Here is a 72089-nt window from a genome sequence, read left to right as displayed (position 1 = left end):
TAATAATAATATTAACAATAACAACAGATCTCAACACTACCCTTTATTGTATCTAACAGTTATTTCTACCCACATTATTGCTCAATGGTAAGGCGGCTCTCAGTACTTTAGGAGAAGGTACAGACCTGGAGAGACGTAACCTGAATTATCCAAGATTTTGTAGCTTACTGGAGCTCAGTTTTGATTCGTGTTTCGTGGACTATGTTATGCTGCAGGGGGCTTGTTAAATAATCACTTCTTTCCTTGTTTGTTACTAGTCCTAATTCCAAATAGGATGGAAATTGCTGATCTGCTGTCCCCTTAACTAGGTGTGGCCGTGTGTTCCTTCCATTCCAGCCCCAGATTTAATACTGATTGAGTTTCAGCTTCATGGCAATCTTTATGCTGGGCTGAGGGTTTGGGGAGAAACAGCAGAGAAATCAGATATGTCCCTGGCCCTTAAGGAGTAAAATTATAGACACATCTGCTGTTCTGTAAAAGGAAGTAGGTGGAATGTGCTCTTTCCACTATGTTTTCTTCTAATCATTAGAACCATCTGTGCTTTATGGATAAACAGAGGCACAAGGATTTAAGGAATTTGCCCAAATTCATAGAGCTAAGGAAGCCAAGAGGCTAAGTTTCAAATATAAGATGGTGCATGCCTTTTCTACTGTCTTTCTGCTATGATGGATGATAAACACGTGTGTGTGTGTGTGTGTGTGTGTGTGTGTGTGTATTTGTTTGGTGAAGACAGGCCTGAAGACAAAGCTTAAGGGACGTGTACAGTAAGGAGCACATAACAAATGCATCTAAAGTGTGACTATTTCTCAAAAGATGTGCGTTCTGCACAGAATACTTTTGGAGCAATTCCAGGACCAGTTGATGTCCTTGTTCTTTCAATTGCATGGGTCTAGCAGCCTGGAATTCCAGGGCTTCTTACTTGATATTGCAACTGGGCAGCCAGGTGTGGCCTGGAGACTCCCCCAGCTGCTCTGCTGCAGGCAACCCTTCGTAGGGGCACAGGTCCGGCACTCCAAGTGCAACGGTGTGGTGTCCACATCCCCTTACTTACTCAACACCTGCTTCTTCAGTGCCTCCCTCCTTGCTGCTCCCAGCATGCGGTTTGTCAGGAACACAGCATGGACTCAGGGTCATAAATCATGGCTCACTTGGTAGAATTAGCTCCCCACATAAGGTGGATACACTGCAGGCTCCCCTCTCCTTTGCAGAGAGGCCACCTGAGAGGCATGTTGCTTCGGCATTATAAATCAGCATCAGACATGCAACGGCAACCTGACAGCAGGACAATTATTGTCCTGGAAATAAGAAATGCAAATTTCTTTTCCCTCATTGCAAAGGCAACTGGCAGCGGACTTAACTCTATGATGTTGATCAATGGCTTTCATCTGTGTCCTCCCACAGTTTATAAAATCCATGTGCCACCTGTCACCCTTCTTCCTCTCGGCTCAGGACTGAGGCAGTACGTGGCTTCCCTAGATGTCATGTGGGTCATCTGGGCCACCTTGAAAAGGTGGCCATTAAAATGGTAAATTTTGGAGAACAATTTTAATAGTAGCTATTTTACCTGTAAACTGAATCCTGGAGACTTCAACACTTAGGAGCTGTGTGACCTTGACAAGCTAGTTGGTCTCTCTGAGCCACTTTCTCATATGACAAATGCAGACAAAAATACCTACAGCAGGGGCTGGTTTTGAGGACAAACTGGGAGAATTTATCTTGTGTTTACTAGACTGTATTTAGTACTACAGGGGCCAGAGGGCGAGGTAAAGTTTTAGGTAAAAGGAGATGAAGAAGTGAAACCACACTAATGGATCAATCAAGGGACAGGAAAAATAGGAGTGGATGCTACCAAGAGATTGTCTGAGTCTATTTTTCACGTGGCAAATGACAAGCAGATCTGACTGAATAAAAACGGTTGATAATCACCAAAGGAAAAGGAGACGGGCATGGCCTAAACATCTGCTATGTTTCAGTCGCTGTGTGGAACCCTGATCACATGTAAATTACCTCTATTAGCCTTCATTTTTCCTCAATTCCAAAATAATCTCTGGAAGCTTACCATTGGAGGCATTGTTTTATTAGCATCATTGGTAGTCAGGGTATAAGAAGATTCTAATCCATAAATCATGTGAGATTTACATAAGATTATGATTTTGATGCAGGATTTCTGGGTATCGGAGGAAAACACACAGTTGAAGAAATCCATTTGCGACCCCACCTATGTGGAACCCAGATGCATCTGACACTTAAGACAATTGGAGGGCTAGCAACCATAAAATGCCCAAATGTACCAGGAAGAGTGAAGGACTTAGATTAGCCTCTGTGAATGGGAGCAAAGTTATAATTGCTGGCTCACTACTTCATCTTCCCTGATAACTCCACAATTTCTTGTTGAAGAATGTGGGTTATCATGACAGAACAACCCTGAATTGTGCCCTTCCAGGAATGTCCCGTTCTCTGTCCATGGACGTCCTAACATTGGCTCAGAAACCCAAGCAGGCATTGCAACAAGGGAGATTCCTGCAGTACTTGAACTTCAGTTGCAAGGAAGCTCGTACAGTTACATGAGGCCACACACAGCCATTAAGGCCAGACATATTCTGACTCTACCCGATGACTGATGGACCATGTGATCCACAAAGAGAGCTGCATATGCAGAGAGGTCTGATCCAAGCTTCGGACTTTATGAAAGAGCCTTGTAAATAGAAAGGTCCTCTATGAACACTTCCTTCCACAGTCAACTGGCTGGTTGTGACGATCAGAGCAATAAATGGTGTGTATATACACGGGAAGGGAGTAGGAATAATAATGGACTCTCCTTGAATCTTTGAGATAAATAAGAAAGTAATGTGACTGCTATGGACTGAATATTTGTATCTCCCCAAAATTCACATGTTGAAGCTTTAATTCCCTGATGTGATGGTATTCAAAGATGGAACCTTTGGGAGGTAACTAAGGTTAGATGAGGTCATGAGCATGGGGCCCTCATGATGGGATTGGTGCCCTTATAAGAAGAAGCACCAGAGAATTTACTCTCCCTTTTTCCTCATGCATGCACACAGAAGAGGTCATGTGAGCACAGTGGGTTGGAATCTGCCTACAACCCAGGAGAAGAGGCCTCAGAATGAAACCTATCTTGCCAGCACCTTGACCTTGAACTTCCCAGCTTCCAGAAGTGTGAGCAATAAAGTTTTCTTGTGTGAGCACCCAGTCTACAGTATTTTTTATTGAACTATAGTTAATTTACAATATTTTATTAATTTCAGGTGTATAGCAAAGTGATTCATATATATATATATGTATATATGTATTTACATATTCTTTTTCAGATTCTTTTCCATTATAGGTTATTACAAGATATTAAATATAGTTCCCTGTGCTATTAGGGAAATATATACAAGATCTTGTGGTAGATCACAGCGAAAAAAAAAATAACAATGAATATATGTATGTTCATGTATAACTGAAAAATTGTGCTCTACACTGGAATTTGACACAACATTGTAAAATAACTATAACTCAATAAAAAAAAAGTTAAAAAAAATAGTTCCCTGTGCTATTATAGTATTTTTTTTACAGAAGCCCAAGCTGACTAAGATGATTATTAGTGCTGAGTCTAAAAGCTTCATTCTACGTTATTGTCCTTGAAAAACTCATTTTAGGTTTTATTTGACAGTGGCATAGAGCAGGTTAGTAGAGAAAGCAGTGGGCATTTAGCAAAATATTCTGATACGTTAAAAGACAAGTGTGTCACCTCAAAGACTGAATCCAAGAAATGTCTTGGCAGGAAATTTGGGAGACATGATATGGTGAGAGCTGAGAACAGCCTTGATGGCTACAACCACCAGCATGGTTGCTACCCACACAGTGTTCTCATTCACCAATCCCTCACTCCCAGCTTCAGTGACATGGCCTGGAAATCTCAGTCATGCTGCTTGGCAGTGAGTTATATGAACAAGTATAGAAGGAGTACTAGGAGAAAGGACTGGGAAAACGGTCAGAATTTACTCAGACACTCAAACTGGAAATTACAGTTCTTTTCACCCAGACACGCATCCAGCCACCAGTGTCCATTGATTCTTTAACAAAAAAACCCTTCGAATTCTTTATTCTGTCTCCCTTTCCTCTACACTGTAAGGCAAGCTCAGCGAGGTTAATAAATTGAATAAGAATTGGCATCTGAACTCAAGCCCAAGTGACTTCACCTAAATTCATTTAGCTACACCCTCTGGTTTGTTTTTTTTTTGGTAATAAAGGAACAGATAATTGCTTTGGGGTTTCAGAAGGAGGTACTATTTGAACTGAAAGAGACAATAATAGCTTTTGGTAGTAGGACGCTTTGGAACTGGAATCAGGGTTAGAAGGAATATTACATATTAATCATGACATACACAGCAAGAGTGACAGTTAAATGCCTCGATCTTATTTAAGATTCACCTGTGTCTTTGTGCGGCTTCACAGCCTTATTCATTTTAATCACTGAATAGTATTTTGCTGTGTGAATGTGCCACAGTTTATTTATCCACTCACCCATTCAAAGACAACTTGGTTGTTTCTAGTTTTTACAGATCTGAAAAAAGCTGTTATAAGCACTTCCATGAAAAATTTTTGTGAACTTAAATTTTCAAATTAGTTGGGTAAATATCTACAAGCATGAGGTTGGATCATATTATAAGACTATATTTAGACCTGGTAAAAGACTGGCAAACTGTTTTCAAAGAGACTGTACCATTTTGCATTCACACTGTTGATGAGAGTTCCTGTTGCTCCACATTCTTACTAAATATTGGTATTGTCAGATTTTAGTCATTCAGTAAGTGTGTTTTTGTTTTCAAAAAAAAAAAAATCTCTACTGGGTATAGAATTCTAGGTTACCAGTTTTTTTTTGGACGTTTTCTTGAAGCATTTTAAATATCATGTTTCTTTCATTTCCCCTGTCTGAGGAGACATATCCATAATGATATTGCTAAGACCAATATCAAAGAGCATACTGCCTATGTTTTCTTCTAGGAATTTTATGGTTTTAAGTCTTTAATCTATTTGGAGTAAATTTTTCACATGCTATAAGATAGTGTTCTAGTGTTTTGTGGTTTTTGTTTGTTTGTTTGTTTTGTTTTTGCATGTGGCTGTCCAGTCTTGCCAACCCATTTATTGAAGAGACTATCCTTTCTCCATTGTATGTTCTTTGTACTTTTGTTATAAATTAATTATGGGTTTATTTGGGGGCTTTCAATTCTATCCCATTGATGTATATATCTGCTTTTCTACCAATACCATGCTATTTTGATTACTATAGCTTTGTAATATAGTTTACAATCAGGAAGTGGGCTATCTCCAACTTTGTTCTTTTTCCTCAGGATTGCTTTGGCTATTGGGGGTCTTTTGTGGTTCTATATACATTTTATAATTTTTTCGTCCTTTGTGTGTGAAAAATGGGGTTTTGGTAGGGATTGCATTGAATCTGTAGATGGATTTAGGTAACATGAACATTTTTTAAGTGTTAATTCTTTCAGTCCATGAGCATGGAATAGCTTTCCATTTCTTTTTGTCTTCTTTAATTTCAACAGTGTCTTATAGTTTTCAGTATACAGATCTTTTACCTCTTGGGTTAAATTTATTTTCAACTCTTTTATTCTTTTTGTTGTGATTATAAATGGGATTATTTTATTAATTTCTCTTTCTGATGTTTCATTGGGACTACCTCAAACTAAAAAGCTTCTGCACTGCAAAGGAAATCATCAACAAAATGAAAACAAACATATCAAATTGAAGAAAATATTTGCAAATCATATATCTCATAATGGGTAAATCTGATAGTCTAAAATATATAAAGAATTCATTCTACTCACACATATATGCATTATATATGTATATATATAATGGAATGCTACTCAGCTATAAAAAAAAAAAAGATGAAATCTTACTATTTGCAACATGGATGGGCCTTGAGAGTATCATGCTAAGTGAAATAAGTCAGATGGAGAAGGACAAATACTGTATGATTTACTCATATGTGAAATATAAAAAACAAACAAAAATACAAAAAAAAAAAATGAGTAAGCCAAACCAAACAAACAAAAACCACACAGATACAGAGAACAGAGTATTGGTTACCAGAAGTGAAGGGGTGGCAGGGAGATGACAAAATGGGTAAAAGGGGTCAACTGTATGGTGATAGATAGAAACTTAATTTTTGGTGGGGAGCAGGCTGCATTGCATACAGAATTAGAAATATAATGTTATATACATGAAACTTATATAATGTTATAAACCAATGTTACCTCATTTTAAAAAGCCTCAAAAATATTATTAAAAAATAAAGATACTATTCCACTGTCTGCTTGCTCACATTTTTTTCTCATAAGAAACCTGCATTCAGTCTTATATTTGTTCCTCTGCATCATGGGCCATTTGAGGGGTTTGATGGTCTTGAATCTGTGGTTTTCATCAAATATTCAAGAAAGGTCAAAAAAATGGAACTCTGGTCCTTGGTAATATTTTAATACAGCTAGATTGAATGTTCCCCCAAATTAACAGACTTTATAAGTCATCTCTGTCCCCTTTACTTGATCTATGGTGACAGAAACACTGGAAGTCTCAACCTGCAGCCAACGGGGAATAATCAGTGTCCACAGCGGCAGGAGGAGGACCGAGTAATTTCTTCAAACTATGATGAGAGATGGCTGCCTAACTTTGAGAATCCTCCTAGTAAAAGATTAGCATGTAACCTTCCTCTGTTCCTAATAGCTACCAGAATAGCACTGTATCATGGTGTGTCACCCCCACCATACCGCCACATAGAGTTACTGTCAAGAAAACACCATTCATGTTGGAGACTATTAGGAAGCGGTTGTTCTTGTTTTTAGGGGCTTTTAGGAGCTGCAATTTTTAGTATTTTAATTTGCATACGCAAAAGGATTAGCATGAAGGTATTCAGTCAGAAAGGTACGACTTCAACCAATAGGATCAACTTTACGGTCAGCTCCAATTCTAGTTGGAATCCAGAATAAAATCAGGGAAGCACGATATAGGATGAGATCACCAATCAGCATAAAACATGGTTACGGTTAAAATATTATCAAGGCCATATTTAGAATGGTGTCAGATGGACCTTGATTAGGATTCTGACTCCATCGTTCACTAGCTGTATTAGGGTTCAGAAGCTTATTCAGAAAAATAATAGAATTTTGTTTAAAGGGTGCTTATTATAACTGAGTGAAATGCTGTAGGTTAAGTGCTCTCAGAAAACCGCCTAATACACGCTGAGCCCTCAAGAACTGGCAGTTATTACTGACTAGGCAATGAAGTTGAAGCTTTAATTAGAGAGACAGAATGCACAAACTTGACTAATAGATTCATGGCTCTAAGGCTGGAATAGATTATTTTTCTATCCAAGAATTTAGGAATCTTTAAATCAGAGTCAAAAATGGAGTCAAGTCCTAAGAACAAAGTCAACAGCCAAGAAGCCAAAAGAAGTCTGTAGATGTTATGAACCCAGAATAATGAAGAAACTGTAGTAAAGATGGGATGCAGAGTGATGAGTTGGGAACCACGAAGGCAGAGATTAGGAGAAAATTTGAAGAGAGTTTTGGAGAGAAGTCTGGGGAAATTGTCAGGCACTGTGGTTGTGGGCAAGTCTTCCTATCCGTAGGTTTGTGAACTTGGTTGATCCTACTACCCTCACTACTCATGGGAGTGAGAATAAGATTAAATAAGATGACCATCCACAGAAATACCACAATGGCAGACCCAGAGTGGACCTCAGTAAACACGAGCTGTTATTATGATGATGGTGTTGGATGGGTCATGGGTAGCCTAGGCATTGTTCACACTTAGCCACATCTGATTCTGACCTTAGGGCAATAGAAATTCCAGAAGAGTGAATGTGGAGTTGAGGACACACAAAAAAAAGCACTGAAATGAAAAAAGTGTCCACCTGGAGAGCAGAGGAGAAGAATGTGTGAACACTGTGTTAGTGGTCCTAGTGCCCACCATGGCTGGATGGCTCAGCCATTTGTTCTCTCTGAACCTTTTGGAAATAAACATGTAGTCCAAGTTTGTTTCCTTTTATGCCTCAAAGTCTTTGCTTCATTTTTTGCCCTCTGGAGAGGCATGTGAGACTACAGAGATTCTACAGAGAAGTAGACTGAGCCTTTATCATGTGATTCCCACCTTACAGAGGAAGAGAGAAGTTCAGAGATACCTAGAGATTAGATCAGGGTCCCTCAGCTCCTGTGATTGAAATTTGAACCCGGTCACATTGCTTCATATGAGCTCCCACTCTTTTCCACCATGTTGCTATATAAGGGCCTTGTCAGATATTTAAACAGCATTGCCTCATGAAGGTGGTAACCCCCATAACACCAGACAGCAGGGCGGATGTTTGCTGGAGGTTGATCAGAGCTGTCAGCGAGTGAATTGCTGTCTCAGCATTGCTGCTGACGAACTGTCTGCTCCCTCGCCCCAGGCATCGGGAACAATGAGAAGGACCATCCACATGGCAAGTCTCCAAAACCACGTGATTACACTGAATTTGCTTTAATACCTAAGCCAGGCACAGCTAGGGCAAGGGTCTAGCTTTAGTCAGGATGAGCTGGGGGGCTGCCCACAGAGTTCACTTGATGTCCAAATCCAGACAGGGCCTGCTTGGCAAATGCCTTCCTCAGTTAAACAAACAGAGTTAATTACAGAAATTGCAGATTTCATCTTTTATTAATGAATGAAAGTGCATGAGGTATCACAGGGCATCCATGGGCATATGAGCATTTATGCCATGAAAGCATTTTGAGTTTACTTGAAGCTCAGTACTTCAGGGACACAGTTGGTGTCTGGCAGCCTAAAGCAAGTAAAATGAAATCCTTCTCTTTTCCAATTACATAAAGCTAAGTCATAAACCAGGAAGGTATTGTGTAAATCATCTCATCTACCATTTTTATTTTATAAATGAGGGGGCCGAGGTCTCAGAAGAATCGGTGGAACTTGGTTGAGGTTACTAAGCTAATCTCCAACCTGGTTGCTGGTCCAGGGCTTCTGTGCTGTTTACATCTGGGGAAAGTCACATGCATATAAGGTCCAAGTTCTTTCTCCCCTTATTTTTTTCTTTTCCTTTTGCTTTTGTTTCTCTTCCATTCTTTTATTCTCCAATTAATTGTTTAATAATTTTCTCATTCTTTGTCTATTTTGTGTACTTTTTCCTTTTCTTCTCTTTCAGAAAAGACAGGAATATTCTTCATATAGTGTGTTCAATGTGCAAGAATTTTTATTTCTTTCTGTTTTCAATGTTTGTGAAGTGGAAACCCAAAGAGAATAAATGTCTCATCCAAGTTTACACAGCTATCCAGACACACGCTGGGGCTGAAACTCAGCTTCCTTCACTGTTAATCTCATGGTTTTGTTTTACACTTTGTAAGCATACTACATTTTTTTCCATTACAGTTAACAATTGTGAGCCATAACTTTTATTATACTATTGGTAACATGACAGCAATTTTCTTTTTTCAATGCCTACCGAAACTCATAAAAAAGTTTTAGTTTTTGTGTCTCTGAACTTCCTAAAATTCTAAAAGAAGGGCTCACACCAATTCCATCTATGGGACTTATGGCAACTAATTTCAGAATTTACCAAAGGTGTCTATAAGGCATATCTTTTGTTCTGATGTCTCATAAAATAATATTATCCTATTCAGAAAAGCATAAAAGTGTGTTTTCAACAACTGTTGAGACATTAGTGAACAGATATCACATCATTAGCACATCCTTCTCAATTTATATGTACTTTGAAAATATCATTTACTGAGATCCTTCATGTCTTTATCTCAAGAATCACCAATGACCACCTCAGTAAGTCTAGAGTATCCAACATTTCTTTAAAGAAAAAGAATCAGTCAAAAGGTTTTCTGATGTAAAAGTGTAACAGTGAAGAACAAATCTGACTCCATACTGGATCTGCTTCTTTTACTTCACACTTTATATTCTATTGCTTTTGCTACAAGTTAATCACTAAAGAAATGTTGCCTGTGAGCTTAAACTATACATAATGGCCCATCTCTGGGAACCCTGCCTCCCAGGTAATGAGCATTAAGCTAAAATACCTTTGTTTAGCTCACAGGAAACATCCTGACCAAGCCTGCCTGTGAAAGATTGCCAGAAGGAAGAAATTAACACATCCCCTCTGGAAGGCTGACGGGAAACAGGAAATGTTTGACTTTACTCCCTTTCCCTTTAGGATAAAAGAAGCCTGAATTCTAATTCAGGCAAGATGGTTCTTTGGGACCCCGCCTTCTCAGTCTGTTGGCTTTCCAAATAAAGTTGTTATTCCTTGCCCCAATGACTTGTCTCTCAATTTATTGGACTGTCGTGTGGCGAGCAGTATGAGTTTGGCCTCGGTAACCAAAGGTCAAGTAAATCTACTTCCATTCTACTGTGTATAGCTAAGCTAGATTTCCTGACCTCGGCTCCTTCACCATTACTCCCGTGGGGCTCTGGAAACGCCTGGGCAGGCTAGCAGAGCAGGTTAACCAATTATCTATTAGCCTGAGGGTGTCATGAATCTCATGGATGGCTTCAGTCTGAATGTATCTAGGCTAATGGTGACAACAAGGCTAAGACCACTGCACTAGAATCATTTATGCTACTCTCCTGCCAACACTCCCTTCTAAAGGAATCCGCCTGTCCTTCAGCTGTTATATGGCCTTTCTCTCTACTTATATGACCCATGGGGTCCACTCTTCACGGTTATTTGAACAAAAGATGAAAAACTTCATCCAAAGGGAATAAGATAATAGGCTGAACAGTGACCCACTGTTGGGTCAGATGAAGTGAATGGTGTCAATCACAGTTTTCTGGCAGAAACATGAAATAAGAAAAGCTGAAAAAATGTGTTCACAGTTAGGGAGGTCTGTAAAAGAAAGATGAAATGGTAAAATGGACACCTGGCCCTGCTTCTGTATGAATAGATAAAAATTATTTAGTGTAATCATATTAAAAAAATCTTTGCATTCAGAGATACACCTCAAAATATAAGAACTCTATTTATTACTATTCCCACGAATAAATATGGTCCTGAGCTCCTATTCCTGTATATTTCTGATTCCCTAATAAAAACAAGTTTATCTCAGATGTTTGCACTTACCATCCCTTGTAGATATGCTAATTATAAGGGGCAACTTTTGTTTTTCTACCAATCATCTGCCTATCTGTAGCTCTCTTCCCCTCTAGAATCTCACTGTACTTCTTACTGAGAGTGTCCAGTTCTTCTCGAAGAGTGGACTTTCTCTGTAGGAAACATATCAAGTAAACATAATTTTTATTTTCACATGCAACATTCTCTTTGCTCTCATATTTTTTTAATGTACGAAGATCATGAGTGAGGGCCTACGAAGTAAACAGAGCTTACGATTTCCAGGTCAATACCAGTTTCAGTCCACATGTTTACCTAAAATCAACATCCTCTTTGGGGAAAAATAAAAGTGACCTTTTCCTTACAACCAAAGACTGAAAAGAAAGCATACCCCAACAAACTGAGAAAGTTTGACCATCTTTAACACTGAGGTAGTGCAGAGAATACTCTTGCTGGTGGGAGGTCCCCAGCTGAACTGAGGACCCTTGGCTGGGGATCACAAGGGAGTAAGCTATAGGTGTATAGAAGATTATTTTATAAGTAACCCTCCAACCAAATTCTCTATAGGTTCCTAGAAATGTACTGCCTCCCAAACCTGAGCTAATGGACCAGAGTCCATTGTGATATGCTGGAAAAAAATGAGGGGAAAAAAAGTATTATATGATCACTTTTTATAAAGTAAATCTTATAAACTTTAAAGAAATGTTCTTGGTTTAAATATCACACCCTTTCTATATTCTGGAGATCAAATATCTTTTATGAAAAGATGCTCATAATAAACAGTGTTTCCTTCTCAATATCTTGACTAGGCTTAGTAAAATATTGATACCACATGTCAAACTAGAAGTACCTTTTAAATTTTGCTAAAAGTTTCAAGTTCAAAAATCTTGACCACTGGTGCATAGGGTGTGGAATCAAATGACAAGCTGAGTTTTGGAAGTTTGGGGATGAATTTCCAAATAAAGGAACTTAACGCCATCCAGAGAAGCACATATTCCCCAGTTCAGCAGCCGGGCTACTGGGGTAGAACCAGGACCTGCTAGAAAAATATCAATGTGCTTGAGCCATGAGGTCATAACAGAAGCCACAGGTATAGCCAAGAGTGAGATATCAGTGAAATAATCACAGACCCTATGATGAGCTTTGGGGCAACCAAAGGAAAGGAGGTGCTAATCATAGGGAAGAGGAGGCATGGGAGCCAATGGGGTCACCTTGGGAGTCCATAGACCATGAGAAAGGGTTTGGGATCTGGAGTCCTAGTGATTTAAAATGACAGGGTAAACATGAAAGATTATTATTTGTTACCATCACTGCAACCTTTTTCCCAGGGGTCATCTCCTGGTCAGTGACGCCTGGGGATGGTGAATTATGTAAAGAAGTCAGAACGCGTTAGAGACTAGACCGGAAGTCAATGAGATACATGGAACTCCTTTGAATAGCGTCCTTTTCTGCACCCGTGTATGGTTTGACTTTTCCATCTAGACCTATGCTTCATCCTCCTGGCTGCATATTAGAAACACCTGGGGGATCTAAATAACTTCCAAAAAGGGCACTGTGATGAGTTCTGAGGTCTTGACCTCATCCACTGTGTGCCCTGGTGAAACTGCTTCATTCTGGTTCCTCACACAAAATGACGTCATTGGAATAGATGACCTCCTTCCAGCTCAGAACTTCTAGGCTCTTACGCATTTCCATTGATTTTTCCCAAAAGGAAATGCCATGATCTGATCCCAAGAAAGAAAAATTAATTTTAATATAGTTCCATTCATTTAAATTTTGAAATGAATAATAAGACTGAACTCAAGTACCTAGTTTTTGTCTTTCAATGGGAGACAGCAAAGAATAAAATTATCTCACTTCTTTCTTTGCTGAAGAGCCACAGCTCACTAAAAGGCAGGCAAGTCCTGTGGTGACATAGCCAAAGCACCTGTTGGAATTCCACCTGCTGGAACTTTCCAGAAAGTTGTTCACAGGGAGGTATCTCATTAGAGGCACTCTTCTATAAAACCATTTGAGAAGCACCTGAGAGAAGCTGCTGGCCACCAGGGGTTGCTGTCTGCTGGGCAATGAAAGACTAGGATGCTGGAGAGCCTCCGCCCACTGCTTGGGAAACCCCAGATGGACTTGGAGGAGCCTCACGGTCTGCAGGAATCTGCCCAGGAAATGCCCAGAAACCAGGAAGCAAAATTCCTTTCTTTCCCTTGCAATGACTCTCCAGCACTCTGTACTATCCGAATTAGCATTGTGTTCACTAGCAAAGCAAAACTATATAAAGGTGCCAGATCCATTTCCACAAAGCAGGCCACAAGGGTTACTTAGAAGCTAAGATGCAATCGGTCGATAACGGGGCATGAGCTCCCTGAGAGATACACACCCAACCACTCATATGTTATTCTGCCTAGGGTCCAAAGAGACTGCGGAATATTTCTGAGACTGGCATTGATGTGTACACCAAGTGTTCCCTGTGTGCTACCCCCCAAGTCCCCACTGTGTGAGACCAGCCCAAGTTGCTGCATTTTTCCCTGATTCTCTACCTGCACCCCACCTTTCCCTACTCTTCCTGTCTTACCACGGGGACTAGACTCCAGCTGTGGGGTCTCACCTCTAAATCGTTCCCTCCAAACTCTTCCTCAATATTCTTTGACTCCACAGATTCCAAAGTGGGAGGGAATTCACTGAAGGGTGTTTACTTTAGGAAAATGCTGATACATTCATCTTCACATCAGGTGTAGGCAGGCAGCAGGAGGAGTCATGGATGGGCACAGAGAGTAGAAAATGACTGAGGAAAGGTGGGCACAGCACTGCGGTCTCTAGGCTCAGGTTCTACGGGGCCAGTGTTATTGGCAAACATCCTCTGAGAACTGCTGTGGGGCTCTGCTGGGGTGAGGACTGAGTCAGAACTCCGGGAACCAGAGAAATCACAGAGGGGCCCACAGAGCCAATGAAAGCAAAGGTGATTTTAAATATTTTACAGAATCAATTCTTAATGAATTTAACTTTTAAATAAATGCATTCCCAGTATCAGGGGGCAGGATAAAAATGATATAAGCTAATACAGAGAATGGAAGGGAAAGAGGTAAAATACTGAGAAGTGAGAATTTCAAAATTAGAAACAATTTCTGGTACTAAGCAGAACTGAGAACAAGAACTAGTAAGTTCTAGTAAGAACTAGGCAAATATGAAGCATAACTGAATGCTTGACCATGTTCCCTCATTGCTTCTCAAGGAAGATTTCCCATTCTCCTTATTTGTTGTTCAGTAGTGTTTCCCTAAGCAGAATGGCCAGAGCATTAGACAAACATCATTGGTACCAAACTCCCTAGTTTCATGCTGAGAAAGAGACAGTGCTTAATATTTTGACATTTGACTTTTGAGCACAGAATGGCACAGCCATGGCAAACGGAAGCAGTGTATATTGACTGTACTCTTTTCCTCCTCTACCAGAGCCCAATATTGTCACCTTTCTTTTACAAATAATCTCCCAATTGGAGCCCCAAATGGCCCCAGATGCAGGAAGTACCTTCAGTCCTGGGCTTGGTTCTGCACGGGAACAGGTGTTTTTCAAGTGACGCGTAGAGAAATCTCAACTGCCCCATGTTGGGTCCCCTGGGTGAAGGAGATCTTGAACGTGCCAAGTTCCAGAGTCAGACTGCATCCTACAGCTCCTGAAACTAAGTCATATTGAAATCACATCAGTGATTGACAAGAATCATTGTTGATAAGGATCTCAGGACCACCTCGTTCAAAATACCAGCCAAGCCATTCCTGTTGTCCATTTAAACTGAGGCAAATCACGTGGCTGGTTTGCTGAGCATTTCAATATGGGTGTACCATATTTTATTTTAGTCGAAATATTTCTTTTAAAAAATATAACATTTTTCTACCATTACAAAAGAGAAAGTGACACAATTGTAACTGCAATAAAAAAATTTTTAAATTTTTAAAAGTAATGCATAGTAATTATAAACACAAGGGAATATAGAATAACACAAAGAAGATTAAAATGTCCTATGGCCTCTCCTCAAAGAACAAACTTTCATTCTAGAAGCTTCCGGATACTGAAATCCACTATTTTAATAAGAAAGAAGGACATGAGACAGATGACTGTATAAAGAAGTTGTGGTATATTTATACAATGGAATATTACTCAGCCATAAAAAAGAATAAAATAATGCCATTTACAGAAATGTGGATGGACCTGGAGATTGTCATTCTAAGTGAAGCAAGCCAGAAAGAGAAAGAAAAATACCATATGATATCACTTATATGTGGAATCTATAAAAAAAAAAAAAAAAGAAAGAAAGAAAGAAAAAGAAAAAGAAGACACTAATGAATTCATCTACAAAAGAAACAGATTTACAGACATAATAAACAATCTTACAGTTACTGGGGGAAAAGGGGTAGGAAGGGATAAATTTGGGAATTTAAAATTTGTAAATGTTAGCCACTATATATAAAAATAGATAAAACAGGAATTTCTTCTGTATAGCACAGGGAACTATATTCAATATCTTATAATAAACTTTAATGAAAAATAATATGAAAACAAATATCTGTATATATATGCATGAGTGGGACATTATGCTTTACACCAGAAATTGACACACTATAACTGACTATACTTCAATTAAAAAAAAAGGAGATGGGAAGGTGGAGTCATTGCACCCCTCCTCCCACTTTTTTTTCTTGTGGTGCACCACCAATAGTGCAAAGGACCAAGCAGTACAAAGGACCAAGTTTAAGTCAGAAGCTGACCCTCAATAATTTTAACTCTGACATTCTGGCTTTTAACTTGTATCTTAACCTCTTGAGTTCCCATTTCCTTTCCTCATATATAAGGGATGATTTTTTTTTTTCTAACTTATGTTTGTTTGATGGAGGTGTCCTTAGATATTTATTGTAAGACCAGATAAGGGTCTTGGATGCCCTCTGGGGCATTGGACCAGTATGGCCATGACACTTGAGTTTTCAAAATTAGGTCCAAAGAGAAAAGCAGACTGAGAGAAAGAGTTTACCACTACGGGGTGGGGCATGGCAGAAGATGAAATGAAATGTCACAAAATATTCATGAGCTGGAAACCAAACTTCATGGTGCAGAAAGAATCTGACAGAGCTGGTAATAAATTCCATCTTTGCGATTTACCCAACTTGTACACTTGGGCAAGTTACCTAATAACTTGTTACTTTTATTTCTGTATATCTAATGGAGGTTAATAATCACACCTTCCTCACTGGATTATTTTTAGAACTACATTAAACATCTAGGCAAGCCCCTAGCTCAGAATCTGGTACACAAGAGATGCTTAATAAGCATTGTTTTCTCTTGCCTTCCTCTTTCCTGCTGATTTATTATCTATTGAGGTCTGCAGTTGAAGGGGGTGGTATGTTTGAAGTCATTTTTTCCTTAGATTTCCTTTGGTTCAATATGTGCCTGTCTCTCATGTCCTATCTGAGAGTTTGTTACCCCAGGTTAGCAATGCTGAAGGGGTTGCTATGGCTACCGCTATCCTGTGACTTCGAGTAATGATAAAGCAGCAGGAGGCTTTCATGCAGATGTCCTCAAAACCACAGAGAAGGAAGAGGGAGCCTTGGGGGGACACCTGGGCATGAAATTCTGGGCCTTCAGTGGGCAAGGGTTGAAATCAAGCCTGTGATGTGAGGTCTGTGCATGTCAGGACCACCTTACCCAACATGCTCTTGCCCTCCCAAATGAGCAACGATCACATTTGGGAAACTCAAAACACAAAAATATTATTCCCTGCACTTTTGTTCCTTTTTTCAATCTCTTTTCTATTTGATACCATATGATATCCACTCTGTCTTCCCTTGAAAACAGATTCCTTGATTTTAACTCTGGGGAAAAAAAAAGAGAGAGAGAGAGACAGAGGGAGAGAAACTCTTTTTCCTTTAATTAAAGTTGTTTAGTGAGTCAATACCTTTTACAGATGGCAGCAACATCCAGGCACATGGTGTTTCTCCATCCCATACCGTAAGTTGTGTGGTATTGATTCTTCCCCTTTTTTGTCCACATATCTTGGGCATTCTAACCTGGGACCACACAAGTCCACAGTTTGCATAGAGCTGATCAATCAGTCCAGTCAAAATTCTCAACCTAAAAGCCAAAAAAAAAAAAAGAAAAAAGAAATTTTAATTAAAAAAGGAAAAAGAAAAAGCATGAATTACATTACCTAGCCAAGCTTTGCTCTAGTCATTTAACATAAGTAATCTCATTTCATCTTCCCAGCTATTCCGTGGAGTGGCTGACACTTCCTCATTTTACAGAGGTAAGAACTTGGCCTGCGGTCACAGACTTAGTAAGTGTCTGAGCCACTGTATGGGCCTGGGACCATCTAATTGCAAAACCAGCAATATTTCTCTCTGTGTAGTTGTCTAATAGGCACACAGACATATGATGCTCAGCACAGAGCATTACACTTGTGTAAAAGTATACACAGCATCAAAAGCTGCCTGTGACAGCTGGCCAGTATCATGTCTGGGATTTTTTCTAAGTCTATAAGGTATTCATCGATGTAACCTGTTCTCAGGGTTGCTGGTCTTCGAAAAATACATATCTAGGGAAGCAGAGGAAAGAACAAATGTTGCCCGTGGCATTTCACTTCTATAGCCCTCAGCTCCTAGAAACTGAATTTCTTTCGTTTTCTCACTACTTAGATTTGGTCGCTATTCAGACAACACAGAAAATATACATGCTATCCTTTTCCAATCTAATCCTCACCTTCTCTGTTAGGCTGTAAGGAGGCAGGAGGGCATGATGAAAAGAAAATCGCCTTTAGACCATGAATAACCAGGGTGTGCATCCTGGACACCTTCAGCAACCTGACCCAATTCTTCATTTCTCAAGGGGGTGAGAAAGGCTCTCTTCTGGCAGGGGTTGAAGTCATGTCTGGGATGCAAGGTCTGTGTGGGTCCAGCCCACGGTCGACACACAAACAATCTGTGAAACACCAGGCCGTTCTGAATGAATAACTACCATGTTCCAGAGACTCAAAGCACAGATTTCTTTTTATCTGTATCTTTGTCTCTCTTTTCCATCTAATCTCCATTTTCAACCATAGATCCCTAGTACTATGAGAATTTAACAAAATTCACCTATTTGACGTTCCTACTACTTTAGCTGGCATATAGTAGATGCTCAACAAAATCAGTTCCCTTTCCCTTCTCCTTCTTCCTTCACAAAGGAGAAGACAATCCACTTCTCTGTTTTTAGTACAAGGTACTATTTTCTTTCCACAAATCTAATTTCCACACATAAAAGCTCCTAGTGAAGAGCAGGAAAATCAGCATTTACTCAGCAAAGGCACTTGAATGTTCTTTCCTTAGGCGGCTTAATTATGTGGTAAACTTACAAACACCCGCTATGTATGAAGGGGAATAAATACAGAAAACTACAAATCATAGACTTGACCCTCGAAGAGCTCACAGCTGGGCTGGGGAAAGAGTGACACAGAGGGAACTGTGAGTGTGGGCTAAGGGAGTTGTGACTCGCGGACTCCAGATTAGAACCTTGGAGTTATGTGACTACAGGAAGTCTCCCTAACCTCAGGCCAAGGAGATCGCTAACGAGGGGAAAGAACAAAAGACTTCTCTGCAAGATTTAAAATTCTGCAGCTCTTCCAAGCTTTGAGATGAAATACAGCCTCCACTCCTGAAGAGAGATCGAATCTCTACCACAGAGAGGCTTATTCGCAATCACCCAGATAGCCAGACTTGGCAATCAAAGAGAATCAACTGGGGAACTGGCTGCTTAAAAACATTAGTTCCTAGTGAATTGTATTTCAGTACCAGACATTGAGACTTAGGAACTCTGTATAACACGTGGGAGAGAAAATCTTCGCATACACTCTTAAACTGTACTGACATGGCCCAGTGTGAAACAGAAATTAGGCAAATCTCTGAGCTGTTTGAGAAACTAAGCCAACTCGATTTGATGGGTGGGATCTTAGCCTGGGTAGCCTCCCCGATGGTCCACACTGGCCATTGAGAGGCTGATCCACCTTCCCTCCCACAGACTCCCACACAGTCTTCTCAGAAGGAAAGCTTTCCGTGGCCACTTTTTGCTACTAGAGAGCTTCTCTTTGGAACCTCTGCTAAAAACACTAGGCACCTTGCTTAGTTTGTTTTCCTTCTCTAGAGTCGGGAGTTTAGAGAAATAAACACAGGGAAACAGTGGAAAGAAGCCAACATTTATTCAGCCCACAGGGGAGGTCAGGCACTGCTCTGTGTGCTTCTGTCCCATCGACCGTGCAAGATGCCCTGGACCCCATTCTATAGGTACAGAGCTCAGAATCACAGGGTTAAAAGCGACTTTCCCAAGGTTACTTAGTTGGTAAAAGGTGAGAGCAGATTCGCACCCATGACTCTCTGAATAAAAACACTCACATCCGTTTCCATCCTCCCACACTGCTTCCCTCAAAGGGCAGCGTCTTCTCTTACTTTCCCTTATCATTTCCTTCTTGGTCTTTCTTAGTTCCCCCTTCTCTCCTTTTCTTCGCATCCTTCCCTCACTCTCGACTACACTGAAGTGGCGTGGAGGTCACACTGGTTGACACTGGTTCATACTTCTCATTGCCGGTCATTTTCAAGGCAGCCAAATTCCTATCTGAGGGGTAAAGCTCTCTGCAGAAAATTAGAAGACAACATTGTGTCAAATTACAAAGATCATGAACTTGCTTTTGATCTCTCTTCATCTTTTTTATATATTTTTGGAGTTATTTATCAGTTGAGACATCAGTTGGTTGAATGACACTTCAGTCATTGCTCCCAAAATATGCAGGGTGGTTAAGGGGCCATATGTTCGCAGGCAGTATGAAACTGTCAAAGGAAGATGAACTCTTTTCCCACAATCTAATTCTATGGAAAATTTCTCTTATATTCATACTTGTTGTTTTTAGTCATGATTCATACATAGTGTCTGAGAAGCATCGTAGCTGCCTTTCATTTGCCAATAGTGTTCAGGAGGGTGTTTTATTGCGAAGACATAAAACACAAGATTAACACTAGTCAACAGGTCATATGCGCCATTTGCTGTCCACCACAGAGAACTGTGATTAAACTGTGATTCTAAGCAAACAGGCTGATAGAAAGGAATGTACCTTGCTTTTAAAGGCACAACTTCATGTTCATCGAGGACTCTGAATAGCTGCAATCCCCGTTAACAGCCTCGTTTATTTTGGAGACTGGCAGTTTTCTAAACAGCTGTAGGAGCACAAATGTAGGCCAATGTAAGAAAATCATATTGAGGAATTTGCTCAACTTCAGAACTGGGCCATGCCTCAAGGTCAGCACAAGCATTACACCACCATCGCACTCTCCACACCTGCCTCCTGGCCAGTCCTGCCTCACTCCTTTAAGCAGCTGCATCCAACCTCATACATGCACTGAATACCTACCAAACAAATCCTACAAATCTTCCTGGCTGTGAACTGCTCACCTTGTCCTGGTCCTCAAGCAAGGATCTACTTGATCCTGGCTCTCCTGGCCAACAATTTTTGTCCTTATCTTATTCTCACGTCTGACTCTGGGAGGACCAGGGCTGGGGTTCCCCAGGATTATTTTTCATGGAGATTTCTGTGGTTTGACAGGTCAGGACCTACACCAGGATGTATTCGCATTCTGTATCACAGGTTAACAGATGAGGCTGAAGGAAGTCAGGGCGTAAGTGTAGTAGCAAGGAGGAGGGTGTTCTAGTTAGCTAACAGAGAATAATAAACCACCTCAAAATGTAGTGGTTACAATAACTACGTTTATTTATTTTGCTCACTAATCTGCAATTTGGGAGAGCTGAAAGGGAGGGGCACCTAATCTGGTGCACTTAGCTGGTTCATTAGCCATTTGGAGACATTGATAAAGTCTATACAGGTCAGCATCTGGACTTCAGAGGAGGATGGAGATGGGTGGAGAATGGACAAGGGACACAAATGCCCTCTGTTTTGCAGTTTCCCTCTGGAAACAAATAAGACCAAGGCATTTATTTACTTTTGTTTCATAATCGTTCTTCAGGATGATCAAAATCGTCTTTTTTGTTGTTGTTTATTGACCTTATTCTCCTTGCAATTTAATGTTTTCATTTGAAAGCATCTTACACTGCAAAAGAGGGGAAAGGACAGCACCAAGTTATATTCTAGTATTTTGTGGGAAGATCTGCCAGTAATTCTCATCCCCAAAAGAGCAAGCGTTCTGGCCACCTCCCTGTGGCAGAGGAAGGAGAGGAAGCATTTGTGAGCATCCCAGACAGCAATAGAGGAAGTGTACACATTTGTGTGCAGACTTGCCTTTCAAAACCAGGTTTATGTGATGGAGATCGATCTCCTAGGCAGCAATTACAGATTCACCAAGGAATCAATATGGCTAAATTTACACTGACCTCAGCAAAATAGTTTGTAGTGAGTAAGTACTTTTAGGCTCTTGTCTGGGGAAATTCAAATAGATAGAGATATGAATGTTCTGCAATTTTTTTTTTTCCCCTGGGAATACGTGGTTGGCCAGAAGGATAAAGATGGATTCTGGGTCACATGGCACCTGCATGACTTTAATTTTTGTGGTCTAGTTTAAGCAGGAAAAAAAAGAGAGCATCACAAAGAAAATAGTATTAATAATAGACGAGCATTTATTGACCATTTAACGCACGTCTAGCACAGCGCTGATAGCATATAGCACAACATGAGGAAAAGCACTATTATTTTCCCCGTGTTACTGATGAACAAACTAGCTCAGAGAGTCTGAGTCATTTGCCCCTGGGTGTTGGAGCTGGGATCAAGGCAGGCAGTCTGACTTCGGTGTTCAGGTTTTGAGGGCTCAGTGAGAACCATTCCTTTATCCATTCATTGGACAGTGGGGCATCTGCTAAGTTTCCACTCCCAGGCTTTAGGTGAGGGCTGTCGGAGAATCCCCAGGCTGAGTGTAATCAGAGGTGGGCAGAGAGGAGGCCTGGTGTAAAGGCTGGAGAATCACGTTGGAAGCTAAGACGAGTACAGGGCCAGCAAGTGGCCAAACAGGGTCAGCAGTCAGAAAGCACGCGGAGAGCAGCTGAGCTCGTGGTTGGTTAAGAGCACTGGTAGCAAGTGTGTCCACGCCCAGCTGAATTAATGCAGAAGCCGTGCATGCGAGCTTGAAGCTGGCGGTCCTTAACATCGACAGGGCTGACTCTGCATGCCAGGGGAGGTGTCCGGGCACCCAGGGCTTTCTCACACAACAGAAAGAAGCAAGCATCCTCAGACCACCATCAGCCCACGTGGAGGGAGCGCATGCCTCAGTGGTGGAGCACACGGCCCAGACTCTGCTCTGTCACTATCCCCATCCAGTTCACATGAGTTTCCAGACCCTTTCCTCTGGGAGAGGACAAATCTTTATTTCTACTGCATTCACAGTGGCATCACACGAGAAGGAGTGGTAGAACCAGCATTTGAACTGAGAACTCCAAATCTCCAGCATCTTTTTACCATAATTCCCAGCATCACTCCATCCCAGATGATTTAAGATCTGTTCAAAGTTTTATAAACTGTAAAACCCTGTAGACGTGTATGTTTTGGAGGAATTCTCAGACGGAGAATGACCACTTCACAGACCTCTTCAGTGTTCTGCCCACACCAAAGTCCGCCCCCTCCCAGTCCACAGCAGCAGGGCAGGAAATACGCCCAGAAGGCTGGCTTTTGTCCAGGGTTGTTGACCCACCTCACTCTCAGAGGGTTCTCCAGCTTCCTCCTGATTCCCTCTCTCCTCCCTCACCTCAGCCTCCCCCCATCCCTTGGCAGCTGCTAGTTTCTTTCACTCAAGGCTCCCTAGAGTACCTAGTGAAACTTCTCAAAGAATCTGGGGGGCTAAATCCAACTCACCTTGATCTTCGGACATTTATGGTCATTCCTGGTCTTCTTCATTACTTTTCTGTGGCTTTTTACCCGCCTAACGAAATAGCTAGGGAATCACTGGTTTGATTTTCTGTGACTTGAATTTCTGTGATTTTCTGTGGATTTCCCAGAAGTTAGGACCCCTGTGATTCAACAAACAACCACCCCACAACCAAGAGAGTAAAATGTGTGGGGGAAAGTGAGGGAAACAGAGCAGGTTAACATTTCTGGGGAATGAAGTGGTGGTCATATAGTACCGTCCTTCACAAATTGAAAACTGGAGAAGGCAGATTTTAGCTTCAACAACTAAAAGTGGAGAATGTCAGTCTGGTACGAGTTAGTCAATTGATTTTTTGTTGTTGTTGTTGTTGTTTGTTTTAGGGAGGAGTAATTAGATTTGTCTATTTATTTAATGGAGGTCCTGGGGATTAACGCAGGACCTCATGCATGCTAGGCATGCGCTCTACCACTGAGCTATACCTTCCCCTCAAGTCAATTGACTGTTGAAATCACGGTTATCAAAACAGTTTTTTGTAAAAACTCCCAGTTATAAATAAATAAGTCATGGAAATATAATGTAAAGCATGGAGACTATTGTCAATCGTTCTATATTGCATGTTTGAAAGCTGCTGAGAGAATAGATCTTAAAAGTTCTCATCACAAGAAAAACAATTCTGTAACAATGTATGATGACAGATGTTAAGTAGACTTATTGCAGTGGTTGTTTTGCAATATATACAAATATTAAATCATTATGTTTTACGCCTGAAATTAGTATAATGTTGCTGTATGTCAAGTATACCCCCCAAAATTTTTTTTTGAAAAGCTCAAAAGTTGTTTGAGCACCGTCTAACTGTCTACCAATGGGAGTCTTGGCAGAGATCTAGAAAATTTTAAAAAAGCCCAGCGTAACTCCTGTTTTGGAAGGAAGAGTGTACTGTGCATGGAGGATTGTTTATATTTTCATTTTGTTGTGCTTTTCTGAAGAGCATTCTAGAACTGAAGGACAGTTGCAGGGTTGATTCCTCGGCTGCACACGGTGTGATTTGCAGGTGAAGGCCCTCACTGGAAACATCCCACGTCTCAGCTCTAAGAGGCCTCAGGTGAATACCATCCATACACTCCACGTTCGAGCCCCGGAAGGAAAGTCTCTAGGGAGAAGGGGCACGGGGTGACCTCTGTCCTCGTGGTGTTCACCTCACACTTGCGGGGAGGGGTTCTCTCCCTGGGAGTGATGTCGCCACCACTCTTTGCTTCCTGAAGGCACAGCTTTGCCTTCAGAGCTCTAAGTCAAGGGATGGAGGAGCCCTTTAGCAGAGATAAGATAGTCTGCTGTCTGCACAGGACTCTCTTAAATTCTAAAGGTGATCAAAAATTAAGCATGGACAAAGTACCCCAACCCTCTGGCTCATCCTACCAGACTTTCTTAACCCTGTCTCAGCTTGCTCCTGCCACAGGCTCACGGGCCCTTCATGATCCCACTCTGTCTTCTAAGATGTAAACCTTGGTCCCCAGGAATCACCTGTACTCCCTGTGTTCTTTCCTTCTAGGTTCCAGCCCCACTTGCATAAGCAAAGCCCCAGCTCACACATAAAGCCTTTGTCCTAATACTCTGACTTCCCTCATGCCCAGGAGAACATTCCATTATCAATGTCCACTTCGTGCTGAGAGCCTGCACATTTCCATCCCACTTCTGCCTGGAAAGATCTTGAGCAGGACATAAATTCTTTGAATGAGCTCTCTCTACAGATATGACTCATTCTTCACACAGGCATAGGGGCTCTCCCTTGCAGAACCACTCTAAGATATAAGTATTAGTATTACACCCACATTACAAATCAATACGCTGAGGAACAAAGAGATGAAATGATCCTCCCCAAATCATACAGCTCACGAAGGGTAGGTTTGGGATTTGAATTCAGATAAATGTCACTGCTAAGCCACAGTTATTCTCTGCTGGCTTTAGCGGTCTTAAGTTTCTAATGCACATCTGATATTTCACGGAAACAAATGATCTGTCATAACTGACTCCAAACCTGCACTGGTATGTTTTGAACCAGCCAACTTTTATTTATTAAGATCTCTGGGTAAACCTGTTTAGGCTCACTATCATTATTGTTCCTCTTGCTCTGATAGGCGACTGACTGATAACTTGAAAACTGGATAGAGAACGGTATCATTGCACTCTGACCGGTGAAAATTCCTCCTCCCAGGCTGAAATGTTATGGTGCACTGTCAGTTGCTGGAGACATTCATTCTGAAATTACAGTGCAGACCACTAAGCTTGGGGTTGAGGGGGGTGGTTCTCAATTCTTCGTAATTTCATAAGATGTGGAGGCCTCTCCGAGCCCAGAAGGCTGAGATGTAAGTGGATGTGTATTGTTAGTGGAACACTTTGTGCTTTGAGAATCCCCACTGAGAAAAGCAAAGAGAGGAGGGTGTTAAACTTGATTCAGACCAACCAGGGCCTTATGACCCCTCCTGTTGGACTTTATATTTGGTGATGCCCCTTGTCTTCTAGAGCAGCTGTCAGCTGTGCCCTAAAGCCCCCTGGGGAATGCCTGGTTCTCCAAGACCTCCTGGGTAGTGTCTGTGTCCCTTACGTCTCACCCAGGCCCTTCCAAGACCTCAGCTCAGCGGCTTCTCAGGTCTGTTTCATGCTTCAGACGTGCCCTTTAATTGGCTTTTTCTTCATCCCTGTGACTGGACTTTCTGGCATCAATTTGTCAGGCAGGAGGCTGGTCCTTTGCTGTTCATCCCTCAGCTCCCTGCTACCAAGCTATCTTCCTGAATTTCTCTGTCCACATTTAGTGTTTGGGGGTGATCGATTGCCACCCCAGTACGAAGCACAGACTACCCTGCAGCAACCTGGCTCCAGGAACACCACGATGTGGCCTTTCCCAGAGGTAAGCGTTCCCAACCTTACAGCACTCTTTAATCCAATCATGGTAACCCAGTGTGTGTGTGTGTGTGTGTGTGTGTGTGTGTGTGTGTGTGTGTGTGTGTGTGTGTGTGTGTGTAGAGGGGGGAAAGGCAGAGAGAGTGGACCTTTGACCAACTTCCATTAACATTACTTGACCCAAAGAGTAATTCCTGGTAGGAAGCCAGGGCCCTAGTGTGAGGTTGTGAGTCCTTCATGGTGAGGTCTATAGATCAGTTTTCACCCCTCTGTCACTCCCACAGAAGCTCTTTGGACGCTTTCTGGCCTCTGCACCCTGAAATGCACAGGAAGTTGATGAAAGATGAGAAAGAGCGGGGTCAGGGCTGGAGGCGTGACTGAGAGACAAATCGCCCTGGCCAGGAAGTACTTGTGGGACAGAAAGAACAAGGTGTGGGGAATTGAGATGCGTAAATGAGGTGGCAGGTTGGGAGATCTGGCAGATAACGAGAGAGTGTTTTACCCTGTGGTCAGTCTAATCCTGGGAGTGGCCAGCAATGAGGTCTGTGTGCTACCTCAGGTTGAGGGTCTCTCAAAGTTCAAGGGTATGGGAGAAGGAGGGACACTTAACTAAAGTTTGTTCAAGTCATGGTAGCAATATCTTGTCCATGCTGGGTACAAATAGCTCAGCTAATCATTTATGGGACAAAGAATGGGAATTTGGAGGGTCTGTGTCTGATCTTGTCATAGGTAAACCAGGGGAGGCATCTTAAGAGTTTTACCTAAGTTAGGGCAAAGGGTGTTCTTTGCGGTAAACCACTTTCGGGAACACAAAAAAATGGGGAGATTAATTACTTAATCGTTGCTCTTTTCTGAGAGCACAGGGAGAGAATAAAGTTCAACGTTGTCAATTACCTTCTATATGAGTTTGAGCTTTAGTTTCCTCATAGGAAAATTATGGTAAATTCCTATGGTTTTTTTGTCAGGGTGAGGACCATAGACCAAAACTTATGTAAAAGAAGTTAGCATGGTACTAAGCACATTTTAAGAGCTCAATAATAGAAGTCATCATTATTCAGACTATATTTGTTGTTACTATTACTGCATCCTGGGCATTGCTTTTATTAAAGCCATTTTTATTATCTATTTTAAAAATTAAATGCAAGTAATCAGAGCCCTATTATAGCAAAGTACACAGCAAAAAAGATAAGTTTGTGAATAACCTCAATAATTAGACCCCATTACCATCCAAGAGAGAGCTGATGGCATTGGAAGTATCTGACCAACAGATGACATAGTAGTCAGATCTTGTTACACTGACTTTCAAGAAGGATTTCATGTAATTCATTCCCTGGAACCCATGCAAAGTGCTATTTGCAATCTAAATGAGCCCAGGCCTCTGGGGTGTAGAGGCTGGAGGCCTCTTGCCAGCCTAAAGGGAGGCCACTCTCGGAGGCTTATTCCTCTGGGTGTCGCTGTGCGCTCAGACTCGTGCTGATGTGGTCATAGCAGCTCCTGCTATGAACATTCCGATTCTTCCAGATCTTTTTCTCTTATACTGGGCACGGAGCCTCTCTTAACATCTTATTGGTATAGAAAGAATTCCTTAAAGATTTTATATGGGAACCTTAAATATTTCATGGGCTCATCTGCCTGTTTAATTATGTCTACATGCAAAAAAAAAAAAAATAGGCTTCCTGGCTAGGCATGCATTTTGCGATACTGTTATATAAATATTTAAACAGCTGGGCTTCTCTGTATCCTCAAGAAAAGTACAAGCCTTCAGTCTTTGCTTGGGAAGAGAAACCTAAAATGAAGAAGACCTGGAAGTGTGTGTAGGAGTAGATCTCCACATATAAGTGGGGAGACTGATTTTTATTTTTAAAGCCAATTGAACAACAATAACCAAAAAAAAAGCATGCCCTTTGCCTGGGCTGTTTGCCAGCGTAGCTCATAATATGCTATAATGGAGCTCCGGCGTAAAAGAGGCACAAATGAGAATCCTGATCTTACCATTTACCCAAGTGGACAAAGCTATGCAAGTCTTTTAACCTCTCTGAGCCTTATTTTCCTTATTTAAATAGTGGGAGAAGTAATGGTGCAGTCCCTGTGGAAAACAGTATGGCAGTCCCTCAAAAAATTGAACATAAAATTACCATATGATTCAGTAATCCCACTTCTGGGTATATATACAAAAGAATTGGAAGCAGGGACTTGAAAGGTATTTGTACACCCATGTTCAGAGCAGTGTTTTTCATAAGAGCTAAAATGTGGCAGCAACTAAGATGTCCACCAACAACAGATAAATGGAATAAAATGTGAAATAGATAGATAGACAGATAGATAGATAGATGAACAATGGAATATTATTTAGCCTTAAAAAGGGAGATTCTGATACGTGTTACAATATGGTTGGACCTTAGAGACATTATGTTAAGTATAAAAAGCAAGGCAGAAAGACTAATATTGTATGATTCCACTTACATTGAAGTAACTAGACACAGGTAGGATGATAGTTGCTGGGAGCAAAGAGGGAGCAGGAGTTTCAGTTTAGAAAGATGAAAAAGTTCTGGAGGTAGGGAGGGGTGATGGTTGTAGATCAATGTAATATAAATGTACTTAATGGTACAAAACTGGTTAAAATGGTTAAAATGTTAAATTTTATGTTATGTGTATTTCACCTCAATAAAACAATGGGAGTAATAATTATACTATTCTTAAAGAGAAATTTCAAGTGCTAAATAAATCACATATATTAATAGGTGAAACACTGTGTGCAGTGGATGGCCTTAGAAGTCACCCCAAAGATGCCAATGTCTTTTTCTGGGTTTGGGCTTACTTTGGAACTTCATCCCCTGCTTGTGCCTAGAATGGCAAACCCTAGCACAGATGGACAGTGATGGTTCCAGGATGGCTGCATGATCTGAACAGTAAGAGTCTCCATATATCTTTGCAAGGAAGGTGAATGGAATTTTTAAAACTATTCTCTTTCATGTAAATATATTTTTAATTAAACTTTCTATTTTATTATAATTGTAGCATCACATAAAGTTGTAAGACAATATGTAGAGTCGTCGTATACCTTTTACCCAATTTCCCCCAGTGGTAGCATCTTGTAAAACTTAGGTACAGTATCACAACTAGGGTATTGATATTGATATAGTCAAGATCCAGGACATTTCCACCACCGCAAGGATCCCTTCGATTGCCCTTTAACAACCATGCCAACTTCCATCTCCCCCTCCCCCCCCAACACACACGACCATCCCTAGTTCCTGGTAATCACGAATCTGTTCTCCATTTCTATAATTTTGCCATTTCAAGAATGTTGTATGAATGGAATCATACAGTATGTACCCTTTGGGGATTAGCTTTCTACACTCAGCATAATTCCTTCAACATTCACCAAGGTCACCAATGATATTTTTAAAAATAAAAGCACAAGTGATTATTCAAGCAACTCTGTCTATCAAGGTCCTGAGAGACACTTAATTCTCTCCAGATGGTCATACAAAGAGACTTTAATGAAGAGACTAGCAGTAGAGGCGTGAGCAGTACTGAAGGAGCCAACAAAGAATGTTGACATACTTGGGACAAGTAACAGTGGGGATCCATGGCCACCCCTTAAACTAGAGCAGAGGGGGTAGAAAACCATGTTACTGGAGCTCACTGAGAGGGGCAGAGGTGAGGGAGGAGGAACGCCTGGTGGGAGGAGGGTCAGGCACAGACATAGCTATAGCAGATTGTAGCTGGAAAGATACATCTTGACCTCTCCCCCACCCTTTGATTTCCTGCCTAACTTAAGTGGAACCAAACAAAAAGCCAGAGGGCCAGAAAACCCAGATCAAGCATCCTTCAGAAGCCAGACTCCTTGGGTATAGTGCAGAGCCAAAGAATGACACAGATGGATTTAGGGCCAAACAATGAGTAATCAGCACAACAAAGAGTGATAAAAATGTGTTCACTCAACAAATATTTCCTGAATGTTCACTATTTGCAAGGCTCTGTTCTAAGCATTGGAGAAACATAATAAACAAGAATAATTAAGGTGTTGTCTCTAATTTCAAGTAGAGGGAGACAACTAATATTTTGCTGAAATGATGCTCTTGAGCAAGGAAGAGTTGATGAAATCCAGTGCATAAGAGGCTGGTTGGCCTTAGTCAGGGGCATGGGCAGTGTATTCATGGTACTAGATGGGAAGGCAGAATAAATGGGTCAATATAGTATAAATGTTTATGTGTGGATGAAAGCATCAAGAAATACACCATGAGCCACCATGAGAAAACAATATGGAGATTCACTAAAAACAGACTTACCCTATGAGCCAGCAATCCCACTCCTGGGCATATATCCAGAGAAAACTCTAATTCAAAAAGATACATGCACCCCAATGTTCAGAGCACCACTATTTACAATAGCCAAGGCATGGAAACAACCTAAATGTCCACTGACATATGACTGGACAAAGAAGTTTTGGTATATTTATACAGTGGAATGCTACTCAGCTATAAGAAAAGAATAAAATGATGCCATTTGCAGCAACATGGATGGACCTGGAAATTGTCATTCTAAGTGAAGTAAGCCAGAAAGGGAAAGACAAATATAATGTGATATCAATTATATGTGAAATCTAAAAAAAAAAAAAGGCAATCGAATTTATTTACAAAACAGAAACAGACTCACAGACAAAGAAAACAAACTTATTGTTACCACAGGGGGAAAGGGGTGGAAGGAATAAATTGGGAATTTGAGATTTGCAGATATTAACTAATATATATAAAGTAGATAAACAACAAGTTCATACTGTACAGCACAGGGAACTATATTCAATACCTTGTAGTGACTTATGGTGAAAAATAATATGAAAATGAATATATGCATGTTCATGTATGACTGAAGCATTATGCTGTACACCAGAAATTGACACAACATTGTAAACTGACTCTAATTCAGTAAAAATATATATATACAAAAAGAAAAGAAATACAGACTTTGGGGCAGATCCTGGCTTCACCACTTCCCTGTATGTGACTCACGCTGACGACCTCATCACTCTACAGCCCACTTGATTCATCCATCAGTGGAGAGGATGGTAGCATCTTCCCAGATGCTACGAGTTTTGTTACGAGAACCTATAAATTGCTTAGGACGTTTTCTGGCATTACCACATGTGAGCTTTGGTAATGATGCAGGAAAAACGGGTATGGAGCGTGAGGAGGGCCATGTCCCAGGTCTCGGTTGAGTCACTAGGATGTGTCCTGCCAGGTGTGAGTCCTTGGCTTTGCACAGGAAAGAATTCAAGAGCAAGTCACTTAAGAGTGAGTTGAGTAAAGGTAGATTTATTTAGAGAGATACATACTATATAGAGTGTAGGCTGTTTCAAAAGGCAAAAGAAAAGCCACAAGTTGTGGGGGTTGAGTGCTCAGGTTAAAGTAAAAGTAGACATACACTCCATAGACAGACTGCAGGCCAAGACAAGGGAGTGAGAGAGGTGTCCACGAGGTGCGATGTTACCAATTTTTATGGGCTTGGTAGCTTCATATGCTAACAAGGGACGACCACTCCAACTACCCTGGGGAAGGGGCTGGGATTCCCAGGCATTTGGCCACTGCCCACTCTTTGACCTTTTAGGGTTAGCCTTGGAACTGTCATGGCACCTGTGGGCATGTCATTTACCATGCTAATATATTACAATGAATATATAATGAAGCTCAAGTTCTACTAGAAGTCAAATCTCTCACCATCTTGAGCCTCAAAGCCTACTGGGGGGTGAATCTTCTGCCATTTCAGTGTTAATTGCTGGGTCATTCCTTGAATGGCTGTGCCCTGTCCCCTTCCTTCCAGTTTCAGTAATGCTTCTCAGTTATCCTTGATTGTTCCCAATCTGAAGACTTCTGGCTCACTCTGAGGGAGGAGTTCTCAAACTTGAGTGTATGTCGGAATCACCTTGACGGCTTGAAAACATTTTAGGCCCCACCCCCAGAGGTTCTGAATAGAGCAGGACCTGAGAATTTGCATTTCTAAACATACATCCTTAAGTAAAGCTGATTCTGCTGGTCTGGGGGACCACATTTTGATATTAACTTCTAGGGATGGGACCTAGCAGCTGTGTTAGCAAACCTTGTTCCCCAGGTGATTCTCAGCATAAGCTAAAGCTTGAGAACTGCTCTTAGACTTAGTAAAAACTAACACACTGAAGCCTTCTTCTTGTCTGTCCACCTTTGCAGATTTGTAATTCTTCAGGCATCAAAACTCTTTTTCTTCTTCTATAGTAAGAATGAATTTCTGCCTGGGCTCTACCATGCTTAGCTGCCTAAATAATTTTCCACATAGCTTGGTAAAAATTGAAAAAGAGTGTTTCTCACCAAATAGGTTGAAATAATTTTTCAGACTTTCAAAGGAAACATGCTTTTCCTTCCAATCATTTTTCTAGTGTTAGGGATGGTAAGATTTAATCATCAAAGGCTTTACAGTGGGCGTTCTCACCAACTGTTTTAGGAGACTTGCCATTGTTGGAAAAATGATCTGAAACTTGAAAATAAAAATGTGAGCATCACGTCTTTTTAATAGCACATGGGGCAAAGACCACTCAAGGATTGTTTAGGAGAATATACATAGTTCATCTCATTGTTTTAAGACTAATTAAAAGTTGCAGACTTAATGAAGTTCCTTGTTAACATATGTATTTTTGCCCTATAGTGATGCAAATAATTTCTGTCAAACAGATTACCCCCACAAATTTATAGTCTATTAGACATTAAACAGTTTATATCTAACACAATAATCATCTAAACATTTCTTTGTTTAATTGCCTATGAACTCTTGCTTCTGAAATGCTCTCTGAGCTAATCACAACATATTACTGGTTCCCTCATTAATTAATGAGTTAAAATCTGACATGTGCTCATTTTGTAGTTGCCTGAGAATCATGGTTTTTGCATTTCTGAAACATCTACTTTAACACTGTTCACTGAAGAACTCACTTGAAATAGTTTTGCCAAGGACTGGGCATGAAGCTGGGTGAAAACGATCACTCTGTGACATAAATGTATGACTAGTAGTTAGATCTTCCTGTAGTCGGCTCAAAGATACATTGCAACAAAGGATCTCAAAATGCATCAGGAAGGGGAAGGTAAAGAACCATAGTTTCTCAGAGCATTCTCACAGGAGAGGGACTCAGGTGCTGGCTATTCAGCTCTGCCACTTTTCCAAGGTGAAGTCCTACCAGTAGGTAAGAACTCCAAGGTGAGGACTCTTGTCCATATTACCCTGAACTCTTTTGCTAAGCTATGCTACCAAAAACTAGTACCAAGCTCTGGCACAGTTTCTGACTGTCACTTCTGGCATCATCTTGCTTGTACTGTCCACAGATTCTATGCAATAGCCATGCATTACACATGTGTGGTCACGTTATCACGATGTAATGACGACCAGTCATGCATACACCAGAATCTCCTGCATTGCAAGGCAGTGGGGACCTAAGCATAGCTGGCCTAGCCACTTCACATCCTTTCAATCATGTCTCAGTTAAATCCAAATGTCCCAGAGGGAGTGAGCATTTTTCCAACAAATATATAAAATCAGTTTTCTACAATGGAAAATGATCACTAAAACCTTATTTTCTGAAATGCAAATTACCTAAGATTTCAGAAAATGAGAAAAAAAGCAACCCAAAGAAAATTTGAAGGAAAAAAACAGTCTTTGGAAATATAGGGGGAAAAATGTAGAACTAAAAGTTAGTAAAATTTAAGAATAAATTCAAAATACATTGCTTAAAAAATCTAATAAAACATAAAAAATATTGTTAAGTTTAATAAAAACAAGATAAGAAGTCAAATTTAGAAAGAGGATATAATGAGTGAATGATTAAATTATAATGCATTACTGTCATAGTTTTGTAATAAATTTAGAAATATTGATGGTATGATAACAGCCAAACTAACACCAGAATCGATGCAGTTAAAACGTAGAAAACCTGAATAAAGCAATAGAGAAAATAAGGAGAATTGCTAAAGATTATCCACAACAATAAAGGTCATCACTGAAGAAGGCTTTTCCACTTTTTTCTTTGAAAATTTCACCATGTATCACCTATTCCATGACATGGAACAAGAGGAAAATTACTCAAGATAACTCTACAAACTAATGAAAACCTCAGTCCCCAAAGATGATAAGATTTTCACAAAACCAGAAATGAACTGATCATAGTTTGATATAAATATGAAACTCTAAATAGACTACTGTAAATTAAGCAGTACAATAGGATGGTAATAAATCAAACTGGAAATTCAAGGCCTAATGTAGTGTGAAAAAATTAATGATTATCCCACAGCATACATCAGTAGTTTAAAGAAAAGAAATCATATCAAATTTATAAGTATGTAAAAGAAATTTGGTTTACTCCAAAATCATACCAATAAATGAATATTTCTTTAAAGAACAGTATTGGGGCTCAGGGCAGGCTGCCCCCAAAATATGCCAAAGTGGCCTATTGATTATTTTGAATTAAAGTTACTTAAGAAAGAGCCAGCACAAGGACACTCTGACCCTCCATTCTGTCTCCCTGAAAACAGGAAATTAATCTTCCATGTGAAAGTTACCCTCTTATACCAGGAGGCAGAGAGGCATCCTTATCTTCAGAGATACAGAACTCAGGGTCAAGAAGGTTCTCATAAACAATCTTTGTTACTTCACTAATTTACTACCCCAAGCCCAAATTCTGCTTAGATTTTCCACTAATTAAGTACCCAAATCTTTTTCTTTGTCCTGTCAATTCCTCACAAATTTATTGTTTCTTTGTCTAAAAAGTATCAAGTTGCCTGTTTTGGTCACTTCGTAGGTCCTACTTATATGAGACTTCTGTACCTAAGAATTACTTCTTTTGTTCCTTCTGTTCATCTGTTTCATGTGAATTTCATTACTGTACTAGCCAAGAGAACTCAAGAAGGCTAAGGGAGGAATTTTTCCTCTCCCCAACTGTAAGATTCTTCTTTTTCAAAATGGACATATCTTTATTTTCTCAATAAAAACATATGAGTATTGCTCGTAGAACTCTACTGATGCCAAAATGCAGGTGAAGTGATGCTACAGCGTATGGTTCTTCGGGTTGATGCCTGAGTTCCTGCAGCTGGAACCACCTGTTCCTCAACTCCTCGTGTCAAGTTTTGAAGTACCAGGGGCAGACTATGCAGTTAGAGGCAGAAGCACATGGAACAGACTGTGGAACTAAGAAAAGCCCAGGAGGTTGAGCAGTTGCTTCCTAAAAGTAGAAAGGTAAGCTCTTTTCTTGATGATACTATTTGTCACTGCAAGAAATTGAATGAACAAAGGCAACTGGTCTCTTGGTCTCTTGCTGATCTTGTCAGCAGAATGAATAGTAACAATCGGTAAGGCCAAGTCCAAGATATCCAAGCTGCCAGGAAACTTTTTTCTAAGGAAAACAGCCCCATCACCCTCTCCATTAAAAGTATAAACTAGACTGGTTTGATTTTAAAATATGTGTGAGTGTATGTATGTTTGGGGCAGGATCACCTGGTATACATCTGGTATTCTGCTTAAATTCACTCACACACTTACCAAGGCCGCTTCTGGACTGCCAGATCAAAACAAGGCTGTAGAGGATGCTCTGACAGCATTCTCTGTTCCGTGGGCATCTCCTCAAGCTCACGTCAATGAACAAACAATGTGGACTCTAAGAAACATTGCAGTCCAAGATTCTGACTTGGTTATCAAGTGTGTGTTAATAGATCCCTTCTCAGCTTTAATGGTATTTCCTTATACATAAATAATGAGAATGTAATTATGGTTTTACCTGGACATTTTTAAAAGTTTTGTGTGTGTGTGTGTGACAGAATTATTGATCGCCCATTAGGAAACTCTTAAGCAATGTCCTCTTTTTAATTTTCCTATATCAAATAATCACTTTTAAATTTTTTCTTTCTTTATTTTTTTGCAAAAAAATAGGTACCCAGTAATTTCCACAAATAGTGATCTAAACAAAGAAACTGAAATAGATCTGAAAAGAAAGGTTGTTCACTGTCACTGAGCTCCTGGGACCTATGGAATGTCTGAGTCACAGGAAACATTGCCACAGAGGCCAGTGAACAAATTCAGGGTGTGTTGGATTCAACAGAACCTAGAGTACTTACAGTCAATTAACAGAAAAACTAATGACCAGCAGGAAGCTGGGTAGATGTCTAATACCACAGCTGGCTGTCAAGATCAGATCCAGCAGCTTGTCAGTTATGATCCCTTTCCCCAACAACGTTTAACAGGAAATGCTAAGAATGACAATAATTTTCAAGTGGAAAGAACATTTGAACAGACTACATTATTTCGTCCATAGATGCACATTTATACACTACTGATAAACCTTATATCTAAGAAATACACCAAAATTGCTCTGATTGTTAAGGACATCATCTGAAAGGTCTTTCAAGTTGCTGAGAAAATAGGTGAAATTGAGAAACTGGGTGCTATGATCACAGAGTACAGAAGACTAGTCAAAATTGAAGCTCTTTAATCCATGAGAACAAGTATGTATTGAGGACTGCATAAGGCTGATTGAAAAGGGTTTTTCTGCAGAGGGAGAAGACAATCAAAACAACATGTCTACAAACTTTCAGAGTTTTGTAAGCAAGGCTTAAAAGTCTTTTTATAAAGTTGGCCAACTAACATTTAATTAATTTAAAAAAAAAAGAATGAGGGAGGAGGAAAAAAGGGTAACTTGCAGGAAAAATAAATCAATACAGCAGTATAAAAGTAGAAAATAAAAATATGTCACAACTTTACTTCTCCATTTTAAGAGCAATTTTGTAATGACTAGATATTTATATGTTTAATTTATATAGTATTATATAGTACACATTTATATATTTTTATATTATAACTAATATAATATGGTAATTTCTTTTTTTTTTTCATCTACTCAAAAACAGGTTCACATCATACAAATTATTCTTTAATATTATTTTCCATTTAAAAATATATCACAAACTTCAGCTGGTGGGAAGATAGGATATATATGCTTTTCCCTATTTCTCTCACTAAATACAACTAAAACCCTTAGACATACACAAAACAACACAAAAAGACTCTAAAAGATGGAAGCAAGAATGCAGACTAGCTAAGAACCTCAGGACCAAAAAACAACAGGATGGTTTTCTCTGGTTTGCTTCTGGATTTTTTGTTTTTTTGGGTTTTGTTTGTTCGTTTGTTTGAAGCATGGGGGGGGGTTGTTTGTTTGTTTGTTTGTTGCTTTTGTCTCAAAAGTCTATACCTGGAGCTAAAGAATCCAGGCAATCCGGGGACCCCAACAACAGTCTACTCTCTAGCTGAAGGACCAGGAAAGGAAGCACACAGTAAGGCAGAAACCTTTTAACGAACAACTGCTCAACTCCAGCTACCAAACACTGTAAGAAAAAAAACTATAGCCCCTCTCTTGCCCTTGCAGCAAAGGCTGAGTGGAAAGTCTAGATGTCCACACTTGCAAGATTGCAGTGAAGCATCTCAGTATCACCTCTACACATGTTAATTTGACAACTTAAAGAAATTGACCAATTCCCTTAAAAAAACACAAGCTACCGCAAGACCCCTAATATGAATAGATCTTTTTAATAACCCTATGGCAATTAAAAAAATTGAATTTATAATTTAAGATATTAAATAAATAAATAATAAATAAATAATAAATAAATAAATAATAAATAAATAAATAAGAGAGAGCTCTCCGTGATCAAATGGTTTTGTTGGAGATTTCTACAAAATGTTTAAAGAATTAATGTCAGTTCTAAACAATCTCTTCTAGAAAATAGAAAGGAAAGAATACTTCTTAATTTATTTTATGAAGTTAGTATTACATTAATATCAAAACCAGACAAGGACAATACAAAAAAAGGAGAAAGATGAATAATTCTCATGAATATAGATGCAAAAGTCCTTAACAAAATATTAGAACATAGAATTATAATCGAGCCATCTCCTAGTCAGCATCATGGCCACCTTCAGACCCCTCGTGAAACCCAAGATTACCAAGAAGAGGACCAAGAAGTTCATCTAGCACCAGTCAGACCGATATGTCAAAATTAAGCAGAACTGGCAGAAACCAAGGGCCATTAACAACAGGGTGCACAGGAGTTCAAGGGCCAGATCTTGATGCCCAACATCGGTTACAGGAGCAACAAGAAAATACAGCACATGCTGCCCAGCGGCTTCCTCAAGTTCCTGGTCCACAATGTCAAGGAGCTCGAAGTGCTGCTGATGTGCAACAAATCTTACTGTGCTGAGATTGCTCACAATGTCTCCTCCAAGAACCACAAAGCCATGTGGAAAGAGCAGCCCAGCTGGCCATCAGAGTCACCAGTCCCAACGCCAGGCTGTGCAGCGAAGAAAATGAGTAGACAGCTCGTGTGCACATTGTATTTACCTTAATAAAACCATGAAGCTCAACATTTTTAAAAAATTATAATCAATGCAGAAAAAACATTTGACAAAATTGAATACCCATTCATGATAAAAAATCTCTCAGAAAAATAGAAATATAGGGTAATTTTCTCAACTTCATAAAGGGCATCTACAAAGAAGTTTCAGCTAACATTTTATCTAATGGTGAGAGACTGAATGTTTCGCCTTAAAGCAAGGATACTCTCACAACTCATTCAACTTATTGCTTGAATTTCTAGCCAGTGCAATAGGACAAGGAAAAGAAAATAAAAGGCATATGAGTTGGAAAAGAACAAATAAAGCTGTTCCTATTAGCAGATGACATGGTTGTCTACACAGAAAATCCCAAGGAATCTACAAAAAGCTCCTAAAAATAGTAAGTTAAAACTCCTAAAAGTAACGTGAGTTCACTAAGATCACAGGATAAACATACAAAATCAACTGCATTTCTATATACAGTAATAAGCATGTGGACATTGAAATAAAAAATATACTATTTATAATCTCTACGAAGTATGAAATACCTCGGTGTAGATATATCAAGTCATCTTCAGGACTTGTGTGCTGAAAACCACAACATCCTGATGGAAGAATTCACCAAATGTCGAAATAAAGAGAGAGTCATGCTGTGTTCATGGATTGGAAGACTCCACATGGTAACAATGTCAATTTTTCCTCGTCTTGATATACTGATTTGATGCAATCCTTATCAAGTTCCCAGCAAGATTTTTTTCTTAGATATACACCAAATTATTCTAAAACTTATATAGAAAGCCTGAGGCCTTAGAATAACTAAAACAATTCTGAAAAGAATAACAAAGTGAAAGGAGTCAGTCTACCCAATTTCAAGACTTATTCTATAGCTGCGGTAATAAAGAACACAGAAATACACCCACACAATTATGCCTAACTTCTTTTGAAAAAAAAGTAGAGAAGTAATTCAGTGAAAGAAAGATAGACTTTTCAACAAATGGTGCTGGATCCAGCAGACAAGCATAAGCCAAAAAACAAACCTCAATTTAAATCTCACAGCTTATAAAAAATTAACTCAAAATGGATCGTTAACTTATATGAAAATGTAAAACTATAAAACTTTTAGGAATAAAAAGGAGAAAATCTCTAGGATAAAAGGCTATAGAAGTATTTTTTCTACTTGCAACCAAAAGCATGATCCATAAAAGTATAAAACTTCACTTCATAATAATAATTAACACTTTAGATCTATGAAAGGCCCTATTAAGTCAATGAAAACATAAGCTAAAGAATGAGGGGAAATATTTGCAAACTACATAACCAACAAAGGACTTGCATCTAGAGTATTTTAAAACTCTCAAAAGTAAACACTAAGAAATAAAATAAAATAAAAAATAATGCAAATAGAGCAAAGGCAAAAGACATCAAGAGACATTTAACTGAAAAAGGTAAATAAAAAATTAAGCACAGGAAAAGATGTTCAACAGAGTTCGCCATGAAGGAAATGCAAATGAAAACCAAATTGAGCTATCACTACAAACCTCCCAGAATGGCAAAACAAAAAGTAGTGACAACATCAAATGCTGGCAAGGATGTGGAGAAATTAGGTCAACACCCATTCATCGTTCTTTGGAGTAGACTATGGTACAGCCACTCTTGAAAACAGTTTCACATATTCTTATCAAACTGTTCGTGCAAATAACACGCACCCCAGCAAGTGCACTACGAGGCATTTATCTGAGAAAAAAAATAAACATTTATACTCATACAAAAACCTGTATGTCAACGTTTATAGAGGCTTTATTTGTAGTAGCCCAAGACTGGAAATACCCCAGATGTCCTTCAATAGATGAATGGTTAAACAAACCGTAGTATAAAAAGGAATAAACTAGTGAAACATGCAATAATCTGGAGGATTTGTCAGACGATCATGCTGAGTGAAAAAAAAATTCCAAATGGTTACATACTTTGTGATGACATATATATAAATAAATTGAAAATATATATATACGTATATATACACACACACACATACACACACATACACACACACCCTGGCACTGAAGATATATATATATACATACACACACCTAGAAATCACAAAATTATAGCAATGGGGAAGTTTAGTTATTGCCATGGATTAAAAAATGGGGGTGGGGGTAGAGGGAAGCAGGTGTGGCCATAAAAGGGCAACATGAGGGACTCTTGTGATGATGGAAATGTTCTGAATATTGACTATATCAATTTCAATATCCTGGTTGTGATATTGGACTATAGTTTTTCAAGACGTTATCATTGATGGAAACTAGGTAAAGTGTACAAAGGATCTGTCTTATTATAACTGTATATGAATCTAAGATTATCTTAAAATAAAAAGCCTATTTTAAAACCTCAATTGGCAGAAAGTCATAATCAAAGGTGAATTGTCATACTAAGTTTTCCATACCTTTTTTGGGACCCAGAAATGGGAACTGGGCATGGAGTTACCTCTCATATAAACTCTCTCTTCTCTTGCAAAGAGGTATTCAAAATTGGGCCATATAAGAATTGCAATATGAAGTCAAGGTAAAGGACTTTTTTGAAAGTCAATTGATTAAAAATTATTTCTTTAAAAAAAAAAGAGTTGCAATAGTTATGTTGTATTTCCAGTTTTTCTAATGTCTGGTTTTTTTCGTTTTGTGTTTTGTATATATATGTACATATATGCATAATATTAACATTTTTCTTTCCATTTCCTCTACTAGCCCAGGACTCCAATACTGATTGGAGGAACATAGGCTCTCTCTTGGTTTACAGACTCCAATATTTTCTTTTGGCTGGCTCCACAAATCCCTATACTTCTTTTTTCTCTGTATTTCACTATCTCTAGTGATCCCTGAGCCCTCAGGAATCCAAATAGAAGTGTTAGGGTCTTTTGCAAGTAGTGTTCCCCCAAAGCTTGCAATTCTCAGTTTTTATAATTCTCTGGGTCTTGATTAACCCCAACTACTATAATGAAAGCATTGGGGGGAAAAAAAGAAAGTGTTTTCTATGTATTATTTTCTTGGTGTAACAGGGCTTAACTGTTATGAATTTGGAATGAATATTATTACCCAAACTCATCCTTCTTCTCTTTAGGGATCTTGGACACGCTACCCACAGGCAATAATAGCCAATGAGAAACAAAGGACTAATTTATTCAGCATTGAAAAAGCACTTCACATTTTAATACAATGCTCTCTTATGAAAGTTATTTGGTAAAATATGGTATAAGCCAAAGACCTCAGCCATGCCTCTTTTTTCCCCCCAAAGTAAGTCTTTAGGAAGAACCTGACCTTACAAATCCATCTACCAGAGACAAATAAGCCATAACCAGAAGCCAGGATGGTGGGGCTTACCTTGTAGAGGCAATGAAATGGGCTGGATATAAAAACTTAGCAAATTTCATTTAAAGAGGTCATTGACTTGTTCTCTTAGTTGTTTTATGTTTTCAGGGCTAGGCAGTTTTCCTCCTTATTATCTAAAACAATTAAACAAACAAACCAGGACTATTAATATATTTTCCCCAAGAAAGTTGGATGTCTGTTAGTACTTTACCTGATTTATCATTCAGTTTACTTTTAGCAATAATGAAAGCATTTTAGGAATTTTCAGAAGGAATCTATTATGAATGAGAGGAAAATTTCCAAATTATAAGCCTATGTAAAAATACTACATAGAACTTCTAGGGGACATTGTCAGCGTCATGCTAGACAAAGATGTCTACTTTCAGCACTACTCTCCAACATTGTACTGGAAAGGAATAAGATGTGTCAGAATTAGTAGGGGATAGCTTCCTATACTTTCACTTTTATTCTACTTAATTCTGAATAACTAGGACAATCACCATGATTCAAAATTCAAGTATAAACCAGTATATAATGAAACATTTCTCTCCCATCCCAGTTGCTGCTCCCAGTTTCCTTCCCTGGAAGAATTATATTATCAGGTTCTTTTATCTGTCCAGATATATTTTATATATACATATTCAGGAAAGATGATTACTTAGCGTGAACTTTTTATTTGAGCAACAATTCAGTGGTAGGTGGTGCTTGGATTTACTCCAACGAGTCTATTTCAAGTCATACCAGGTCTCAGCTGGGAGATGTGATTTATCTGATTAACAATTCTGCTGTGGTTAGATAGCCAGTGTGTGGAAATCTGCAGCATACTTTTTTTATTCCTGAATTTTCATTCTTTAGGTGTCAGGGGGAACTAAACAAAAAAGACAGCACCAGGAGGCCAGTCCACATCATAAAATAATTAAGCTAAACTGAAAAGCATCCTATTAACTATGATAAAGTCAACTAAAGCTCCCTACTGAAACAACTTCAGTTCCTCCTTCCATGACAGAACCTAAATATGGGAAATGATTGTCGGTGGAAATTGACTCACACCTATGGAAAGAGACAGACGAATGAGGAGGGAGTAAGGAGGATCTCCCAGTACTTGTAGTTAATATCAGACATGGTAGTCCTCCTCCCAATTTCCAGGGATGTCTGCCTTTGTGGAGCTGCTCTCCCGATACCTATCAAAGCCCCTTTTATCTCCCTGGACCAGTGAGAAGAGCAGTTTAGCTGTTGTCCACAAAAGTCTGAATTGAATTAGAGCCAGAAATCAATTACATTTACTTCAAGGCCCCATGTCCCCTGGAATTTCGAGGACCAAACAGCCAAAACAATCTGGAAAAAGAGGGACAAAGGTGAAGGTCTCACACTTTCTGATTTCAAAACTTACCACAAAGCTTCAATAATCAAAACAGGATTGGAAATGACATAAAGACAGACATATAGACCTAGGAAATAAAATAGAGATCCCAGGAATAAACCCTCATATATACAGGGCCAACATCTTTCAATGGGGAACAGATAGTCTTGTCAATGAATAGTGCTGGGGAAAACTGGGTACCATATGAAAAAGAATGAAGTGGTATTCTTACTTTATACACAAAAGTTAACTCAAAATGAATCAAAGACCTAAATGTAATAGCTAAAACCATAAAACTTAAAGAAGAAACACAGGGGAAGAGTTTCATGACATTGGCTTTGTACAGGATGCAAAATAAAAACATAAATTGGGCTACCTCAAAATTTAAAACTTTGTGCATCAAAAGAAACTATCAGCAAGTGAAAAGGCAACCGATGGAATGGTAGAAAATATTTGTAAATTATGCATTTGATAAGAGATTAATATCCAGAATATAAAAATAACCCCTAAAACTCAGTAACAACAACAATCTGATTTTAAAATGGGCAAAGGACTTGAATAGATAATGACTCCAAAGAAGATATGCAAATAGCCAATGAGCACATGAAGGAATGTTCAATATTACCGATTATTATTGAAATGACAATTAAACTCTCAGTTATGATGGATATTATTTTTTAAAAAACAATGTGAGAATATGGAGAAATTGAAAATCTTGTGTATTGCTGATGGGAATGTAAAATGGTACAGCTGCTATAGAAAACAGTAAGAAAATTCTTCAAAAAATTAAATGTAGAATCACCATATGATATGAGAATTCCACCTCTAGGATGAAACCCAAAAAGAATTTAAAGCAGGGACTCGAATATTCGTCCAACTATGTTCATAGCAGCATTATTCACAACAGCCAAAAGCTGGAAGCAACTCAAGTATTCATCAATGTGTGAACCAATAAACAAAACGTGGCCTATTCAGCCAATGGAATATTATTCAGCCTTAAAAAAGAAGGACATTCTGACACTTGTTAAAATGTGGATGTATCTGGAAGCTCAGAAGGACATATATTGTATGATTCTAATCATATGAAGTAGCATGAATAGTCAAATTCATAGAGACAGAAAGTCAAATGGTGGTTGCCAGGGTCTCGGGTAAAGGGAGAATTAGGAATTGCTGTTTAGTGGCTATAATTGCAGTTAGGAAGAGGAAGACATTCTGGAGATGGATGGTAATTATAGTTATACAGCAGTGTGAATGTACTTAATGCACACTTTAAAATGGCTAAAGTGGTAAATTTTATTTATATATATATATGATTAATTTCCAACATATATTTCTAAAACCTCACAATGCTTTGGCTTTTTTATTTCCCCAACCTTGGTCAACTTTTACTATTTAAATGGCAGCACAAACCTGTCTTCTAACACATATTTTATGCATAGCAAAAAAAAAAAGTGAGAAAAAAAAGAAAAGGAAGAATTCAACTTAATCTACATCTACTATACTCATCGCTTCACTAATTAATTTATTTTATAATAAATATTTTATTAAAATATAATAATATTTTTCAAACATGTATAATGTGTTCAAAAAACATAAATCACAGCCTCCAACCAGCTTATATTCTAGAGGCGAGACAGGCAATATTAAAAATAGGAAAACTCAGAACTGGCTACATAATCTGCAGGGCCCAATGTCAAACTGAAAATGTGGGCCCTTGTTCAAAAGTTATTAAGAATTTCAAGATAGTGCTAGCAGAGCATAAAACCAAGCTTGGGGCCATGAAACTGGTCCTTTGTAAGCTGATATGCAATATTAGAGTGTCTGTAGTAAGTGTAAAAAATTAAAAAGGAGAGTAAAAAAGAATGATATAAAGAAGTTTCAAATTTTTAGGGAAGGTGAAGAGGAAAGGCCTTTCTGAGAAAATGACTTCTAACTAATGATCTGAAAGAAGAGAGGGAATGAGCCATAGAGGGAAAGTATTCTTGGCAGAGGATGCGAAACCCCAACCAGGGAGTGTACCTTTGCCCAGCCTACTGAAGAATTATGGCTGGGATAGAGGGAGACAGTAGAAAAGTATGAGATCAAAGACCTAGAGGGGTTGGGAAGAAGGAGATATGGCAAAGATCCTCTAAGGCCTCTAAGGTCACATTTGGTACTTGGCTTTAACTATGAGTGACATCGCACAAAATCCCACATACCCAGGGTAAGTTTACATCTTTGCTTGTCACAGTAAAAGCCAAAATACTTGCCATTTCGATCTAATTTGTCGTCTCCCTTGACCATTTAAAGAAGAGGAAGTGGAGAAGAGATATACATTGAACTCGTTTTGAAAGTTTGAAATCAAACAACAAAGTGAATTCATCAAAGTCTCTCAAATATTATCATTTGGACTATACACATGGGGTGACTTAGGTTCGGAACATTCCTCCTGGTTCCCAGGACCATGGTTTGGCTCATTCTCTTCTCCCTAGCCCCACCCAGTACGTTCATTCAAAGCCCTGTGTGCTTAATGATAAAAGCAGTGGCTACTCTGGTTCTAAACTCATCTAAATAATAAGTCTTTTCTGAAACATTTCCTTGGAAATTTATCTTTAAAATGAATCTCTTTTTAGCACAATAGAGACAGCTATTTGCAGAACTCTCTTAGCAGATAAAACCTTGAAACTTCCGATCACATATTAAATTACCTTATTGGTCATTTTATGTGTATATTCAGGAATATTTATAGAATAAATGTGTCTACCAATTGCAAGATAGTATGCTAAGTTTTATGGAGGAGACAACGATGGAAAAGACATTATCCTTTTGCACAAGGAGCTTCCACTGTGATGCAGGAGAGTGGACAGATGCTCAGACTGCTGGAAGGAGGGAGGCAAGGACAAATCAGAGACCAATGGAGTATTAGGAGAATCCAGGGAAGCAAGCAGCAGATCACTTTCGACTGCAAAGTAAGATCAGATTTCATGAAGATGTGCCAAATGCAGTGCAATCACAGTTTGGCGTATTTTCTACTCTTCATTCAATTGGTGACAAAAAGAAGAGAAAATAGGAAATAAAGAGAAAGAGCAATAGGAAAATGTAATGAAAGGATGGGAAAGTGGGGAGAAATAATTAGGGAAGAGAAGAGATGGAGGCTGCAGACATCTTGGAGAAAAATAGTACCTGAGAAGATACATGGAGGAAAAATGAAAAGGGGAAGATGGAAGAAATGGGAAACAGAAAAGGGAAAGAATGTGAAAGGCGGAGGGAAATAGAGTGAGACAGCAAGCAATAAAATCTAGGCGGAGAATCCTGAAAATGATAATAAAGTAATCAAACACTACAGATTTCATTAAAGGCATCAGACTGTGGGTCTCTGTCCAGGAGTCCACCTGAACTTGGATCTGGTATCTCAATCTCCATCCAGTTCTAGACCCCCTCAGATAAGCATTCCTGTCTTGTCTGCTTTCACTCAACACCAGCAGCAACAAACACCTCACTCCCTTTGCCAAGAGAACTCTCACAGTCAAATCTCAAAATCCCAGCCCAAGAAGCACCATGGGTGTTCGATGGAAGGTGGTTGCTTGATGAAAAGCCACAGAGCTTCTGCACAAAGACGCTTACAAACAGAGCTAGGAATCAAGAACACGTTCATGTGCCCTGAAGCTACCCAGCGGGGCTAGAACTGAAAGTGAAACTTTCCCAGTTACTTTTTCAAATACAAACAGTGTTAAATTTGAAACCAGCAGCTGTGCGCTCTAACCGCTTTCTCTTGTGCGATTTATTCCAATTGCACTTCTTAAATAAAACTTTCATTTTAGATATGGAAATAGATTTCCTTCCTGAACAACTTGTTCTTCTAGAAATAAGTGTTGAGTCAGATATGTGACAATGATTCTCCCAAAAGAAATATGCTCCGTAAACAGCGTCTTCCTATTTGCGGTCGACTTGTGTTTCTCTGCGCTGGGAAAGCTTCTTCATCCACATTTTAGGGATGAAGAGGAAATGTCTCATGGAAAAAGAGAAGAAAAAAAAGAGGTTTCTGAGGAATGAGAATTGCCTACGGGGCAATTTGAAATACCTTTCAGAGGCAGGAAAACGCAATTGGAGACATCGGTAGACACTCAAAACAGGAAGCTCCATCCACCACTTCTCATGGACATAAAAGTATATTTTAAATTCATTAGCCTGGAAAGAGCAATTTTCACCTCAGAATCTGCCCTACTTTATGTTTCCTAGAACAGTCTTTGCTTTTGCTGAGTTATAATACATGAAAGTCACTCTCAGTGAACATTTGCCCTACAGCTCACATTATAGTAAGTACTCTGTGTAAATTATCTCATTTTATCCTTACAACCACCTTAAAAAGAAGGTGTGCTGATCTCCATTAAACAGACCAGGAAACTGAGAATTAGGGGATTCCCAGGTCATCTACCAGTAAAAGCCAGAATTTAGTTTAGGACCAAGGCTAGATCACTCCAAACACTAGGCACTTAACCGCTATCCTGTGTGGCCTCTGATTCAAGCTTCCTTGAATTCAGCATGCTAGGCTCCCAGCTGGTGGCCTGGGTCAGGGAGTTGGGCTCCTGAGGGGTCATCGTGGACAGAGTTTGTTTCCTGAAGCAGTAAAAAGGTGAGGAGGAAAAGTTCAAACAAAGCCCTTGAAAGGAAGTCAAAGATAGCAGTTGTGTAAACAAGATGGGGAATAGATGTCCCGTGACCGAAAGCCAAGTTTCAAAACTATATATGAACTTGACCTAAATAGGAGCAGGTTAGAAATAAATGGGGATGATCTGGGAGGACTGACTTAATGAATTTAGGTTGTCCATGGGTTTGTGACAAATGGGTGAATTAGGCTAGCATAAAGAACATTGTATTTTATCAGACAGGAATTAATACTTAACAAGATACTGATGTGTCTGGAAGCAGCAAATAGGAAGGAAATCCTGTAAACTGTGGTGCTATTATCATAATTATTATCATTATTAATTATGGGAAGCAGTATATGAAGTAGGAAATATGCTACAAATACAAGGGGTGATGCTAGAAACTAGCATTGAATCTAACTCATGCACTGAGCTTCTACGTATAAAACTTACTCTCTTCTATTCAGGATTTTTAAACTGTACATAGTATTATTACATCATTTTTAAATGTACCATTTTTGGTGAAAAATACTATATCCTGGTGTTAAAAAGAAAATTTTAAATAATAATATAGCCTTGACATTCACAAATCACCACTAACATTTGGTAAGTGTTGAACTGAAACAAATAGACCAGCAGATATTTCTCCAGAAAAAATAGGTTTATTCAGGATCTGCAGAGAATTGCCATTTGGGGTCTGTAATCGTGGCGAGCCATGTGCAAGTCCTGGCACAGCAAGGGAAGGAGAATACCTTCAGAGAGAGGAAAAGGAAGCAGGGAGGGTTATAATAAGCAGAGTCCGTGACTTTTCATTGGCTGAGTTCTTGCCAGGAAAGAAGAGGAGTCTTCCTTCTTCCTGTTGGGCTCTGCTATCATCACAGACCCCTTTCTGGTCTCCCTACTCTATGTAATTGAGGCTTCAGTTTATTAATTTTTACCTACATGTTATTGTGGTCATTTCTCACATTTATGCGTAGACAGAAAGAGAGAGAAAGAAAAAGAAGAAAGAAAGAAAAAGAAAAAAGAAAAAAGAAAGAAAGAAAGAGAAGAAAGAAAAGAAAGAAAAAGAAAAAAGGAAAGAAAGAAAGAAAGGAAGAAAGAAAGAAAGGAAGAAAGGAAGGAAGGAAGGAAGGAAGGAAGGAAGGAAGGAAGGAAGGAAGAAAGAAAGAAAGAAAGAAGAAAAGAAAGAAAAAGAAAGAAGGAAAGAAAGAAAGGAAGAAAGGAAGGAAGGAAGGAAGGAAGGAAGGAAGAAAGGAAGAAAGAAAGGAAGAAAGGAAGGAAGGAAGGAAGGAAGGAAGGAAGGAAGGAAGGAAGAAGAAAGAAAGAAAGAAAGAAAGAAAGAAAGAAAGAAAGAAAGAAAGAAAGAAGAAAGAAAGAAAGAAGGAAAGAAAGAAAGAAAGAAAGAAAGGAAGAAAGAAAGGAAGAAAGAAAGAAAAAGGAAGAAAGGAAGGAAGGAAGGGAGACAAAAGGAATGGAAAGGAACGGAAAGAGAGAGGGAGGGAAGGAGGGAAAGAGGAAGAGAAAAATAAATGAAAAAATAAATGTATAAAAAGTATATAACTGTATTTATGATAAATAACTTGGAATTCAGTTGAAGTTAAGTGAAACAAAAAGGGGGGGGGGCAGTGGCGAGAGAGCAAGAGAGCATTAATATAACACTAAAGGAGCTACTGAACAGAGAATTATCTGTCTTCCTTTGGCAGAGCTTTCTAGCCCCCACCCTGAGTTTCCTCCCCTTTTGTACTCCAGATCGCGCACACTGCTCTCTACTCCAGGAGACTGCGCTCCAGGTGTCCTTTTGTTGCTAAGTGGGATCATGTGACTGCCTCTAGCCAATGAGTTCGGATGGAACAATAGTGACTCCCAGGCCAAAGCATTCAGTGGCCATATACGCCTCTCTAACACTCTCCTCCCCTACCATGTTCTCCAGGGAGGCTACATAATCCAGATGGTGCAGCTACATGACGGTCAAATCGGAAGGCTGCAGGTGCCTGGACCTGTAGCCCACTTTGCAACAAGACATAAAGCCTCCTTATATTCAGCCACTGAGATTTTGGAGGCATCTGTTTATGTAACTTATCCCAGCCAGTCCTGAATAATATTCCACATAAGAAATTTTCAGTTCCTAAAACATGCCTCTAGAGTTTAGAAAACAATATCAAAAATTAACAGGCTGAACTATAATAATGGGTACACGTCATTATACATTTGTCAAAACCCATAGAATGGGCAGCACCAAGAGTGAACCCTAAATTAAACTAGGCGATGGGGGATCATGATGTCTTAATATAAGTTTGTTGACTGTAAATGTACCATTGTGATGTAGGTTGTTGATGGTGGGGAGGTTGAAGGGAGGACAAGGCTTATATGGGAACTTTCTGTACACTGTTTTGCCATGAACCTAGAGCTGCTCATTAAAAAAAAAAAATAGTCTATTAAATTAGCAGGTTGAGATTTTGTATTTTTTAAACCATACATTTCAATGTTCGTTTCTATTTCATAATTCTCTGCTAATAAGTATGAGAAAATTGAGATCTTTCTGTTTCTTCAAATTCTTCCAAAATTCTTGTTACCCATCTTACTATTTTTACATCCATGCCTATGTCAAGGTATCTTCTTTTTTATAAATGTACTTTTCCCAGTTGTTACATTTTACATCTCTAACTAAATGGATCAAATGCCCACCACAGGTGCTTTCAACATGGTTTCTACGTCTTTAGTGTCTTGAGTTATGTCTTGTTTCTTCTCCTGTTTGGATGGATTTTGTCATTCATTAGAGTTGGCTTGATTGCTTGTTGATTCTGGTAGCAGGAGCTCAGATGCTTCAGTCCTAAAATTCTTCAATATCTGTAATTGTCCCTTTGTTATATTTATGCTTGAATTGACAACAGGACTGAAGATCTGAGTATTAAGTCACAATTTATTTCCCACAGAATTTCCTCAGAATTTATTTTCCATCTAAAGGAATAAATGTTAATATAGAAAGTCTGAAGCCCAAACTCCACGTAATTTGCTTTGTCTGCCTCAGTGACTACCCACAGGAATCTTCTTTTTACTTTTTAAACTCAATATTCTTAAGATATAAATTGGTGTTAATTTTTCTGTATCAAAAATCTTCTCGGGATTAATGTGCCCTTTTGCTCTGCAGACAAAAATATTCCTCATTTTAGAAGAAATTTCCCTTGAGTTTATGTATTTCATCACATTTTATATTGTCTTTGGCCTTTTCCAAGGATATCTATTATATACACATTCTATCTCTTCTCTCATCCATATCTATGGTCTTTACTATAATGAATGCTTTTTAGATTATATTCTAATTCATATTACATCTAATATGGCTTTCATCTCTCTAATAGATTTTGTTTTTCTCCCATTTTTCATCTCCTTTCAAACCCCTGTATCTCCTTTTTGAAGTCCTTCATAAAAGAGAACATGTTGTCTACAACATCCTGGATTCTGTCCAGAATTATGTGCCTGAACTCTTTCTGTGATGATTTAGGCAATTTCTGTCTCATGTATTTTTCAACTTCTAAAAGGTTGTCAGTTGCTTTTTCCTTAAATAAATATTCTTTCTTTTTATCTATCTAACCGTCATCTATCTAACCATCGGTCTGTCTATCTATTTATCTGTGTATAAAGCAGGGAAGGAATTTAAACATCCAAAATTCAGATATACAAAAATGTAACTTTTTTGTATAGGTGACCTCATACTGGCTTAAGTCTTTCAGTCTGCCTAGAATCGATAATTTATTCTGTATATGGTCACATGTTTTCTCGATTTATTGATTTTGAACATGACTGATTGACTTTCTATTAACGTTACTGGATATTTAGCCCTCTACAAATTCACCATGGGATTTAAAAAAAAATCACAAAACATTAGTAAAGAATATTAAAAAAGTGAATTGACAGACTCTCTCCTTGACCAAACTCAGGCTCCTCTGAGCTCCCTTCTCACCTAGGCCTCAACTTTGGCCTATAAAGCCTGTGGGCTCTCAGCACAATGTTGTCCATCCCCTACTCTAGAGATCTGAACAAACTCTAGCATGGTTTCCAACAGCTCAAAACCATGTCCCTGGGATGGTCCAGGTCCCCTTAAATTCCTGCCTGAGAAAGCTCAAAGCTGTGAAAAATAATTTACTGATTGTCCCAGCTAAAACCTGAAGACAGAGAGGCTGCCTCGCAGTGTCTGTCAGAGCCTAAGAGCCTAACTTCAAAATGAACCAATTAGCAAACCCAGAAGGCCTAATCTCACTGACCGACCTTCCTATCCACTTTCTGTGACTTTCAACTTTCCTAACTCTGCGGGAGCCCCCATCATTTCCTCAGCTTCACTCTCCCTTTAATATGCCCAGTAACCTCTTCAAAGACTGAAGTTGAGCTCAACTGAAGCTGGATTCTCTTCCCTACTACAGTAATTACTAAGTGAAATCTATCTTACTGCCTTTAACAAGTGCCTGGCTTTGTTTCTTGTTAACAGAATACATCGATCTATTATGTATGTGAATTATTGTAATAAAAGCAGTTCCGTCCAGATTTTTCCAAAATTTCAGTACCATCCCAATGAAAGTCTGAAATGTGTGCATGTATAACTTAACAATCATATTCTAATTAATATGGAAAATAAAAAGTTTCTATAATTTAAAAGAATTAGAAAGAATTGCCTTAACAAAATACGAAGTTTGTGGTAAAGCAGTTTTGAACAAGGCAATGTCGTACTGACACAGGGATGTATAATGACACTAAGAGAAGGGAATTCAAAATCAAACACACACCTGTAAGACCTATAAGTAAACTTGACATGTGATTAGGGTGGCATTACAAATCAGTAAGAATGAACTATTTACTATACTGATCTGGGACAATTTGTTATCTACATGGGAAAACAATGAATTTGATTTTAAATTTACTCAATTCATAAAAATAATCTCGTAGTAGCCTGTGGTGAAAAAGAATATGAAAATGAATGTATGTATTTTCATGTATGACTGAAGCATTGTGCTGTACACCAGAAATTGACACAACATTGTAAACTGACTATACCTCAATAAAAAAAATAAATAAATAAAACACTGTCATTTATATAAAGTTTAAAAACACCATATCTATTGTTGGCCTTAAACAAACAGACTGTCAGTTATTTCTCCAGCAAAGATAAGTTTATTCAAGAATTGCAGTTTGGGGTCTGCAACCACGAGACGAGCCATTTGCAAGTTCCCGCATGGCGGGGGAAGAACTCTTCTGCAGAGGGGAAAAGGAAGTTGGGAGGGCTATCGAAATCAGAGTCCATAGTTTTTCAGTGGCTGAGTCCTTGCCAGGAAAGAAGTCTTTCTTCTTCCCCTTGGGCTCTGCTATCTTTGTAGGGCATGTGAGCTCCCCCTTCTGGTTTCCTGACTCTATTTAATCGAGGCTTCTGTTTTTTTAATTTTTTACACTACATACTTTGTTAAATGTATATAAATATACACAACTAAAACATATAGAAATGCACAAAAATTATGAATAAATAAGGCTAATAGCTACTTCTGGGGAAGGCAGAAGAATGTAGTCAGCGATGGAACACAGGGAGCTTTAACGGTGCCTGTAAACTTTTATTTCTTTAAAAATCACTTGAGACAATTTGACAAGGTACTGGGATTTTTTTAAATGGGGTTTGTTTTACTCTCTATGACTCTGCATGTTGGAATTATTTTAAGTAAATTGGAAAAAAGGAGAATTAACGTTCACTGAGCCTTATGCCAATCATGATGCTAAAAGCCTTCATTTATAATTTTATATATTTCTCATAAGACTCTATAAAATGGTTATCATTTAGGTCCTTTGTATATATAATGAAATTTTATCTCAAGAAGGTTAAATTTTTAAAAGGCTAAAATATCCAGAATTGTCTGGTTTCAAACACCACAGAGGTATTTTTGCTAAACCATGAATTTTTAAAATGTGTCTCTGAAGCAAAGCATGATAAATCCCAAGCTTTTATTCAAGTTTAGTTTGTCACTGTAAGTCCCTTGAGCATTAATATAGCATGAAAATACCTGGTGTCTCTAATTTTCATGGTGCCTTAGTACAAGTTTTTAATACAATCATAAAGATTGCGTGCTGATAACGATAAAAATCCTATCATACATTTGCCAAATGATGTGGATGATGTGCCGCAAGAAAACAGCAATTTCTGAGCATCTTCTGAAGTTATTTGCCATTTTCTCCCTCAGCGTAGTTAACAGAAAAATTGCCCAGATGTGACTTTGGCTATGATGCTTGCTGTTTCAATTACGCTGCTTCTGACTTGCCTGCCCAGACGTTTAAACCTAGAACAAGGGTTTCAGATTCAGAAAAGGGAAGGGATTGGAAGAATTACTTTCCTTAGACTTTCCGAGGTAAACCACCCAGTAAGGATGAATATAGAAAACAGAAAAATCTAGTACATTTTAAATCTCTCTTTGTTCGACAATTTCTTTAAAATACATGCTTTGAGGTGAAATGCTGCTGTTTTCATAGGGAACACAAATATTTAATATTATTACATATTTTCAAAATACTCCCTAGAACGGTCATACTAATTAATTCTGCAACAACAGAATTAATGAATTTTCTGTCGTACCATAATAACACATGATATTATCCAGCTTTTAAATTTCTGTAAATCTGATTGGATGTGAAATGCTATTGTTGTTTTAATTTGTACCTCTTACCTCCCGAGAAGTTAGGAGATAAAATTTTTTTTCTTTTTTTTCTTTCTTTTGTCTTGTTGGCTATTTTAATTTCTTCTGTGTATTGCCCATTCATATCCCTTATCTGCTTTTAAAATTTGTTTAATTATATTTCCATATTGATTTATAGGAGTTCTTTACATATCCTGGATACCAACCTTTTGTCAATTTTATATGTTGAAAACATTTTTCCTAAGCTAATAAGACATTTGACATTCTGTTTACCTAGAAGCTCTGCCACATTATCTTGTTAAAATTTTAGCTAGGAAGTGTAGGCATTGAGGCGATAAGATTGATGGATACAGTCATTCCAGGTGCACCAGCAGCTTAATCGGAAACTAAAACTCTCGGTCCTCTAGCCTTCTTCCTGAAAAGTTTAAATGACCAAAGCTGGGGCCTGCTGAAATATTTATTTTTAATAAAGATACAGTAATCAAGACAGTGTGATACTGGCAAATGCATAGACATGCACATCAATGGAAACAAAGAGAGTCCAGAAATTGATCCACAAAGATACAGTTAACTGATCTCTGACAAAGGAGCAAAGACAATTCAACGGAAAAGGATAATCTTCATAACAAATAGTGCTAGAAAAATTAGACATCTATGTGCAAAATAATAATAATAGTCTTACTCATTTCACAAAAATTAAACTAAAAATGGATCATAGACTTAAACATAAAACTTCTGAAAGAAAACATAGGGGAAAATCTATGTGACTTTGGGTTTAGCAATATGTTTTTAGGTACAACTGAAGTAAAATTCATTAAAAAATGATTTATTCAACTTTATTGAAATTAAATACTGAAAAACTTCTACTCTGTAAAAGACACGTTTAAAGGAAACAAAAGACAAGCCACCTACTGAAAGAAAATATTGGCAAACCACAGAATTGATAAAAGATTTTTATCTAAAATACACCAAAAAATTTTAAAGCTCAACAATAAGAAAACAAACAACTCAATTAGGAAACGGGTGAAAAATCTGAGCAGATACCTTACCAAAGACAATATGCAGCTGAAAAATAAGCATATGAAAAAATTCTCAGTATCAGTTATTAGGTAATTACTGATCAAAAAATGAGATACTACTACAAACTTATTGGAATGGCTAACATCCAAAAAACTGAAACCACCAAATGCTGGTGAGGACATGGAACAGAAATGTTCATTCACTGTTGGTGGGAATGCAAAATGGCACAGCCACTTTGGAAGCTACTTTGGCAGTTTCTTACAAAGCTAAACATAGCCTTACCATATGATCCAGCAATTGTACTCCCAGATATTTTTCCAATTGATTTGAAAACATATGTCTGCACAAAAATCTGCACATGAACGTTTATAGCAGCTTGATTCATAATTACCAAAAACTGGAAGCAACTGGAAGGAAGATGTCCCTCAGCAGGTTAATGGATGAACAAATAGTGGCACATCAATTTAAAATAAATGAGCTATCAAGATATAAAGGAACTTTAAATACATCTTCCTAAGGGAAAAAAGTCAATCTGAAAAGTCTACATATTGTATGATTCCAATTACATGACATCCTGGGAAAAGTACAACCATGGAAACAGTAAAATAATCAGTTGTTGTGTATAAATCATGCTTTTTATTTTCTAGATTTTATGATACTTTGACATCTTGGGGCCTTGTAGCCACAAGGATGCAAGGGGATATTGCCTCTCCCCAAATGAGCTAATTCCTAGAGATAGCAGGCAACTTGTCTGAAAGCATGCCTTTGATATGTAAACCAAGAAGTCCAGAGTGCTTATCCCCAAATATCTCCTTTAACTAACTCTCACACACTGAGCAGGTGAAAATGGCACTTGATTTCTGTGTTGATGAAAAAGACATTATACAAAGTCCAATTGCGGGATGTCCTTACAAACATGTAACCAGTAATCCTCAGAACTGTCAGGATAATAAAAAAACAGGGAAACTCTGAGAAACTCCACAGCCAAGAGGAGCCAAAGGGAATATAGCAACTAAAGGCAGTGTGAATGTCTTGAAATAGACAAGGACATTAGATAAAAAATAAGGAAATCTGAATAAACTATGAACTTTTAGTTAATAATAACCTATCAATGTTGACTTATTAATTGTAATACTAATATAAAGGAAACTGAGTGCAAGATATATAAGAATTCTCCGTACTGTCTTCTCAACTTTTCTATAAATCTAAAACTCTTCTAAAAAATAAAGCCTATTTAAAAAATGAAAGGCAGCCAATTTCCACACTAAGGGAAACTCTCAAACACTCAAAATACTTCAATATCAGAGAAGAGTGTTGTAATTTCTGACACAAGTTTTAGAAAATATATCCCAACTGAATCGAAGAAATTAAATAGAACACATTCGGCTAAATATTTCCAGAATTCAAGGTACTCTTGAAAAGAACTATATACATAAGGGAAAGCTTTAAATACAGAAGGTTTAGAATCCTGAGTATTTTTAAGAAGAGAGAGAGAAACAAAGATTACTAAGAATAATTTATGGAAATAGCTAATTTCTTGAACTATAAAAGAATATTCCTTCCCTCAGAATTTCTCCAGGTCCATATACCACAGGCACACAAAATTTTAGGTTACATAAAATGAGTACCCTAGTTACCTAAGGATAGTATTCAGAGTAGACAATAAGGAAAGTGGAGAGAGGTAATGGATGTTTCTAAATTGGATTAATTTACTTACAAACATAATCTTCAAGATATCTGTGAAATTGTCTTATGGCCAAAGAACCAAACAATTGACTCTGTTAACCACAGCGTGTTAAGGAAATGACAGGGCTGCCAGGAATGATGCCTCTGGGTTATCACCTAATTGCTATCACATGTAGGTAGAAAAAAATATCCATCTAAAGAAAGGATTTAGGTACTCTGGCAGTACACATACAAAATTGGAACAATACAGAGATGAGCCTGGCGCTTGCACAAGGCCATGAAAAGTCTTGAAGCAGCTCATATTTTGAAGAATGAGTCTAGACTGGGTCTAGAGTTTCAGTTTGGGATGACGAAAAAGTTCTAGAGCTGGATGTTGGTGATGGGTTGCATAACAATGTGAATGAGTTTAATGCCATTGGACCATACACTTAAAAATGGTTAAAATAATGAAAGTTATGGTATCTATTTTTCACCCCAATTTTTAAAAAGAAAGAGTTTGGGAAATACCAGAAAGTTCTGATTCCTCCCTAAATGACTCTCCTAACTTAATTTCAGGACAGTGAAATCTTCATTTGTATGATTTATTTCCTTGTGGTAAAGAACCACGGAGCCAGTCTGCTGTTTTTTAATTAAATATATTTTACGGGATAATTATAAATTTATATGAAGGTATAGGAAATAATACAGAGAAATCCCATTACTATCCCGTAACACATTACCCAATTTCCCCAATAATAACATCTTGTAAAACTGTAGTATAATATAATAGCCAGGATATTGAAATTGATAGTCAAAATATGGGTTATTTCCATCCCACAAGGATCCCATATGTTGCCCTTTTGTAACCAAATCCATTTCCCTCTTGCCCCTACCCTCTCCTTAACTCTTGGCAACCACTAATCTATTCCCTATTTCTATAATTCTGTCATTTCAAGAATGTTATACAAATAGAAGCATAGAGTATGGAAAATTTGGGGGACTGGCTTTTTTTTCACTCAGCATAATTCTTTAGAGATTCACCCCCATTGTTACATGCATCAATATTTTGTTCTTTTTCATTGCTGAGTAGTATTCCATGTTATGGAGATATAACAGTTTGTTTAACTATTCTTCTGTTGAAGGACATCTGAATTATTTCCACTTTGGGGCTATTATGAATAAAGCTGCTATAAACATCCACACACAGGTATTTGTGTAAGCAAAGTTTTCAATTTTTAAAATGAATGTGTAGCAATGTACTTTCTGGGTCACATAGCATTTGGGTGTTTACTTTTATGAGAAACTGTCAAACTGCTCTCCAAAGTGGCTATATCATTCTAAATTCCCAGCAGCAATCCAGTTTCTTGGCACTCTTGTCAGCATTTGGTGTTGTCACTTAAAATATATATATATATATATATTTTTTAGACATTCTGGTAGATGTGTAGTGATATCATGATTTTGATTGTCATTTCCCTAATGGCTAATGATGTTGAACATCTTTTCATATGTCATCTTTATATTCTTCAATGGAATGTGTCTTATTTTGCCATTTTCTAATTGTTTTTTGTTGTTGTTGTTGTTGAGCTATGAGTTGTTTATACAGTCTAGATACTATTGGGTATGTTGCATATTTTGTTTGTAAATACTTTCTCCACATTATAGCTTGTCTTTTTATCCTAATGGAATATTTCATAGAGCAAAATTTTTAATTTTGATTAAGTCAAATTTATCAATATTTCCTTTTCTGGATTATGCTGTCATTATCAAGTCTTAAAAAACTCTTTGCCTCACTCTAAAACTTGGTAATTTTCTATTTCTTCAAAGTTTTATATTCTAGCAGGTAGCATTTTTTTCCCCACATAAACTGCTCATTTATTAGCACTGGTACTGACACAAAGGTTTCCAGTAACTATGCTGAGCTGCATGGAGGTGACAGAATGAGGTGACGTTCAGGTGCATGAACAGCAGGATCTTTTTCTACTCACTGTTGCCGTAGTCCCACTTGGCCGAGAAGCGCTAGACCGGGCTGACCTTCATGTCCAGCATCCTTTTGGTTGACCTGACCACCTACTCCTCCTCAAAGCTGTGCAGGATGGGGCGGTACATGCAGGGCTTCTCTCAGATGAGAATGAGAGCTGTGAAGCTCATAAAGAACTTGGCCACGCCCACAACCCTCTTCCACGCGTTGATGCTCCTGTTCATTTCTGCCAAGCTCTCCTTGAACTTAAGGCGGTATGGTTCAACTTTTTCATCAGTAGAGAGGCTGATCCAGGAGGCCTTCTCCTTCTCCTTCAAGGCCTTCTGGCTGGCAGAGAGGGTCTTGACGTGGGCCACATGGGGCAAGGGGTAGTCACCCAAGTCGACGTCATTCGGGAGAGCGTAGTCTTCACTCTTCACAACAACTCCGTGTGCTCCTACACACACCGAGGTGGAAACTGATTGCCCGCCAATTAGGCTAAATACTCTGGTAGCCAATATTCTGCCCAGCCACTGCCCACTGTGCCCGCGGTGACCACCCTCTACACCCCAGCTGCCTAAGACTGGTGCAGTTAACATTTTGGTTCATGATCAGTTTTGAATTAATTTTTGTATATGGTATGAAACTTATATAAAGGTTTACTTTTATGCCTATGGATGTCCAACTTTTCCTGCACCATTTGTGGAAAAGGTTGTCTTTCCTCCACTGAACTGCTTTTGCACCTTTGCCAGAAATCAATTCAGCATATTTATGTGGGTATATTTCTGGTTCTCTGTTCTGTTTCATTAGCTCTATATCCATCTCTTCACCAGTATCACACAGTCTTGATTACTATAGCTATATAATATCTTAAAATTGGGTACAAAGAGTCCTTTCGAAATTATTTTATTCTAGTTCTTTTTCCTTTCCATATAAACGTTAGAGTCATTCTGTCTGTATCTACAAAAATATTGTTGGGATTTGAGAGAATGTGCACTAAACTCTTATAATAATTGGAAAGAACTGATGTATTTAATATGCTGCATTTTCTAATCCATGAACAGGATGTTTTCTTTAACTTCTTTCTTAAGCATTTTGCAGTTTTCTGCACACAAGCCTCACACATATCTGATGGATTTACATCTAGTATTTCATTTTTTGAGCAATTTTGTATGGTACTGTATTTTTAATTTTGATGCCCATGTGTTCATTGCTAGTATACAGGAAAATACTAGATTTTTGTAGGTTTATCCTGTATCTTGTGTGTTTGCTGAATTCATATAGCAGTTCTAGAAATGTTATTATAGATTCCTTGTGGTTTTCTATGTAGGCCATCATGTCGTCTACAAATAAGGACAGTTTTATTTTTTTTTCTTTTCAATCTGTATTTTTCATATATTTTTCTTGCCTTATTGCACTGGCTACAATACCCAGCACTATGCTGAGCTGAGTCAGAGTGTGAAAGAGACTTCCTTGCCTTGTTCTTAATCTTATGGGTAAAGCACTCACTCTTTTATCATTATGTATAATATAGTTGTAGGTATTTTGTAGATGCTCTATATCAAATAGATGAAATTCTCCTCCATCCCCATTTTTCTGAGAGTTTTTATAATGAATAAGTGTTAAATTTTCTCAAATGCTTTTTATGCATCAATTTATATGATTATGTAATCTTTCTTCTTTAGCCTGTTAATATGGTAGATTACGTTGATTTTTTTTTAATACTGAACTGGCTTTATATTCTTGGAATAAATCCTATTCCAAGATAGGAATTTATTCTTATATATATATACATAGTTATATATTTATATATATAATATTCATATATGTATGAGTGTGTGTATATATATGAATAATATTTGCATATACATATAGGTAATATTTGCTAATATTTTGTTAGAGACTTTTGTGACCATATTATTGAAGAATATTGATTCGTTGTTTTTTTCTTTTGTACCATTTTGGTTTGGTTTTGGTAGCAAGGTAATAGTAACATCATAAAGTGAGTTGAGAATTATTCCTTCCTCTTCTATTTTATGGAAGAGGTTGTGTAGAACTGGGATTAATTCTTCTTTATATTATTGATAGAATTAGCAGTGAAATCTCCAGGAATAATCCTGGAGATTTCTTAAGGGATTTTTTTTCACAAATTTAGTTTTCTCAATACTTACAGGGCAATTAAAATTTTTTTGTATTAGGTGGGTTATAATAGTTGGGTTTTTTCTGAGGAATTAGACTATTTCATTTAAGATATCAAATTTATGTATGCGGGGTTATTCATAATAATCCTCTATTGTCATTTTGATACATGTAGGAACTGTCATGATATCCCCTGTCATTTCTGATACTAGTAATTTGTGTCTTCGCTCCTTTCTTTTCTGTTGGTTTTGCTAGAGATTTGTCTACTTTACTGACCTTTTCAAAGAACCTTATTTGCTGACACCCAAGGATGAGAGGGGCTACTTGTTCCTGTTGTCAGGGTGAGAGTTCTGTCTCCCCACTCAGCATGGCTGACATCTCCTTGGGAGGGACAGGAGTGTCACAGTGTTTCCCACGTACCTCCACCAAGACAGGGAGGGAGAATGGCTTTGTTACCTCTGGGCAGTGGTAAAAGTTATAACTCTCCACTAGGCCTCCTCTAGCACAAACTAAGCAGGGAGGGAGAGGGGCATCTTAATCTTAAGATGTCACTAATACATTAGTATTGCTTGGAATTGGATGAGCCAGTCCTAATAAGGGACCTTCGTCCTTCCAGCTGAGCAATCCTGGGCTCTTCCTCTGTGAGTGAGGCTAATAATCCTTACTCTGCAAAGTCACGGAGTTATTCCAAAATCAACAGATTTTATGTTTTCATCATACATGTATATGATAACAGATGGTATTAGCATATAAACTTGTAATTGTACATTTATATTGTACAACCCTTGTAATTATTTTGTAGACCATTTCTGGTGCCATTTTCCTCCATTTCCTTTATTCTTAGGAATACTACTTGAAATACAAAACAAATAATCTTGTCAGATATATAGGTAAAGATGTATATCTAATAGAAAAAGGCCCTTAACATTTTTTACATCTTAATAAATACTGAGTATTCCAGAGTGAACGTAGGGTGGGAAACTGATTCTCCTGACCCACAAATCCTGATGCCAAAGTCTTCTCCAGAATAGGTAAATGAGATGTAGGAATACATTCTTCCACTGTTTACTTCTCCTGGGACATGCTGAATAGCGAAACCGGCTAGAAACTCCCTTTCAGCTCTACATGAGTTAAAACCAAGACAATAATAGTCGAGGGCAATTGTGAAGACTGAACAAGCATAGGTCTAGGATGGTGTTCTACTAAGTGCACAGGAGTGTAAATTCATATCACCATCCTCTGCATCAGCAGAGACATGATTACTCAGATGGCTTGGGCTAGGAGTGCTTCATTTTCTAGGATCAAGTAGTAAATCTTATTTTTCACTTGTCTTTACCCCAGACTCTCAGGAATAGGAGAATCCCAAGAGGTTTCTCAAGTGGCACCAAGGGAAGGTCCACTTAACTCCATTTATTGGTTCTTATGACCATGTTTCTTTTCTTCCATCAATTATGTTTCTGTTGGCCATAGAATCCCTTCCTGTATCCCGTATCTGTGAAAGTTACCAGTCATTCCATCGATGCTTATTTTTTCCCATTGGTCTAAAGAGTATACCTTAGTGTTTCAAATGTGATAGTGCTAAAGGAATGGTAGAGAACCTTCCAGATATAACCAGAAGTGATCAATTTTAGCAGAATCTTTTTCCTCTCTGGAGAAGTGGTACCCCTTGGAGTGGCTATCTGGCTCATTCCCATGCTCTGAAAAGGGTACCTGGTACAAGGGGATGCCTCAGGTGATTGTGTCTCTGCCCCAAGGCCCTTCCTCTTGGACAAGCTGGGGACTGGGGACTTTTTCTTAAAGAAACACAGTCCTAGAGAGCACAGACACTATGTCATGTGAGGTGAGTCACACCCACGGTAGTGCCAGGAAAGGTTTATGAACTTCTGCTGCTGAAGTTCCCAAAGCTGCCCTGATCTCTCCTTCATGACTCAGTATCCTGATCTGTTGTGATCACACAAGACACTCTGGGATGCTTCCCACCCATAACATCCCTTATTTTCCTTAAGCCAAAGAGAGTTGATTTCTATCGATCACAACCAAAAAATAACAAAAGGAAACACATCTAGTCTTTTTGCCTGTGAGACAAGAAAAATAGTAGGGAGTTCATTAGAGTATTAAACAAGGATGAAGACAAATTTAATGCACTTTACAATTTTCCTAAGGCCTGGCAATGCGTCAGTCTCTTGTGTAGTCACTGAGATTTGTGATGGAAAAACAGAATTTGAAGATTTTTAATCCTATGGTTCTGCAGTTGGTTGTGAATCTCTGTCCTTTGATTCACCTTCTTTGTAGTTTGCCATTAATTGTATCCAATGAAGAAAATGGGCAATAAATAATTTTTCAACCAAAATGAGTACATTCATTGTTAATTTGGAAGTAATTATTGAAGAACTGGTGTTACATACTAATTTGAGCTTATAAATTAATTTCAAATATAATATTATTTTCAATCCACATAAACTACTTGTGAGCTAAATATTGATAAGCTGGGAATAGTAATAAATATTTGCTCATTAAATGGTCATTTCATAATTAACTAGTATAAGTAAATTCTAACTTTTTAAACTTTACCAATAACCTGGAGGCTTCTAAGAATTAGGAAGGTAGGGATGGCTAAGAATATAATTTCTAAAGTTAAGTTCAAAACTGAAAAATAAATTCTAGTTATTTGATAGCCAGAAAAGAGGCAAGAGGTTTAAAAAATATTTTTAAATGGCAAATTTGCCATAGGTGTCTAACTCCTCTTCCATCTTTTCAACTCTCTTCCCATTGAAATCACCTACCACACTGTCATGTTGAGAAGCTAGTGTTATCTACAGGGCATCTAGTTTAAAAGGTGTTAATTGTGTAGCAGAAGAATGTAACCTAAAGAGGCACAGAAAAGGGAGCATTTGAAAAGCTACAGGGTGATGACATTAGTGAATAGTGTCCAGGTAAATATCATTTCACTGTCCAGGAAGCACGTCTGTATCTATCACTCAATCTCTATTTACCACTCAGGGTACGGAGATGGGGGCAAAAACACTATTTAAATAAAGTGGATCCACTGGTAAATGCAGGTACAGGGTGGAAAGACATTTTTCCTATTAATTATTGGATGTTTTCCATTAATATCTCCCTAAAGAAATGTCATTTGAGAAGAGAAGAATGAGCATAAAATTTGGATTTAGGCATACCTGGGTTTGAATCCTAACACTGTCATATATAGTTGAATGACTTTGGGAAATTACGTAAATTTTCTCACCGTTATAATAAATTTAACTCCAGGAGTTTGGGTCCAGACAATATGATATTGACCCATTTCTTCCAGCTCCTCCCTGCTAAGCAAAACTATAAGCCTTAGAATGACTGAAAAGATAACCAGAGGAGAACTCCGGTCGGTAGTTGAGAAGGCAAGCTGTTTGGGGCCCCAAGATTCAAGGTACAGCACGATGGTAGGGCATCTCACAGCTGACACACATGAGAAGAAGGCAACCCAACTGCTGTGTTTCATGACCTCCAAACTTGCAAAAGAAATCAAACCAGGAGGGCTCATTCCTCCCCCAGATTGATGGGAATCCCTTTGACAACAGGGAAACCCAACACTGTCAGCAAAAGGGATCAACTGGGACCACCACCAAAGATCAGCAGGTAGAAGAATACTCTTCATCAAGCCTGAGAACCCCACTTTTTCTCGAAGAGATACCCAGGTGGGCAGGCAGAACTGAACTAAACAATCCCAACTATAATGAGTGGTCTGGTCTGGGAAGCCTCTTGGTCAATGAATTCTAAAGTAGCTCCTCAGCTGTCTAGAGACACCTAAGCACCTTGCAGAAAAGGGCTTGAGGGGGATCCCCTCTGCTCCCATCCCTCAACAAGAGACACCCCAGCATCCAGGCTTGGGAAAACTCCTTTCACCCTCTTGGACTGCACAAACAGGACCAGTAGGAGCCCCAGTGGCAGCAGATTAACCAAGAAAACTAAAATAGCCCTCCAAAGATCATGAAAATTAAACTGCCATTGGAACCGTAGGTGTACATGCCAGGACCTGCATGCTAAAATTAAACAGGGTGATTGCATGCAAAAATAAAGGGTGTAAATAAGACCAAGAGTCTCCTAATACAGTGAAGTATCCAAATCACAGTCACAAATTACTCATCCTACAAAGAACCAAGAAAATCACAACTTGAATGAGAAGTCAGTCAACTGCTGCCAATATCAAGATGAATCTGTTGATGAATTATCTGACAGATTTTTAAACCAGCCATCACAAAAATGCTCCAATCATCAGTTATGAATTCTCTTGAAACAAATGGGGAAAAAAATCTCAGCAAAGAACTATAAAAAACAATGTTAAAGCAAATAGAAATTACAGCACTGAAAAATAGAGTAACAGAATTGAACTCAACCCCTAGATTTTGTAGGGGTTTTGGTTTTGTTTTAAAGAAGATTGCTGCATGTCAAGTGCACAGCTGAATAAAAACCCCAGTGAATTTTAGAAGAGTTTCTATTAAATAAATCCTACAAATTTTGACATCAAGAAATTTTATTTTCTTATAGCTAAACACAAATTGAACGGAAGGAATCATTTTAACATCAACCCAAGGAAAACGTTTTTCCTAAACTATGCCCCTTATTCAAAATTAATCAATGAGCAAATAATTATTAAGCAAATGTATAGGATTTTATTCATTCTTAAATTTGTAATTTGACATTATCATTATTTATATTTGGGGAAACAACTACCTCATTCTATAAAACATGAGCAGGGACTCTAGTTTATATGCCCATGGTGGTTACCACCGAGAAACCCACTGTCTAAATTTTCATGGTTTATTCAGAGCCAGATTTCCCCTGCCCATCTCCCCCTCAGCTTCCCACCCTCCCCACCAATTCCAAACAGCCATTTAGTGAAGCCTGAAAGCCATTGGCTCTCAGTATCCTGTGCAGTAACCCTGGCAGCACATTCTCCCAGTCAGTGATGCTGCTGCCTCTCCAGTATGGCATGTGATTGGGAAAGGGTCTCACACACAGTCATTACACAAATCTCTGTCCTCTTCCCAGTCCTGGGAAAAATAAAAAACAGTCCTATCCCAGTGAAGCTAAGCCAGTTCTTCTTTCTCACTCGCCAGGACTTTTTGTGAGCCTAAAATTCTAAATCCAGACTCTGGGTAGATAATTTGACGATTTTGGACTTAACACTATGAAAATCCAGAAAGGAAAGAGGGCTCAGGCTGCGTCATCTGATAGCAGACACTGGTGAAACAGCAAATTATATTTTAATCTGTGATCATCTGAATTAAAGCATCTAGTGAAGGCAAAGTTTGGGGAGATTGAAATAGCCATCACCACAGACCAGTATGAGAGGCTTAAAAAAATCCAGTATCCTGGGGTGGAATGGTTATTATTAGAAACATTAGATACGTCTTATAAAGAAGAAAAGTCTGAAAATAATTCTCAGCTCAAAGCACGTACTGAAAATTTTGGACTTGCTATGAGTATACTCGAAAAGCCACATTTACAGTTAGGACTGAAATAACTGAGATTAAACTCAGATTTTCAAAGAAGGGGTTGCAAATTACAATATCAGTTAAGCTTACAACCTCACCAGGTCTTTTGCATGGAAATTAGTATTTTAGTTGAGACAGCATGGAATCCTAAAAATCAGACTGAGGAGATGGTATAGTGTCAATCAATCCAGAAGACTCAAGCTCCTTAGACTGAGCTCCCTTTGCCATCCTGTCTGATGAGTTATTCTTGACATGCTTAAAGGGCCTGTAAACATCCTCACTCACGCGTTGTTTTCATTGCTTCTTGTTGTATGTCCTGCCTTCTCATGCCATCCCATCTAGTATGCTTTAGCGTCTGCAAACCCAGGCGTAAAATCAGATGTCAGCATCCCCCAAGGCTGATAGCCACGTTAGACCTAAGAGAGAAAACTTAGCCTCCCAAAGAATTGAAGGGCTTCGTTTACCTCTAGCTGCAAAATTCTAGTAATATGTGTAGGAACGGATTGTGAAAATGCCAGGCCAAGGGAAAATTGCTCAACTTTAAATTCCACTTAATATATCTGTGACGTACTTTGAAGCGTTTCTGAATTCAATGTGTTAGCACAAGCAGCAGGGAGTGGTTCTAATCGGTTGCTTGGTTGATTAACTGAAACGTGGGTTCAACAAAGGCTGGCAGTAAACGAAGTTAAGATGCTAGCAATTTCTTAATGTGCTATTGAAGAAGGACTACGGAGACTTAGGGAGATATAAATATTGGAGTGGATTTAACAGGTGCAAAATCCCCTGTCCCAACTAAGCTCTTCGCTCAAGGTCAGGGATGCTGGTAGGAGCTACTGTGTCAGAAATAGTTTCCTTAATTTCAGTGAGAGTAGCACAATCATCAGTGGCTGAGGCCAGGCAGCGGTTACCAGAGACGGGGGGAGGCAGGAGCAAAAAACGCAGCATTAGGGATCAGAATGATCTGTAGTGAAATACCCTTTATGGGGAATGATTAACAAATAAATTGCTGAAAGCGAATGTATGTATGCATACGCATGACTGGGAGTTGTGCTGTACACGAGAAATTGACACTTTGTAACTGACTGTACCTCAAAAAATTTTTTAAATAAATAAATGGGCATCTTACTAAGTTCTTCACATATAACTAGGGCAAAAACAAAACAAACAAACTAAAAGTCTTACGAACACAGGGCAACCAAAAGAGAGTTATCATCTTCATCTAATACCTTAATCTGAGCCATTAAAAAAAAATCTCCAGGGTTTATTGAATAAAGAGGAGGTTGGGTAACCTTGAAAAAGGGTCTCCAATAACACGAGCAGAGAGAACTCTGATTCTTACTCTAAAACGCTCATAAAGGGGTCTGTGGCCATTTTGCAGGATAACTGTGCAGTGGGGAAGAGGAAGTGCCCACACTCTTCAGAATTTTTTAAACACTGGTGCCTGGGGCAACACTCATTCTTTGGTTGCTTACTAGCACTACTTTCCACCATTCAGAAAATAGACCTGGATCCATTATTCTCTATTATTTCATTCTAAAATTCTCTGTATATACTCCAGTATAGAACCCGTAAGATCCTATACATATGCCAGGTACAGAGTACTTACTGGGAATGGCTAGTCTCATTAGCTAGTAAAACCCACATATTAGCTTCTTGACACATTAAGTAAGGGCCATGTGGAAGCATCAGACTGTAATATAATGTCAAATCCAAAGCCATATCCTGGGGGGGGGGGGCAGAAATGTGTTTCACTACTGAACACTTGGGACACGTGGGAGGTAATGATATAGGTTGTCCCACAAAAGGGACAGGTCATAAAGAATGACAATACCAACCATTATCAGATAGTGACCACAACTGTAGCTCTCTGTTTCAGATGTGGGTATTTTCCAGAACACAGCAATATAATTCCTGAATCCTGATATTCAGTTACTGATCTGGAGACTATCTTTCCTATCACAATTCAGAGGCGACACCATCCAGTGAGTGACCCATACACATCTGGGTGTGCCATTTTGATGAATTTATCTAGAGTATAGAAATTGTCAGTTTAAAGGAAGACCTAGAGCAAAGCCGGGTTTCCAGATGGTCCAGGCTATCAGTCAAGCTTTATCCAGTGGATTCAATGATGCTTCAAGTGTTTGTGGAAGATCAGGATTCTTCACAGAGCCCAAGTCAATCCACACTCAGAGAAGAACATCAGAAATGTCAGGGTTTGGAGCAAATTCATGCCTGTTCTATTTTTGAATAATAGTTTTTGACTTGTTACTGGGTTTTGGTAGAAACTCAATACTCAATCATAAAGCACCAGATGATGAGGAAGCCAGGGCTTTCCATCGTGAACTGAGAACTATCTGATCCACCACGGCATAAAGTCAGACATTCCTGGCAGCACACCCCCACCAAATAGCAGTGGAATATAAAGCACTAAGCTCCAATAAGTTGGACGCAAGTTCTAGGAGCGAGTCTCCCACACTGCCAGAGTGCCTTCCCCTTTCGTTCTGGTATTCCGCCCTCCACCCACACCCACAGCTTCACTGAGGGTACCCGATGCCTAGTTCACTGAGAAGGGGTCAATGAGAACCAGGATCTAAGGGTCTCTACACAGTGTATTGGCACCAGCCAAAACGGAAGTTCTGTAGCATCACAGCTCCACTCAAGGACTCAAGACAGTGAAGAAGAAACATTCTCCCAGTGGTTAGAACTGTGGATGGTACATTTTATTTACTCTGCCTGGAAAAAGAAACTTGTAGGTGGTTAACAATTAGGCTGGGGGTCAGGGACTTGGAAGGAGTGAAATTGCATGACTTGCAATAAGGACATTTGTAGAAGAGATATATGATTAGATCTCTCAAAACAGGCTCGTGGTGTGAGAATATCAGTGTCCCTTGTGAATTTCATGAAAGAAAAAAGCCACTTTTGAGAAGGATCTTAGTCATCCCCTAGGTATTCTTTACCCACTCTCTGTGAGTCAGTAACCTTCCTTCTTCAGCTATGTAGTGCTGGGATGGACTCATTAACAAAGTGCCCAAGGTAACAGAAACAGAAGTTATGCAAAAATTTGAGAGATCAACTTTTCTTCACCAGGCTAACCTGGTTATTGCTCCCTTGATTTTTGTTTTCCTTTCTTAGCACCTGCTATTCTTCTGTTAGCACTATCATCCTTGAACTTACAGATTGCCTTATTCTCCATCATGATTTTACACACAACACCATATTTTCAACAAAGATTCATTTTTCAGTGAAATAAGGGAAACATTTCTTATAAGCCCACTTGGGGTTAATTGTTATTACTGTGTACCTCCTCCCCCGTGGTATAACTTATGAAAGACTCAGATATGACACCAGATTGGGGTATAATAATTTAACAGCTTGGACTCTGTCCTGAAGAGTGACTATGTTCTTGCCAGCAAAAAAAAAAAAATATATATATATATATATATATATATATATATATATATATTTTATATATATATATATAGTTGCTTTTTCTCCCATAACTTAAATAAATGGGCAGAGGAACAAAATGTGGAATTTGGAATAGAATTTGGAATAGTATATCTCACTTTCACAACTAATTCCTCATTCACAAAATTTTTGCACTTCTAGGACCATGCCTTGATTAGAAATTTTAAGACTCAAGGAAGGAATGTCTCCTTTAAGAAGCACAAAGTTACTTCCATTGAATTAGAAATTAAAACCAATTCTTGCCCAGCTTTTGACTCCTCGTGCCCTGGGTAAACGTTTTAAAAAGACATACATTTTTGTCAAAGAAAATCAATACTGTTATCAATGAGAAGACAGAAACATGGCTGGATGAGTATGTATGAAACTCAAGGATTCCCTAGGAATGTTTCTTATATTACCATGTCCTTAGTAAAACTTAATGGAAGATAACCACAGTCAAATGCTTGTAGGACCACTGAGGACCAGATCCCTCAAGAATGAAAATTGGAGTAACATCAAAGAATCTTGACCAGCTAAAAGACTCTCTGGAGGAAAGGAGAACATGGAATAATTAACAGAAGTCATTAATATTAGCTAGGGTCCTATCACCATTGACGAAATAAAATTTTAGACATTTTACTTCCTATGTCACATTTCTTATGTTTTAAATAATCTTCCTCTTCTTTATGTATGGGATCTATTAGTGGTAGTTAACTTTAAAATTTAGTGTGTGGATTGCACTATATCGATACAGAATCATACAGAACAGGAGGAGAAATAAACACGGGGCTTGATCCTAGTGACAGTAACTGGGGAATATTTGGCATTGCCTGTCTTGGAGAACAAGGCAAATTTTAGTTGATGGGCCACAGTTGCTTTACAGAACTGGGAATGTATTTGGGAAAGGGTTCATAAACATGGGGATCAAGTTAAGAATGGATATATGTCCATGAATGACTGAAAAATTGTGCTGAACACTGGAATTTGACACAACATTGTAAAATGATTATAAATCAATAAAAAATTTAAAAAAAAAATAAAAGAATGGATAGAGTTCACCAAATGGGAGGGCAGTAATGAATAGTTGCCATCTGGGGGAGAAAGCAAGGAACACCCATATAAAGTCTGGCCAGAGACAAGAGTCCTCTTCCAACCATAGAATCTGCAAAAAAGTATTCCCTTCGAGCCTCGCTTTCATTTAGGACACAAGCATGTGGCCCAGGTTTGTCCACTCAGGCTCTTGCATCTCAGATTTTGATGAAGAACCAGTGCCGTGAGGAAACCGGGATAGGAAAGCATTTTTTCTGGAAGCCTCAATAGTGTCTGTAACTTAAGAGTTTCCAGGGGCAGCCTGGAGACCTTTAGAGCCTGGTCCAGGCACACGGAGGCACCGGGTGCTCATCGGTGGACACGGTAGTAATGCCACTAGAGTAATTCTGGCCTGACTTTGGTGGTTGTTCCGATAGAAGAGCTTCCCCACATGTAAGAGACAGTCCCACTGGTTTGTTTCTGTCCTATATCTAAGCTCTTTCTCTAGGCTTTTTGACGAGTATGTGAACTTCCCAATATCCTTCCAAATATTTTATTGCTGCTCAAATCATTAAGGGACAGCTATTGTGCCTTGGGATGAAAATCCTTGGCAGAACCAAGGGAAATTGGAGATTACAGAAAACCTGGAGATCCTATCTAATTCCCCTCCCCTTCTCTCATTCCGATCCAAGCACACTGGGCTTCTTGCTGCCCTCCAAGCGCCACCACCACCCCCTCAAGCTTGTATCCACCTCAGGATGCCACGCTCACTGCCAGTCCAGCCTGGTACATTTTAGCCACGAAGGGCCTTGCAGTTGGCTATCGCAGACTCTTCACTGGCTAAATCAACACTCATTCCCAAGCCCTCTCTCCCTTGCCTGCCTGCACTGGAAAGTGATTCCTCTCCCAGAGTGCCTTGCAGCACGCGGTGGCCATGGGACAGAGTTAGAGGCAGTAAGTCATAAGCAGAGACTTCTGGGAACATTTTTGCTTTCCTGATTTAAAAAAAAGAAGGAAAAAAAAGACATCTGTTACAGACACCAAGGCTAG

The 72089-nt window shown here is 38.7% G+C and overlaps 1 protein-coding gene and 2 pseudogenes across 1 annotated transcript; 2 read left to right on the top strand and 1 right to left on the bottom strand.

Moving 5' to 3' along the window:
* Positions 1 to 37853: 37853 nt before the first annotated feature.
* Positions 37854 to 38259, top strand: LOC105092409 (large ribosomal subunit protein eL32-like; annotated as a pseudogene).
* An 18948-nt stretch (positions 38260 to 57207) lies between these two features.
* LOC116156105 (U6 spliceosomal RNA) lies at positions 57208 to 57303 on the top strand (annotated as a pseudogene).
* A 1550-nt stretch (positions 57304 to 58853) lies between these two features.
* Positions 58854 to 59534, bottom strand: LOC105092495 (cytochrome c oxidase subunit 4 isoform 1, mitochondrial). Its single transcript, XM_031460775.2, is given in 1 exon segment — positions 58854 to 59534. A coding segment is annotated over 1 exon segment (681 nt).
* Positions 59535 to 72089: the final 12555 nt, after the last annotated feature.

The sequence above is a fragment of the Camelus dromedarius genome, chromosome 8 (genome assembly GCF_036321535.1).
Source record: "Camelus dromedarius isolate mCamDro1 chromosome 8, mCamDro1.pat, whole genome shotgun sequence".
Classification (NCBI taxonomy): domain Eukaryota; kingdom Metazoa; phylum Chordata; class Mammalia; order Artiodactyla; family Camelidae; genus Camelus; species Camelus dromedarius.
Note: the sequence above shows the minus strand (reverse complement) of the source record. Positions and strands in the feature narration are given on the sequence as shown.